At 50.7% G+C, this 64,359-nt stretch overlaps 1 protein-coding gene across 1 annotated transcript; it reads right to left on the bottom strand.

Annotated features, from left to right (window-relative positions):
• Nucleotides 1-14,422: 14,422 nt before the first annotated feature.
• On the bottom strand, nt 14,423-47,912 carry TGM2 (transglutaminase 2). The gene is made up of 13 exons (XM_059133241.1): nt 47,753-47,912; nt 44,100-44,279; nt 39,274-39,516; nt 35,671-35,789; nt 32,881-33,009; nt 31,632-31,809; nt 27,744-27,879; nt 26,967-27,070; nt 24,670-24,912; nt 22,836-23,108; nt 18,249-18,409; nt 17,017-17,153; nt 14,423-16,242 (listed from the first exon to the last, which is right to left on the bottom strand). Exons 1-13 carry the CDS (start codon nt 47,760-47,762, stop codon nt 16,092-16,094), a joined length of 2,064 nt encoding a protein of 687 aa, XP_058989224.1. The 5' UTR covers nt 47,763-47,912; the 3' UTR covers nt 14,423-16,091.
• Nucleotides 47,913-64,359: the final 16,447 nt, after the last annotated feature.

Here is a 64,359-nt window from a genome sequence, read left to right as displayed (position 1 = left end):
GCTGGCGCTGGGGAGAGAGGCCCAGGCAACGAGGGTCTTCGAAGGCCTGCCAGCAGCTGCCGAAGTGAGTTTGGAATCTGATCCCCCCCCGCAGTCAAGCCTTGAGATGACCACCACTGAGGCTGACGGCAGCCTCACGGGGAACCTTGAGTCAGATCCACGCCGTGTAGCCTCTTGCAGATTCCTGACCCACAGAAGCTGAGACTTAATAATCGGGTGTTATTTCCAGCTGCTGAATCACGGGGTCATTTGTTAGGTGGCCGTGGGTAATCGATACAGCTCTCCCTGATCGAGGCTGCGCCCTCGGCTTCCCTAGGGCTGGGAAGGGTAGGGTTAACGGCAGAGCCCGGGCGTCCAGGCCAGCAGCAAGGTCAATGCCTCCAGCATGAGGGACAGGTCATTACAGACTTATCTAGTGGCTCAGCCAACATTTGGGTCTGTAGGCAGCTGGGCCTCAAGCCTCCTGCGGAGCTCCTGTCAGAGCAGGGGCCCCTGGCGGGGACAGATTTATTAACAGCCTTGTTTTCCTGCCTCTGTCCGTGACCTGCCAGCTGTAGGTAGAGCCAATGGGGCCTTATGAGTCCAGACAGAGGTGCTGAGGGGCTCCCCCAGACCCCAGAGACTGCCAATAACCACACAGGTGCATGGAGCACCCCCCTGGGTGATGAACCCTTTTATTCATTGCCTGGTTTCACCCTTTGCTGAAGTGGGAATGCCTATGAGCTCCACCCCTTTGCAAGGGGGAGAACCCAGGTCCAAAGTCACAGAACTGGAAAGCACAAGTCTGTCTGATTCCAAGTGTGTGCTTACCCACTGTCTCCTCGGGGTGAGGAGGGGGGGCGGGGCTCTGTGGTGAGGAGGAATCTGGTGCCTCAGTGGCTGGGGGAGCTGCTTCAGGGAATAAGGCGGGAGGGCCACGGAGGCAGGGCCCCATCGGACTCCCCTAGAGCAGCGCTCCTCTCCCAGGTTGTGCCAATTAAGGGACCATGTAAAATTCCGTTTCACAAACCAGGGAGCGGGGTGTTTTCAGAATGTGTGATCTGAACAGAGAACTTGAAGTAGGAAGATAAGTCTGGTATGGCAGGGGCAAGGGGAAGAGGGTGAGATGTAGCTGTCGTGGGTTTTCTCTGAAAGTAGAGCCTAGGAAGGAGGGAGTGGACAGTGATAAGATTAGAAACTGCCGAGCATATATTTCCCGGAGCTGTAAATCCTGGCTTATTTTACTGGGTTTACCAAAGGGATTAAGCTGACAGAGGGAGGAACCAAAAGAAAGAAGACAGGCTGTTTTCCAGGACTGTTTAGACAGCTGAGGCTCAGCCTGGCAGGGGACAAATCTCTCACCCTGAGCCCAGGTTCTTTCCCCAGCCCCCCTGGACAAAGCCCTTCCTCTTCCTGCTTGAACCCTTCCAGTAACAGGGAGCTCACGCCCATACAGTGTACCTTGTTCGCACAGGGTCAGCTCTTAATGCCCAAAAGAGCTTTCTGCCCCCAACAACTTCATTCAGTAATTCAGTGGGTTGTTATATAAAAACATACTTTTAATATATATTTTTTTATTCCAATAAAAATTCTTAATTTTCTTATCAATTTAAATGACATAGTTGCATATTTTGAGGTTTCTTTTATGCATACTTATATTACTTTGGGATGATGATAATTTTGTTTTTTCTCCAAATCTTACTTCTTTCATTTCTTTTTCTTGCCTTACTTCATTGGCTAAGACCACCAGTAAATGCTGAGTAAATGGGTGCCGTGTCTCTGATCTCTAAAGGGAACACTTGTAATATTTTACCATGTTAGCTGCAGACATATCTTTATCAAATTATGGAAATTCCTTCTGTTCATAATTTCCTAGATTATTTTTTATTAGTTTTAAATCATGAATAAGTGTCAAGTTTTTATCAAATGGTTTTCTGCATGTAGGTTTTGTCCTTTAATCAGTTGATGTGCTGAATTAACCTGAATTCCATTTCATTTAATGGATTTTCTTATTCTTTTCTTTTCTTTTCTAAGAGATAGCAAGCACAAATGGGAAGGGGAGGGGCAGAGGTAGAGGAAGAGAGAATCTCACCACCCTGAGATCATGACCTGAGCTGAAATCAAGAGTCAACCACCTAACCGACTGAGCCATCAAGTGCCCCAACTTTAACGGATTTTCTAGTGTTAAACCAACCTTGTATTCCTGGGATTAGTCCATTTCAATTGTGATATCCTTTTGTGTATTGATGGATTTTTGTGGCTAACACTTTATCCATGATTTTTCATTTCTTTTTTTTTTTTTTTAAGATTTTATTTATTTATTTGACAGAGAGAGAGAGAGATCGCAAGTAGGCAGAGAGGCAGGCAGAGAGAAAAAGGGGGAAGCAGGCTCCCTAATGAGCAGAGAGCCCGATGCAAGGCTCAATCCCAGGACCCTGAGATCATGACCTGAGCCAAAGGCAGAGGTTTGACCCACTGAGCCACGCAGGTGCCCTGATTTTTCATTTCTATTTACAAGTAAAATTGGCCTGTAATTTTCCTTTAGTGCCATATCTTTGTCCTGTTTTGGTATGCAGGTTATGTTAGCCTCATAAAGTGAACTGGCAATTACTCACTCCCTTTATCTACTCTCTGGAAGAGATTGTCAAAGACAGAAATAGTTTCTTTGAATGTCGGGTAAAACTTGTCAGTGAAGCCATCTAGAGCTGAAGTTTTCTGTATGGAAAAGGGTTTGAACAACTGATTCAATATCCTTAATTGTTAAAGGATTATGTAGGTTTTCTATTTTGTCTCAAGTCAAAATTGGTATATTTTGCCTTTCCAGGATGTTGCCCATTTCATTTACATTTTCAAACATACTGACTCAAAGTTGCTGAAAACATCCTCTTTTTTCCTTTAATGGTGGCAGTATCTGTAGTGATGTCTCACTTTTTATCCCTAATATTGGGGTTTTGGGGCACCATTTATGTCTTTCTCTAGACCAGTTTCATTCAGGGGTTCATCAATTTGTCTGTCTTTTCAAAGAACCAACTTTGTCTTTGTTGGGTTAGCTCTGTTTTAATCTTTGCTTTCTTATTTTATTTATTTCTGTTCTTGCCTTTAACATTTACATTTTCCTACTTTTATTAGATTTCTTTCGATATTCTTTCTCAAGATACTATTCAAGTATCTTGGCGTCAGTGTTTCTCAGTCTTCAGCTTCCTTTCTGACATATGCGCTTAAGACTATACATTTCCCTCCACATACTGATTTACCCACACCTACAAATTTGGATATAAATTTTCTTCATTATGACTCTACATAAATATTTTCTAGCTTCCTTAATCAGTTCTTTTTTTAACCCATGGGTTATTTAGAAGTATATTTTTAAATTTCTATGGAAAATTTCTAATTATCTCATTATTGATTTATAACTTCATTGTAAGAAACAGCAGTTTAGATAATATGCTCTATGTGGTTTTGGTTCTTTGAAATCTGGTGAGACTGGCTGTATAGCTTAGATCATAGTCAAATTTTGTAAATTGTCTTATGTGTTTGAAAATAAGGTGTTGGATACAGTTATCTGTATGTATCATTTATTTAAGTCCTTTGAGTAAAGATTATTCATGCTCATCCCTATCTGATTCTTCTCTTTTGGGGATGGATATAGGCATACTACACTTTTCCATACCCTTGGAGACAAGAGAGGCCATGTGACCAGTTCTAGCTAAAGAGAAGTGAACGAAAGTGATATGTTTAACCTGGGCCAAGGCACTTAAGAACCACTGCGCTGTCTCCACATTTTTTGCTTCTTTAGAAGCACACTGAGAAGATAGAGGCATGTGGTAAGAGATGCTCAGATCCCTAGGTCACTTCATGGGGGAAAACTGCCTTAAGAATTACCTGACCACCACACTTTGTGTAAGAATTAAACCTTTGTTGTATTAATATTTTTTTGTCACCATTGCATAAACTATCTCTACACTGACCTTTTGCCTCCATGTCTGGCCAAATTCTGAGAGAGAGATATTGGAATCTTCCATTCTGATTTGGATGTGAATATTTCTAGTAGGTCTGTCCATTTCTCTTTTGTCCATTTTGAACTATGTCATTAGGTGTTTATAAAATTAAAATAGTTTACTAGAACATTTGTCATACAGTGCCCTTCATATCTCGTAAGACTTTCAATGACAAAGCTTCTTTTGTTTTATATGACTATAGTCACGGCACAATTGCAAGCTATATTTTATTCCGTCCTTTTACTTTCCACCATTTTATATCCTTATGTTTCCTAGTGGAAGAGGTAATGGGAAGAAAAGGAAATTTAGAATGAATTCCACATAATTCTATGTGTGCCAGTCACATGGCTGAGTGCTGAATTCATAGAAGGGAACCAGACACAGTCTCTTCTCTCCGAAAGGTTACAGTATAATAGCGGGATGACATGGGTACTTAAATAATCACGTGCAATGTAATAAGTGCCAGACACCAGATACGTGCCTTTGTAAATCATTGCCGAGTGAATGATGTGAATTGTCACAAAGAGTTCTGAGGAGAGAGAAATTACGTCTGATGGGAATGGATCCAGGCAATCTTTGGAATGGCACTGAACTAGACCTTGGAAACTAGTTATTTTTGGACATTCAGAGAAACAGAAGAGGGTAAGAAAAATTCAGGCACGGGAGCAGCATGACTAAAGGTATGGAATATTTTTTTATATTTGAACAACATTATTGAGATATAATTTATATACCAGAAAGTTCATCCACTTAAAGTGTGGTTTGAAAGTCTATCTAAGAGTTGGGCAACCATCCCCATCACCTAATTTTAGAACATTTTCATCATCTCCAAAAAGAAAGTACTCATTACCAGTCACTCCCTATCCTCTTGACCCCACCCCCTCCCTGGTCTACCCCGTGACCCTAGACAACCACTGATCTACTTTCTGTCTATTTGTCTATTCTGGACATTTTGTATAATGGGATTATCCAATATATAATCTCTTATGACTGGCTTCTTTCATGTAGGCAGTTTTCCAAGTTCATCCATGTCATAGCGTGTATCAGCACCATTTTCCCTTTGGTTGCTGAATAATATTCCATTATATGAATGCCCCACATTTTATTATCCATTCGTCAGCTGATGGACATTTAGGTTATTTCTACTTTTGAGCTACTGTGAATAGTGTCACCATGAGTATCTGTGTTCAACTTTTGCATGCAGGTATGTTTTTATTTTCTGATCCCACTAGGAGTGGAATGGTTGAGTCAAAGGGCAGCTATGTTTAACCTTTGGAGGAGCTGTCAAACTGTTTTCCAAGGTAGCTGCACCACCTCATTTCCAGCAGCCGCCTACGAGAGCTCCAATTTCTCTGCATCCTCTCTCACACCCGTCTTGTTGATCCCAGTCCTCTGGTGGGTGTGAGATTGGCCTCTCCATGATTTCAATTTGCGATTCCTAGTGGCTGATGGTTTCAAGCCTCTCTCCATGTGCTTCTTGGCCATTTGTAGATCTTCTGAGAAATGCCTATTTAAATCCTTTGCCTATTCTTACATTGTGTTCTTTGGCTTTTTATTCTTAGGTTATAAGAGTTCTGTATATATTCTGGCTATGAGACTCTCGTGAATTATATGATTTCAAATATTTCCCCCAACTTACGTGTTGTCTTTTCACCTTCTTGCTGGTATCCTTTGAAACCCAAAAGTCTTACATGTTTTTGAAGTCCAATTTATCGGTTTTCTTTTAGCACTTGTGTTTTTGGTGTTGTATCTCTTGTTCTATTTTGTTCACCTAGGTGCTGGTCTCCTGGGTGGTTCATTTTGTGGAAACCCATCGGGCTGTTAGGATTTGTGTACGTTTCTGCACCCGTATGCAAGAATTCCGTAAACAGGTTTTTTGAGGGGCTGATCATAATTGCAGTTTCCTTCACTGTGTCATTGTGAGGACTGGAGGAGTAAATGTAGGCATGGTGCTTGGCAGAGGCCTGGCCCCTCTTAGCGCCAAGAGATAGCAGCTGCTGTTGGCATCATTGTAAAATCTAGCTCTGCTCCTTTTTGGGTAGGTGATCTTGACCCCAAGTCACTTCACCTCATTAAGCCTCACTGTCCTCATCCATAAAATGGGTTAGGGCCACCCACTTCACCAGGGCCAGCAGAGGCCTCAATGACACAAGATACAGTACCGTTAAACTTGAGGTCTGCCCCGAGAAGGCCCTTGTGAAAGCTTGGATCAATAAAACAGGAAAAAAGAAAAAAAAAAAAGGAAAACCCAGAGTCATAACTGAAGAGAGACAAACTGTCAGGACTCGGCGGGGTTGGGAGGTGCAGGTGGTCTGAGTGGCTGCCAAGAGCTGGCTCTGGGCCCTTAGAGCTTGTGTGATCAGGGCTGGCCAGGCCTGGGAAGGAATGAAGGGGGAGTTGGCTTCCAGGTGGAGCCTGGCCTGGCGGTGCCAGGATACCCCGTTCTTTGTGAAATCATCAGAGCCCAGACCTCCTTCTACCCCTCAGCCCCTCACAACGGTTGTCCCTGTTCCAGTCCAGTTTCCTCTTCGCTCCAACAATCCCTCCACTCACCTCCACCTCCCCGATGCCTGCCTTGCCCTTGAAGTCCCACCAAGCAGGACTCCTCCGCCCTTCCACCTGCCCTGAGCCACTCTGCATCCCCGATTACGTCTCTACCCTGGTGCTCCCGCTCCCTGCCGGGTGGCTGGAGGGAGCTTCCTAAAACACTGAGGAGGTCACTGTCACCCGCTGCTCACAGCCCTGCAGGGCCAGTGGCTGCTAGAGGATAAATTCCTTCTCTGGTCTCAAGGGCAGATACAAGTTTTAAGGGCCTTGAAGCTTTTGCCATTGTGTCATTAAATATAACGTACACATAGGAAAGTTACACATATCAGCGTATAACTCGATGAATTCCCCCAAGCTGAGCACATCCGGGTACGCTGACACCAAACTCAAGAATCAGACCGTTACTGGCACCCAGACACTTGCCCCCCAGGCCCCTTCTAGTTTGGACCCGCTAATGGCAACCACTTCTTAGATTATAGCGGAGTTTTGCCCAGCATTGCGCTTCAGATGAATGAAATCATTCAGTGCGTACGTTGTGTCTGGCATCTTTGGCTTAACACGTCTACGAGAGTCAACCAAGCTGTTGCCTGTGGCCAGACATTCTCTTTTCTCATCCCTCTGTGAGGGCTCAGAGCCCCTGAGCCGCCTTTTAGATGTCTGTGCCGCCGGGGCTGGGCCTTTAGGTTGTTTTCGGCTTTGGGGTCTGATGAGAAAAAGCCATTCTTGTACATGTTTTTTGGAGGACACGTGGACTCGTTTCTGTTGGGTAAATATCCGTCAGAAGAATTGCCACCTCACTGGGACAAATGAAATGTTTGGCTTCAGGAGACTCTGTATATTGTTTTCCGAAGTGGTCCTGCCAATTTACACCCCTCTCCCGGCCACACAGCAGAGTTTTTGTTCCAGATCTTCATGGACACTTTGTGTGTGCATGTGCGTGTGTGTAATATAGACAGAAGGAGGGATTGCGTATCTGTAACTCCTTTCATTTTAGCCATTCTGGTGAGTAGACTGTATTATCACATTGTGGTCTTAATTTTGATTTGAGAGGACTATCTTTCTTTTTCTTTAAGATTTTTATTTATTGGGGCGCCTGGATGGCTCAGTGGGTTAAGACTATGCCTTCGGCTCAGGTCATGATCTCAGGGTCCTGGGATCGAGCCCCTCATCGGGCTCTCTGCTAGGCGGGGAGCCTGCTTTCTCCTCTCCCTCTGCCTGCCTCTCTGCCTACTTGTGATCTCTCTCTCTGTCAAATAAATAAATAAATATATTTTAAAAAAAAAAAGATTTTTATTTATTTATTTGAGAGAGAGGGAGAGTGAGAGAGGGCAGGAGCAGAGCAGAGGGAGAGGGGGAAGCAGGCTCCTCGCTGAGCAGGAAGCCTGACCTGGGGTTTCATCCCAGGACCCTGGGACCAGGACCTGAGCCAAAGGCAGACACCTAGCTGACTGAGCCACCCAGGCGCCCCTAGGGGACTATCTTTAAGAGAAAAAAATATAAAATAGAATTTTGAATATAATACGCAGTACAAAAGTGAATATTTACTAAGGACGTGAAAAGAAATCATAACATATTTCTGGAGAATTTCAAGCTTCAGATTCCTTTCTTGTGAGATTTTTTTTTGAAGCTGTTTCCCAGAAATGCTTACACTGAAGGGCTTCCTGATAGCGACCTGGCTTCTCTCTCTGCCTGGTGTGCTTAACAGCTACATGAGAGAGAACAGGCCCCCCGTGAGTGAAGGGCCCAGAGCTCAGGAGTCACCAGCTTCCCGGAAAAGGACTTATGGCCCCCGACCATCTCCTCCGCTCTGCTGGCCTGACTCCCTCTCTTTTGGGTCTCAGCTTCCATGTCAGCTTCTCAGAAGGCCTTTCCTGCCCTCATTCTGTAAAGCCCCGTCCTGAGACAGATGACGACAGAGCAGTCATTGCAGACCCAGCCTGCCTGGTTGACCTCATGATTCCACCATCTCTTAGCTGTGTGACCTTGGACACCTCTCACAGCCTCTCTGGGCTTCCGTTTTCTCACATGCAGAGTGAAGTAGGCCATGCTAGCTCCCATGTGGCAGGGGGTCGTGAGGACCCTGCTAGTTTACACACTCGAAAGGGCGCGTGGCACCCATGTTTGTGAGATTGTCACAAGGGCCGCCATTATCATGAGCCTTGGTTCTCTCCTTTCGACACATCTCCCCTCACATGGATGATCAGCTTGAGTGCTGTCTGCCGTGGGGCCTGCTGTGTCCCCCAGGTCAAATGCGGCACCTGGCACACAGCAAGAGCAGAGAAGACATTGAGTGACTGACTCTCGTCAATGGAGCTCACATCCATCCGGGTATCCCCAAGCCACAGCCGTACCGTGGTCTGTCTCCCTCATTCCCCACAGGCAGCAGCCCCCTTGCTCCCCCGCAGCAGGTATGACTGAAAACACAAGCCTTGGCCTCCTACCTTGATCTCAGCTTTCTCAGACTTGGGGCCAGAGCTGGCTTCTGTGTCCCCAGGCCTTTACAGTTGACAAGCCCTCTTCCCTTCCATAACCACATCTCTGGAGTCAGTGACAGGGCAGTGATTGGGAGCCCCAGTGCAATGGAAGTCTGGAAAGGGTGAGTGGCTCCCTCAAAGTCACGCGGCATGAGAAAGGGGAGAGGGAGGACACAAGCCCAGGACTCCCGGGTGGGCTGCCTACCCGTGGTCCCAGGGCACCTCTCATCCTTCCAGTGAGAGCCACAGGATGAGCACAGAACAGGCACTTAGGCTTGTTCAGAAAGAATGGAAACAGGCTGGGCTTCAGTCATTGGCTCTTGGACCATGGGCATGGCCTTGGCCCACCTGTGCCTCTGTTTTCCCATCTATAAGAGGGGTTCAAGTGAAGGCAGATTTGTCTCAACTGGCCTGGGTGTTATTTCTCCTTGGTCCTTTTGTCTGTCTGTCTGTCTACCCCAGGATGACTTTGGAAGGAGCTGGGGTGGAATCAGGACTGACTAATGGCACAGAGAGAAGCTAGGATTTCCCTCCAAGCCTCTGGTGTCCGACTTGACCCAGAGCAGTGGCCAGTAGCCATGTTTGGAGAAATCTCTTCTCCGCCATCTTTAAAGGATATTGCTGACACGTGGCCTGCCTCTGGTGAGGCCAGATGATCTGCAAAGATAACGGTGAACGGTTAGGGGTGGAAGCCCCTGGAGGACCCTTCAGACCTCACCCCACCACTGCCACCTCAGAGGGCAGACAACAAGCAGACATGATCTTGGACAGCTGTTGTGAACAGTGTGATAACATGTCCAAATCAATGGCACTTCACAGCTCCTCTGCCCCAACTCTCTCCTCTCCCCGGTGACAGCAGGGACAACGAAGGCCCAGAGAGGGAAGACATTTACCCAACGTCGCCCAGCACATCCAGGCAGACCTCTCAAATCAGAATCAAGTCTGTGATTCTGGGTCTCAGCCTTCTTTTTTTGACCCCCTGCTCATGATTAATTTTTTAAAACAGCTTTATTAAGATATAATTCACATATCTTGCAATTCACTTTTTTTTTTAAGATTTTTTTAAAAATTTATTTATTTGACAGACAGAGATCACAAGTAGGCAGAGAGGCAGGCAGAGAGAGAGAGGGGGAAGCAGGCTCCCTGCTGAGCAGAGAGCCCAATGTGGGACTCGCTCGATCCCAGGACCCCGAGATCATGACCTGAAGGCAGCGGCTTAACCCACTGAGCCACCCAGGCGTCCTGCAATTCACTTTTTTAAAGCAGATAATTCAATGGCTTTGAGCACAGAGTTGTTCACCCATCACCACAGTTAATTTGAGAACATTTCTCCACTCCAGAAAGAAACCCCGTATCCTTCAGGTGTCAACCCCCTTCCCCTCCCCCAGGATGCCTCCATCCCCTCAGCCCCAGGCCATCACCGATCTATTTTCTGCCTCCGTATATGGTCTATTCTGCGCATTTCACATACAACATGTGGTCTTTTGTGACCGGCTTCTTGCACGAGGTATCGTGTCTTCAAGTTTCCTCTGTGGTGTAGCCTGTATCAGTCCTTTGTTCCTTTTTATGGCCGAGTGATAGTCCATTGTGCGGGTGGCCTGCACTTTATTCATCCAGGGATCAGCTGATGGACACTTGGGTTGTTTCCCCTCTTTGGCTGTTGTGAATAATGCTGCCATAAACGCTCATGCCGTGTTTGTTGCATGGGCATGTCTTCAGCTCTCTTGGGTGTATACAAAGGAGTGGAAATACTGCTCCTAAGTTTGTGAGCCCGGCCTCCAGGCTCTGCCTTTCTCAGACCTGCAGGGCGCTGACGACAGGGAGGCTTTTGCTACTCCCGGTGCCCAGGGTCTAGGGACCCAGTCCTCCCTTCCACTTTGAAGAGTCTCCTGCAGGACGTGTGGGAGAGTCAACTGGATTCTAATCCCCGCTCCCTGCCATCAACCGGCTGAGCTATGTTATGTTTCTGAACCTCAGTCTTTCCACCTGGGAAATGGGACGGCAAGCCCTATGGTCCCTGCTGAGGGTGAGCTGAGATCATAAAAACACAACTTGTGTCCGTTCATTGGTAGCTGATGTGCCAGCAGAGGAGACACACAAAATCCCTCGTATTTACACAGGAAGCGTCTTACTGAAGCCTCACAATAGCCCTGGAAGGACCACCTCCCCAGGAGAAGAAAAAGAGAGAACTCTGGAAGCCAAGTCCCTTTTCTCTATCCCCCTTTGGACTTAACTTTAGAACTTTGGAGTACTCTATCTTTTGAACTTTCATTGCAGTAAGGCCTACAGGCAAAAAGAGCACCATTGAATGTACCTGTACTGAACTCTCAGATGAAGAAAATTGAAACCCATCCCCATCCCCCTGAGCCCCTTTGCACTCCAGCCCTGTCTTCCCTGCCAGGGAGAACACAGGTGAGTTCTGCCGTTCATGAACTTCACATGAGTGCAGTTCCATAGTTCACAGTCTTTTGTGTTTGTCTCTTTTGCTTGACGTCAGGCCTGTGAGATTCATCATGTTGTCGTGAGTGGTCGTAACTCCCCTGTATTCAAGGCCACGCAAACCATCGTTGTTTTCACTGCCTCTGTTTTTAATGGGTCTCATTGGGCTTTTCTTCTTGAAACAGAATACAGGGTCTCACACTCTCCCGGGCGTGTGTGTCTGTGCATCTGTCCAGGCCTGTGCAGGAGGGAAGCAGGGAAGCCAGGACGGCGTAGGTGCTGACCCAGTCCTGGCCCCAAGGTGCACGGGCTTCGAGGAGGCCGCCGCCTGGCCCTCCTCCCGAGGCCCCTCCCTTTTGGACTCTGTCAATGTTCTGTTATTCTAGGCTTGGCTTGGGGCTGAGGGGTGAGCTGGCAGGCATCCTAGGTAAGCAAGAGCACTGAAAGAAGAGAGGGACTTTTTAGGGGTGGGAAGATGGACCCAACAGGTCCCCACTGAGGCCTGCCGGGGCTTGTGTGGAGGGCTCTGTGCCATGTGTCCTGGAGCATGGTGGGAAGAGGGTCCGGGTGGAAATCAGGCCTCGCCAGGGCTAGCCTCTGTGCTGGGTAGGGCAGGCTGCCTGGAGGCCAGTCCCAGCTCTGTGACTATAGAATCTGTAAAATGGGGGCAACAAGCAGATAAGGTTGTCCAAGGAGGAAGGAGCTCAGTGCACAGAAAGTTTCCTGAGCCTGGAGTTAAGTTGGCTCTTAGGATTACAATGTGTAAGATTCAGGTAGTTTCTGTCCATCATTGCATTGAACCTGCGTATTGGTCATGGAAGGAGACACCAAATCATCCCCACTCAACAGATGAGAAAGCGGAGGAACAGAGAGGTTGAGAACCTGCCTGCAGCCACACTGTGACTCTTTGGCAGGCTCGGATCCTGGGTCTGTTTGGCTCTAGGCCTCTGAGACGCCGAGGAGCCGGGCACAGTTGTCCTGCCCTGTAGGGACCCGGATTCAGTCCTGCCCTGGTTTGGGGAGCCGAAGCTCAGGCTCATTTTCTTTGTCTGGGCCTCTGGGAGCAGCAGGGCCTTTATCCTTCCTGGGTTCCTGGCGAGTGGGCTTCTGGGGCTGGGACAGACGTGGGGGCTGGTCAGGAGAGGCCTCTGGACCTGCTCAGCATTGGGGAGGCAGTCAGGCCTGCAGGCAGTCAGCAGTCCTGAGTCCATCTGGGGGCCCCCTTGTAGAGCGTGCGCCCTGACTCTGCTCTTGAGGTGTTGTGCCGGTCAGGCACACAAGCAGCTACCTATGATAGACCCAGGAGAACCAGAGGTAGAAGCCATTGGCCGCAGTCCAGGAAGGCTTCCTAGAGGCGGCCTCCTTGGGACAGAGTCTTAAAGGCTGATTAAGTGTTGCTTAGGTAGAGAGGACAGGAAGCTGTTCCTAGCAGAGGGAACAGCGATAAGCATCAGCTACTCGACTCCATCCCCACGCCGCACCCTTGCTTAGCCATCTGTTTTTCTTGGGGTGGCTGGGAGCCTGAAAACGATATTTTCCAGAGCCCCTTGCCAGCTTGTTTCTGGTTAGGCTCTGCCAGTGGGGAGAAGGCAGGAGAGGAAGAGCTGCCAACCGGCCTCCAGCTCCCACCACGGCCTGGGCCCGCCGACTTGGGCAGACCTCAGCCATTCCAGCGGCCCTGCTGGTTCCAGCAGGTAGGTTGTGAGCACCGGCTCTTCTGGGAAGCAGCTGCTTTGTCTCCTTCCTTCTCCCTTCTACTCTTCCTGCACGTTGGATGCATTTGGAACCCATGTCCCTCGTCTTCTCGGCCTGAAATGGCCCAGGGGTTTCTGTTTTCCAGCCGGTCTCTATTGAGAAAATAGTCAGTCCACATAGACCAGGACAAGCTACAGTTTTCAGGGGACAGAAGGCTTCAGTACCCAGAAAATGCAATGTCTTGTTTTCATTGTGATTTATCTTCTTAAGTGCATGTCATGTGTTTCAACAAGAGTTCCCTGAGGGCAGAGACTGTCCTCCATCACTTATTCAATCAACAAATATTTGCTGATGGCTGGTCAGTGGGGAATGAGGTGAATAACAAGTTCCCCTACTTTTATAATCCCAGTCTAGAAGGCTCCTATGGCTGTTGAGAACCTGAAACGCAGCTAAGTCTAAATTGAGACAGGCTGTCGGTATAAAACAAAGGCCACGTTTCACACATGTAATATGGAAAAAATGTAAAAGATCTCATTTCTTATCTTGATTACATATTGACATAATGTTTCACACATACCTGGTTAAATAAAATACGCCATCAGAACATAATATACCTGTTTCTTTTTACTCTTTTTAACACTGCCACTAGAAAAACTTAAGTTCCTATGGCTTTGCATGTGTGGCTCGCATGCTAGCTCTCTTAGACAGCCCTGGGCTTAGGGGAGCTGACCCGAAACATCAGTGTATCATTTCAGCATTTGTTGCAAACTATTTAAGAGACAAAATTCAGATAGGATGTTCTTGGGGACTTCAGACAGGATGAGAAGGGGGACAGATATAGCAACATGGAAATAAAATTCACAGTGATCAGTGTTTGAGTTGGTCCGTGTTCCAGCGGTCTGGGGGGAGCTGAGAAGAAATCTAGAAAGGCTTCACAGAAGAAGTGACTTTGGTGTTAAGCATAGGATGAGTAGGAGTTTGCCAGATGGATAAGGAAGAGGAAGAGCACTCCAGGCTCAGGGCAATACCTAAGCAAAAGCTAAGAGGTTGACAGGTGCACAGGGCACTTGAGGGATTCAGGAATTTGACTGTGATCTAAACATGACTCGTTGGAGGAAGGGGCTAGAGATGGAGCTGGACTGGGTAAAAGCTTGGATGCCAGTTAAGTCTGGACCTAGGGAGGGGGAAACTGAGGCTGTGGACTCTCGGGCAGGAGGAGGTGGCTGGTTCCAATGTGAGCACGTTCACGCACACACCCTCCTCCAAAGCGGTAAAAGGACTAGACCAGACTTTGTTTGAATGTGCAAAGCAAACGCTTTTATTTCGGTGCTCACTCTGTGGCTCGAAAATGCATCTACTGTCTGCTTGGAATCCAAAAATGTTTGCAGAATCATAGAGAACTACTGCAACCTTCGTAAGAACATACACAAGTCGGCTTATTTGGGGATCCTTCCCAGTGCAAATCAGAAAGTTCTATGTGTGTCTGCATGGCTTTCTCCAAGTCCCCCTCTGAGATTTTGGGGGCCCTGGAGGCTGTGACCCTGCCCCAGATATAGCATTCTCCCTCATCCCTCTTCCAGCCCAGTCATGTGGACAGAGAGGGCGATAGAGTCAGAGATGACAGCCCTTAGGCTCTCGGAGCTTAGTCAGGGCTGGGGCTGGGGCTGTGTTCTTGGGCCCTAGTCCTGCAGAGAGGGGGCAGCTGAGGTGCTAACCATGTTAGTGACCAACACAGGCGGCTAAGGCTCTCGTGAAGTCTAGGCATCGCAGCGGGCAAGTTCATGGGTAGGACAGGGGCCTGTGGAGCTCTCTTCCCCAGAACTGTGGTCTGAAAGAAGGTGACTGGGCATGGACAGGGGACACAGTTGGGACTGGGGGTGGGAAGGTGGTCATGGTCAGAGTCTCGCACTCAGAAGCTGGACCCGTGGCCTCAGGCTGTGGGAGCCAGGGATGAGGACTTGCTGTCATTTGCAAGGCTGGGTCCTATAAGCATTGGAAGAGCAGAGCTGAGAGGGCCTTACTCGTGGCTGGGTCAACACCCCATCGCCCAATGAAGAACCTGAGGCCCAGAGAGGGGAAGGCAGTGACCGACTGGACTTGGGGCTCAAACCCAGGGCTCTGACCCCTCTAATCTCCTCCCCACCTCATCCCAACTGCCTCCTTTCTGCTCAGGTCCCGAACGGCCTCTTTAATATTCTCAGGTCGGGGCTGGGGCCATGAACGAGGAGCTGGACTCGGAGTCAGAAGTCCTGGGTTATGTTTCTAGAGCTTTCCTACTACCCAGCCTTGCAAATATCCTGCTGGTTTAGAGAGAGCCTCCCCTCCCTCCTCCAAGCCCCAGAGTCTTCATCCCGAAAGGAGTTCCTACCCTGCCATTTCCCACGGTGACTTAACTGGGCTGTAGTCGTGTGAGCACCAGCAAAGGCAGGGAAAGGGCCCCGCACATGGCCGGTGCCTCACAGTGGTGGCAGTGGGATGCCTGGGCCAGGGCTGCTGGAATATGAGAGGATCTTGGATCTGGCCCTTCCCGGGACTCCACCTGCCCTGGCTCTCGTTCTCCCAAGGGCTCCTGGGGCCTGTGTATTGTCTGGGATCTGGTCAAGGGGCATACCGTCTCTCTTTTGCTGGCTTCAAGGGGCTCTGGAGTAAATTAAACAATATGGTGGGCGGTCAGTGGTTTCCAAAAGCATCTAGGTTGTAAAGGGAGGCCTGGGTCCCTCCTCTCCCACCCCAGACCCAATCAGCCAAGGGCAGTGCTCCCAATGGGGAAGCACAGAACATTCTTCACAGTTAAAGGGAGATGGGAATCCAAGTTCAGGGGCACAAGATAGGCTAGGAGCCCCCACAGGCTCTGAGGTCTGGGGCCAACAGGGGGCAAATTGGCGCATTAACTTGGAACAAAAATTGGGATCAGGTTAGGGGCTCTGAGCTGGCTGAGGCGTGGCTGGGCACGTGGCCTTTAGGCGGGACCAATGATGACATTCCTGAAGCCTTTCACAGACTTCAGCTTGTCGCTCTCAAAGTTCACCACCAGCTTATGGCGGCCCACGTGGCGCGGCATCAGATCCACCCTCACCTTGACCTCCTTCCCCTCTGCCACGGCATCTGGGCTGCGGAGAGAAAGAGCAAGAGGGTAAGGGGAGGGGCCCAGCTCCGTCCCTGCGGTGGGCTCAGGCCAGGATGACCAGAGACCCTGGTACAGAGCTGCTGTGCATGCACAACTTCATGTGACAAGAACAAAATGGGTCGCACTCACTGATATCCAAGGGCCTGGGGCAATGCGCCCTCCCTCGTGCAGAGAGAGAGAGTGTGTGTGTGTGTGTGTGCGCACGTGTGAGTGGACACTGTGCTTGGGATAAGAGTGGGTACGCTCAGGGGACTACATGTGGAAAATGCACTGAGCCCCACTCACATACACCATTTCTGTTATTCACCGGATGTAAGTTACAATAAAAAAAGTTTTAAAAAGTATCTATGCTTGTACTTGTGTGTGTAGATGTGTCTCTCTGAGGATACAGCCACAGGTGCCCCCTCGCACACGCTCCAGATGCGGGTACTTGTGTTTACATGAGGATTCCCGTGTCCAGAGGCGGGTGCTTAGGGACTGAAATGTGTCCACTGTTCAGGTTTGGGAAGACAGGTGCACGCCTTGCTAGCTGCATCACAGACGATGCAGGGGTGGGAACCATGCCTAAGGGGGCGGGCGAAGGGTCGGTCACAGCCTTAAATTAAGGCAGGCGTGTGGGTGCGTGGGTGGGAGGCGATGGAAGGGAGCTGCCAGCCAGGGTTTGGTGCCTGCGGGCGGCCCCTCCCTCCACCCGCCCGGCTCTGTGCTCCCAGCTCGCCCCCCCACCCCGCCCCCTGCTGGAGGGACCGGCACTTACACGTCCACGATCTTCTGCTCATCCATCAGGCCGGCCCCCTCCATGGTAAAGGTGCAGCCTAACAGCGGCGTGGTGAGAGGGTTCCGCAGGGACGCCTCCGCCACCAGCTTGCGGTTCTGCTTGGGCTCTCCCAGGATCTGGAAGACAGGACGACAAGAGGGACAGATGTCGGGGCGGCCCTGAGGGAGAGGAGCCAAGAGCCCCTTGAGGGCAGGCAGGAGCCCCGCGAAGGCGGGTTGTGTGTTTGTTTGTGTGTGTGTGTGTGTGTGTGTGTGTGCGCGCGCGCGCGCGCGCGGTGGGAGGCAGCTCTGTATCTGCTGCAATTTGGCCTGGCTGGGCATGATTGCTCCCCACCTCTGCACCTGTTTCCTCATCTAGGAAACACGGTCGTTCACAGACCTGCAGTGAGGTTCCACGTGACTGGGAGGATGCAGAAAGTGCCTCCCCTGTTTTAGGGTCTGGATGGAAAGATCACAGGCTTTCCGGCCAGGCTGATCTCTACTGCTTCCTCACTGTGTGACCTTGGGAAAGTAATGACCGCCTCTGAGCCTTAGTTTCTTCTTAGGAGAGAAATGCCTTGCTGCGGGGCTCTCATGGGGATTAACTGAGCTAATACGGGGGTGCCTACTCCCGCAACCCTCTGCTCTTTGCCATTTATTTCTAACTGCTGCATTTGGGATTCTGGGGCTGTGGCTCGCTAGGATGCCAATGATGATGGTGATAAGAACAGTCAGCTACTGTGAGCCCTTATAAGGCACTTTCTTGGATGTACATTTCATTCTTACAACACGTCTAGGTGCTAGGTATGTTAACTCCACCTTGCAGACAATAAACTGATGCCCAGAGGGGCAGAGTGACCTGCCCAGGGCTACCCACACACAAACTCAGGGAGTCAGACTGCAGAGTCTGTGCGCTTAACTCCTTCTCTTCCTCCTGCCTCACCAGGGCCCCAGGGCCTGGATGGAATCCAGGCAATCAAGGGTCCATGATTCTGAGATCCCTAAACTCCACCTCCCCACCACTCTGGAATTCTAGGATTCATTCCTAGAGGTCGGAGTCCCCAATCCTTCCAGCTTTACGATGCTTTCCTTCGATGGAGTTAGGATTTGAGGAAGCCTGGGGCATCAAAGATCTGGAGGGGCTGGGCTGCTGGTAGGTACGGGGGTGGGGTGGGGGCGGGCTGTTCTGGGACCCCGTCCCTGCCACCGTCGCTCGCCCAGCCCATCCCTTACCCGGATCTTGATTTCTGGATTCTCCAGGTAGATGTCCCTCTCCGCCAGCAGGTAGCTGTTGGCAGCCGGCTCTATGAGGAGGCCCCGCACCTTGATAAGGTTCGACTCGGTCAGACACTCACAGTACTTGTCATAGAGGATTCGGAGGGGAATGCTTTTCTCTGCAAGAGGCGAGAGGGAAGAATACTGTGATCGCTGAGTCATGGCCCCCACTTGTCCCACGGCATTGCCCCGAAGCAACAAGGGGGAAAGACTGTGCTTAAGGTCGTGTAGTGAATGAACGGGCAGATCCCAGGCCTCGCCCCACCCCCATTTCCCCCTGGCTTGGGGGTTCCCAGGGAGGATCCTGGTCAGGGAAGTGCTGGAGCTCCAACAGGCCTGGATTCTGATCCTGCCTCTCTGCCCTTTGCCAGCTGGTGATGCTGAGCAAGTCACTCCATCTCTCAGGGCCTCAGTTTCCCCACATGAAGCTGGTGGGATTGTGCCCATTTTACAGATGAAGAAATACTTCTACCAGTAAGTGCTCAGATTGGGAGACCTGGTGTGGCTCGGCCACTGACTGACCGGCTGTGTGAGCCTGGGAAGGTCAACTCCCCTCTCTGTTTCTCTTTTGTACCCTGGGAATCTTGCACCTGCTGGGAGGAGCTAAGACCAGGGGTCACTTCAGAGCCAAAGCCACATAGTGATGAAGAGATAAGAAGGGCCAACCCCTCCCAACGCAGAGAAGCAAAGTGTGGTTTCTAGCCCCATTTTTCTGACAACACTGTGGCACAAGGGCACCAGGGGTCAGCTTGCAGGAGGCAGGAAAGAACAGTGCAAAGAGCACAGGCCTGAGAATTAGCAGGCTGGGCTGCAGAGACCCTTGGACAAACCCCATCTGGAAGGTTCCTCGGAGCTGCCCTGTCAAATGGGAGTGCTGGACGGCCAGTCTTGGGGCTCGGCGGGGCTCAGCCATCCCCGGACCATGATGGGAGAAGCCTCTTTTCCCACCATCTGTCCCCTCTATCTCCCATCAGACTCCAGCCACTCACCGGACTTTTCACAAATCTGAGGATCACCTCATTATTTGTTCATTGTTTTGCTCTCAGCCCACTCGCTTTATACTTCTTAACCTTTTCTGCCTGGGCACACTTTTCGATATTTGCACCAAACCAGTCTCATTTACTATAAATAGAAGGTAACTGGCAAAAAGAAATACAAAGCCAAGTCAGGCTCGCTCAGTTCCAGCTTGATATTCTTGTCTGCCGAGGGCTCCGGGCTGAGATCCGCAAGGGGTAAGGGTGCTGGGCCTGTAATTGCCCCCAAGATGCTCCCTGCAGGGCCCGTCTGAAGGACAGTGAGGGCCTGGGGGACAGCCAGCTTCTCTCTGCTGGTTAAGGTCTAAGCCCCAGCCTGCCCCGTGTCCCAGCGGCTCATCCCCAGGATGGCTGCGCCCCAACCTCTGAGCAGATGACATTGGGGAAGAAAACCCAACCTTCTGCCAATAAAGACAGCAAGGAGTGAAAATCCCCAGGTCAGGGCCTGGTGGAACCAAGTGGAAACTGGCCAGCTACACGGGAAAGGACAACACTGCCCTCCAGGAGCTTAGAGGAGGTGGCCCCAACTGTTGACTTTTCCAGAAGGCTGAAGCGAGGGTGGGGCAGGACCTCTGAGAACCGCGGTCCAAGGGCCAGGGACCACAGCCTTGGTTGAGAGAATAGAACGTGTGTGGTCAGTCTCAGTCATTCCTTAGGTGACTAGTCCTGTTCTAGAAGGTGCCATGGGTGTGACCACAGAGGACATAGTGGCTGCAGTCCCAGTGACCCACCTGGAGGGGTGAGGGGAGGAGAGAGAGGACGGGTGGGGCAGGAAGGGGAAGGGAGAGAAGCAAGGAGGCAAGGGTGGGGATGGCTCCCTGTCCTTGGCCTGGTTTCCTGTCCATTAGCACATTCTGGAAATTCCCCAGATCTTATCATCAGAGAATAACAAGCAAGCCAGCCAAAGTCTGGGGTCTCAGGGCAGGGCGGCGGGGGGGGGGCGGGGATCATCTATCTGAGGCTGAGCTTGGCATTGGAGGCGCTGGCTGGCATCCTAGACCAGCCCCACCTTGCAGCCCGAAGGCAGCACACAGGACCTCTGCCTTTCTCTGCCCTCTCCCTGCAGGCTGTGCCCTTCGTGGGTCTCTGAGGCAGGAGGGACCGCTCTGCAGTGAACATGTCCCCGGGATGATGGGAAACACCGACAGGCTTGGCTGAGCCTCAGCAGAACAACGCTCCAAGGGCCCAGATGGTAGCGAGCCGGCAAAGGGTGACTCAAGAGGAAGTTCTTCTGGCATCGCTGGCCAGGGCTGGAGTTGACCTCATGCCACACATTCCAGGAAAGACAGTTCCTCCCTTTGAAGCAGTTCTGAACATGAGAAGAACCTGCTGGTACACAGTCACACGCAGGGGCTGGCGGGCTCTTCAATCATGAACCAGCCTTCCTGCAAGGGAGGAACCTGAGGCCTGGAAAGGAGAGGACAAATCCCCAGGAGCCCACAACCCGTCGACAGCATTGTAGGAACTAGAACTTCGGTATCCTGGCCGTGGCACATACCCGTAGGAATGGACCCCTGCCCCTGACACCCCAGGGCCTGGATGCGGAGGTGATGGCTGGGTCCTCTGCACGCCATCGAGGTTGGCAGGGGCTCAGGAACCCCTGGGCCCAGCACCGAGACCACCATCCGGCACACCAGGTGTTCAGGACAGATTCTCCGGGATTCTCTTCCTTCCTATGACCAGGCCCCATTTTATACTTTCCAGATATTTCCTGAGCGCACGGTCTCCTCCAGTCCTCCCAGAGGCCCATCAGGAAGGTGTGTTGTTGCCCCACTGAATGATGGGTGTGATTCGAGGATCTGAGTGCAAGGTCATGCCGCCCAAGTTTGTACATTCAGAAATGGGGGAGGGGCAGCAGCAAAGCCATGTCTGGATGGACTCAGAACGTGTGTTCTCACAGCCCTGAGTGTTGGGGCCCCGTCCTGGTGCCACTGGCTTTGCCCCTGAGGGGCAAAGGGTGAGCATGCAGCCCCAGGAGTACCCATGGGGGGCCCAAGATAAAGAAACCAAGAGGGAGGCCGTCTATACCACAGACTCCAGGCCTGAAACCCAGACAGGCCTTCTGAGGAACTCCAAGGCCGTGGCCCTCCCACCCGACACAGGGGCCAAGGGCAGAGGCAATAAAGGGGAGGAAACATGGGTTTGACAGGCAAGAGTAGGGGGGCCAGAGGAAGGCACACAGATTCCACAAACAAGAGCCCTCCCCACCCTGGGCCTTCCCACCAGCTTGGTACGTGAGCATGCTGGCTTCTGGATAAGGGGCACCTACACTGGGCACAGCCCCTCCCCACTCTCCCCTGCTGGAGAGTCCTAGGCTGCCGGGTCCTGACTGCCACGGGACTCACAGGCGACACTGAGGTTCAGGGAGGCAGCCACTGGCCCAGGTGACCCAGCAAGTGGGACGCACCTCTCTGAGGCCCCAGGACCGAAGAGTGTCCACACTGCCCCTCAGAGGACGACCAGAAGGCTCTATTACCAAGACCCCTTTGCCTCCTCAGGCCTGAAGGCTGCCACTGCTCTGTGCTGCCTCACTGAATTACCTGAGGGGTCACAACCCCACTCAGGGCCTCAGGCTTATTTTCAGGAAGATAACTGGGTGCAGTGGCCAAGCCAGGCAGGGAAAGAGACCAAGGAGGCGGGCGTGCAGGTTTCTGACCATGAGGCTCGAGTGACAGACGCTCTTCCGCAGGGCTGCAGACTGGGCCGTCTGCTGACATCATTTTGCCCCAGAACAGGGCAGGGGATCTGCCTCACAGGGAGGCCAGCCTAGGCGCCAGCGCCAGGTCAGAGAAGAAGGTCGGGGGTGGGAGGAAACACTTCCTCCCTGGGGGCCCGGCCATTCTCCACTCCTGTTGCCCTCAGAGCTACTCTGCCCAATAGGGCAGCTTCTGGCCATATGTGGCTGGTTAACTTTAAGTGGAATTAAAACTTGAACTCCACAATTGTGCTCACTTCATTTCAAGTGCTCAATGTCCACAGGGAGCTGCCCACCAGGGATTGGACAGCGTAGACGCAGGAGAGCTCCCGCATGCCGAAAGTTCTATGAGCAGCACTGGCCTAGAACCCCTTCTCTCTGAGGCCGAGTTCTCGCAGGGGCTGTGGGTGGAGGCAGAGGGAAGGATTGAGCTAGGAGCAAGCATTAACACACCCCAGGAAGCGGTCTGAGGTCACATGAAGATGACATGGAAGAAAGCAGTACGGCTGCTAAGAGCACAAGTTCAAGTCTCAGTCCTGTCTCTTCCTAACCGTGTGGTCTTGGGAAAGTTGCTTAAACTCTCTGCGCTCCGTCTTCTCATCTGAAAAATGGGGCAATAAAAGAATCCGCCTCCCACTTTTGTTACAAAGAATTAAATGGGTGGCTTGTTTATAAAGGCCGTGAGAAGGGCGTGACCCAGAGAAAGTGTCACAGAAACATCCGTGAGGTCAATTACACGTGTCAAGTGCTCAGGACACTTAACGACTGTGCCACTGGTTGGTGGTCAGCAACGGCTCCGGGACCACAGGGCCTTACCAGATGAGGGCTCCAGGGAAAGGTTGAGCAGGTCTTTGCTGCCACACTCGGGCCCCAGGATCCCGTTGTAGCTGACGGTGCGGGCATGGAGCATGAGGCGGCAGGTGTGGGTCTCAGCCGTGTTGTTGGTGATGTAGGCGAAGACATCAAAGTCACTGCCCATGTTCATGCTCTGGGCCACGCGGATCCGCATGGCCACCCCCGTCTCCTCTTTCTTAGTCAGCTTATTCAGGTGGTTGGCCCTTTTGAAGGCTTCTCTCTCCTCTGGGGACCCTGTGGGAACGGGGAAGAGAGCTCCGGTATGGCTGAAATAGGGACCAAGGACAACGAGGCTGAGGCAGGGCGAGCTGGCTCTTCAGAGTCCTGGGGACTCAGATCAGGTCTAGAGGAGCCCCTTGTCTACACTCCCGTGTCAGGAGGATGATAGGAGATTTTATTTACTTTCCACAAGTAAACTCCTATTCATCCCTCAAAACCCAGTCCCAAATGACGCCCCCTCCTCCAGGAAGCCTTCTCTGAACACTCATGCCCCAGGATGAATGAGTCGCCATGTCTTCTCAAGTTTCACCAGTGCCTGTTGTCTATCATGCTTTTTATTTAACCAAGTTTTCTGTTTATGTACTTACCCTCTTGAGCTGCTCAAAGACTAAGACTGTATTTTACTCATCTCTAGTCATACCCGAAGCCTCTAACAGTGCTTGGTGGATAGTAAACTCCAGTAGGACGCAAACTTTCTCACCTCCCAGTGATTGCGCAGGGATTCCATCTACCTGAAATCTCTTCCTCCCCCTCCCTACCTGTAGTGCTCTCCGCCTCTGTCCCATCTACCTCTCTCCTCTGCTCTGTTTCTTCTGCGGTGCTGCTGGGTGCATATCTACGTCTCCCATCAAACCATCAGCTCTAGACCTTTCAGAGAGCAACGGAAGCTCCTTTTCCTTCTGTCAGAGTATGGCTGCTTGTTTCCCAACCCCCAGCCAGCGCAGGTAAGTCAGCAGGAGTCAGAGGAGGGCAGGAGTGATGGTTCTTTACTCACCTCTGTGAGCCACCTCCCCCCGACCCCCAGGCTCACCAAGGATGCTTAGAAAACAGCTACTGTATTGAATTGGCTGCTGGTTGTGCTCCAAAGCAATTTTAAAAATAAGCTGTGTCCCTTCTTCCCTCTCCTGATTGAACAAAGAGAGTGGCTTCATCTTTGGATCAGATTACAGCTCTCTCATTAAGTTGCTCTTACGATCTTTCTCTCCTTCCCTCTCCATCTGCCCGCTCACCTCCCCAGCTGTGTGTGAAAAACAGCACAAATAAACACTACGGAGTTCCTGGAATCTCTCTTCCAGGACGCGCCCCTCTGGACTTCCAAGCCGCTCTAGTCCAAACATGTTGCAATTTAAAAAAGGGAGGCGGGGGGAGTGTGGGATTGCACGTCTTCGGTTGCAGGTACCATGATGACAAATACTGTCACGAAACGACACAGACATCATTCATTTTTCTGTTCGGAGGCAGGCAGCTAGCTCCTCCATAACGAGTATCCTCCAGTTGTATTTAAGTCCAAACAGCCAAAAAGCAAGGCTTAAAAAACCCCCATTGAATCCTTTTGTGAAATACAGAATTCTTAAATGAATACTCTTCTACTACTGTGTCCCAGTGTGTTTTTTTCTAAGAAAAGGTGTAAAATGGAGAGTAACCTACAGGTCCTTATTGTATGCAGGCTGTCAAAGAAAACACATCCGTGTGTGTGCGCACACACACAAACACACACACACAAGCCCACTGGCTGGTAAAACAGGCTGCTTCCCTGCAAGGCATTGGCAAAGGCTCTGGTGAGCCCAGCACCTACCCTCCGGGTACTTGTAGTTATGGGTGATGTCCTCCCGCTCATCACGGCCCACCCTCTTCGTGCTGATCTTCATCCCCACGGTCAGGGCAGTGTTGGTGGACTCGTGCATGGACCCATCCTTCTGCTGGATCCAGTTCACCACGTCAGCATTGACCTCAGCAAAGACAAAAGGTGCATCGTACTTGGTGTTCAGGTCACCCTCCTTGATGGCACGAACCGGAACCGGGCCACAGCAGTACGTCCCTGGTTGGGGGTAAGAGGCGAGATGGGCAGGGGTGAGGGGAGGGTGACACCCTCTCCCACTTTCCACATTTCAGCCACATTGTTGCAGGGAATCTCAAGACTGTCCAGCCATTTGACTCAGGGATTCCACTGGTGGGAAGGTAGCAGAGAGTAAGAATTAAAAATGCAGGCTCTGGAGCCTGCCCAGCTTCTGGGGTTCAAATCTCATCTGGCCTCATTAACTGGGGGACTTCTTATTCCTTGGGAAAGTGACTTAACTTCTCTAAGCCCTTTTTGTGTGGTGGGGATATTTACGACCCACCTAATGAGGATTTGAGTATATTAAATACTATGTAAATGAAATGTTTCTTTCTTTCTTTTTTTTTTTAAGTGTCTGAAATATTAGCAGAAGGGTATCCCCCGGCATCCCGAGGAAGGGAGAGAACCATGCTGTAGAAGACAGTTGGTCTGTCCTTCCGGCTTCCTGCCCACAGGAAGCCGGAAAGGGGGGGCCACAGCCGCCCCCATCAATGTACTTAGGGGGTGCATATTGACTGAATGACCATGAGAGCTGGATGTTTCTCTCTCTGGGGTTCACAGCTGCTTCAAACTGGCCACAAAGGGCACTACATTGTATCCATTTGATGCAACAGGCCTGGTAACATTCATTTAAAATTAAAATCAGGGGAAACTATGAGATAAAGAAATGTCAGTGACACATGGAGACATGACAGGACCAAGACAAAAGGTCACATGCAGCCGGAGATTTTAACTGAGGGACCAAAGACCCCCAAAGCACTGCCGGGAGAGTTCGGGGGTCCGTGAACTTGGATGGCAAAAAATGACATCTTTGTCTGCACTGAATTTTGCTAACACTTCTTTCGATTGTGAAAGCAGACAAACCATTGTCTTAGGTGCACTTATGACTTCTCACCCGTAAGGAGCGCAGACCCTGAGGCATCACTTTTTAGTTGTCATAGACAACTGGAAATACTGCTTATATGCACCTGTAACAGTGCATCATGGAACTTACTATCTTTACCACTAGACCTTGTTCTGTAAAGCAGATATTACCATATCATAAATTTATTTTATTTTTTTTTTTAATTTTTTTTTTTATTTATTTATCAGAGAGAGAGGGGGAGAAAGCAAGCACAGGCAGACAGAGTGGCAGGCAGAGTGGCAGGCAGAGGCAGAGGGAGAAGCAGGCTCCCTGCCGAGCAAGGAGCCCGATGTGGGACTCGATCCCAGGACGCTGGGATCATGACCTGAGCCGAAGGCAGCTGCTTAACCAACTGAGCCACCCAGGCGTCCCCATAAATTTATTTTTTAAAAAATTTTGATAACCATGTTTTGGTGTAATTGGTTTTTCTTTGTTCCCGTAGGTAATATATTCTATGCATTTAAAAATATTATTCTGTTGGGAAGACAGGGTAACTGGGTGATGGGCTTTAAGGAGGGAGAGCACGTGATGTTATGAGTGCTAGGTGTTACACGTAGCTAGTGAATCACTGACTCCTACAGCAAAAACTAACGTTGGCTGATTGAAATTAAATAAACAATAATAAAATAAAATAAAGTAATAAATATAAATATAAATATTATTCTGAGAAAGGATCCATTTGGTTTCACCCAGTTTTGCCTTGGTGTTCTCTCTCTCTCTTTCTCCCTCTCCGTCTTTTTCTCTCTGTCTCTTCCTCTCTCTGTCTCTGCCTCTCCGTCTTTCACACACACACACCTACCAACAAATATATAATGGGAAATTACTGGAAGATGTGTGTGAATATGAATGATATTTCTTTTGAGGGGGAGAAGACAAAGATGTTATTTGATCTCCATATTTGCTGTTTTCCACATTGCATGTGAATACCTTTTCCAATGATAAAAGAAGCTGATTGTATGCTCTGAGTGAGGACCCCCACATGTGTGCAGACCAGTCAGTGGTCTCTGGAGTCAGCCAGACTGGGGTTAGAACCTGGCTCTGCCACTGCAGGCTGAGGGACTTGGCGGTGGGGAAAGCAGTTCTCACCAAGCCTCAGTTTGCCGGCCCAGGGAAGAGGGCCACGCCCACCCACCTTCACTCTTCTCCTGGGGCGTGGGGTCGAGGGCCTGCCACCCCCCGTAGCCCGGCTGCAGGTCCGGCCTGCTCATCCATGACTCCGTCCAGCAGTGGTAGTTCCTGTTGGAGAAATGAAGTTAAGACTTACACTTCTCCCATGGGCAGTACACACTCACCTGTCCTATGCTCAGCCCAGAGCATCCCCAACACACCTGCCTGCTCTTCCTTGGGCCCTAGCCAGGTGCTCACTCCTGCCCGGAGAGTCATTGTCAGCACCTCTCCCACAGCCCTCCTCTTTCAATGGCTCCTTGAGTCCACCGGATGGGATGTCCTCGCTTCTTGGCTGTCCCTTCTTTCCAGCTCATGGGCTCTGCCCCATTTCAGTCCTTCCTGGGCCACACCCCAGCCCCCTGCCTGCAATCTCTCCCCTTCAGATCTCCTGCTGCGGTGTCATCAGAGTCCCTCTCCCGGTTTGAAGCCTTTGGTGACAACCTATTGGTTTTGGAGTCAAGCCCAGACCCTCTCACCTGGCATTCCAGACTCCTGAAAAACCAACACCCTGACACATTTTCATGCATTATTGACTTCGTGTGTTGACTTTCCCTCCTTTGCTCATGCTGGGGCCCCTACCTGGAAGGCCCTCCCTGGTCCCGTTCCCCCTTGTCTGAATACTATTCAACTTTTAATCCCAATTCAGATGTGACCTCCTCTGAGAAGTCTTCCTAAGTTTCCCTTCCAGCCCCCCCCCCCCACCCGCATTGGGGTTTACCCCTGACTCTGGGCTCCAGCTCACCAGATCATCTCACTTTTGTCCCTCTGCATCTCTCCAAACTCGTTGTAGACATACTCGATGAGCAGGTTGCTGTTCTGGTCATGGGCCGAGTTAAAGTTGGTCACCACTCGGGTGGGGATGCCAAGGCACCGCAGCACTGGGGGTGGGGGAGGGGACAGGATGGAGAGCGGGATTCGGGGAAAGGTGAGAGCTGAGGATCTGGAGCCATCTGCCCTGCTCTGAGCATCCATGCTCCCATCTGTACCCCTGGCAACACTGTACCCATTATCCAAGTGGGCACCTTCCCCTTACCTGGATGATAGTGCCCACTTCACTGGTCACCCCAGGTCCACTCTGCCTCCTCATCTCACTGCTAACAGAAGGAAACCCCAAAATGCAAATCTGACATCAACAATCCTCTGCTAAACCTTCAATGTCTCCCCATGGCCCTGAAGGTCAAGGCCAGACCTCTCAAAGCTTGGCCCCTGACCACCTCTTGGGTACTTTTCCCCAGACACGCTCGCTGTTCCTCCAGCACTCTACACTCCTGCCAGCCACAGGACATTGGCCTATGCTATTCCCTAAGCCTGGAAGGCCACCCACCAGGTTTAGATGGCTCCATCATTTGCATTCATAGCAAGACTGGGGGTTCATCGTCATTCGCAATGGACAGGCACAGGAGGGATCCTTTCATTTGTCCTCTGAAGGCAGTGAGTGATCTGTCTTATTTCATGTGCCCAGAGCCCAGCAAAGGCCTGGCACAGACAATTTTGTCAAATGGATGAAGGGGTGGATGAAGAAGAGAGAGGAGGAGGAGGAAGGGGAACAGGGAAGAAGGGAAGGACTGGTAGAGATTCAGGGCAAGGAGCACACAGTGAAGCCGGGAGAAGAGGGAACGAAGGTCAAGGGGCCTTCCCTGCAGTGCTGGCTACTTTGGGCTATGTGACCTGGGGCCAGTCCCTCCACCTCTCTGGGCCTTGTTTCCTCCTCTACCGCACAAGGTCACGGTACACATGCAAATTAACCATTTGAAGGGCTCCTGGGTGGCTCAGTGGGTTAAGCCTCTGCCTTCGGCCCAGGTCATGATCCCAGGGTCCTGGGATCGAGCCCCACGTCGGGCTCTCTGCTCAGCAGAGCCTGCTTCCCTTCCTCTCTCTCTGCCTGCCTCTTTGCCTACTTGTGATCTCTGTCTGTCAAATAAATAAATAAAAATTAAAAAAAAAAAAGTGAGGAAAGCCCTACTGAATATAACCTGTGGGACTTTGGCCTTTTAGTTTTTATTGAGATTGAGTCTTGGAGATGGTGGGCAGAGCGTGTGTGTATGTGTGTGTGTGTGACCTTTGCCCTATTGCCCTGGGCCCTCTGTCAAGCAGGGTAAGAGGTCCCAGGCAGGCCCTAGATTCTGGCCCCGATCAGGGCCTCTGGGAAGGGGGGAGGAAGGGCAGCATTGATCCTCCCCCTCTTGCCTGGTTGCCTGCCCTGAGGCACCATCAGGAGACTCCAGCACCAGCAAACCAACCCCAGGCCTTGCCCCAGGACAGGCCTCAGGACACAGACCAGGCGTGAGGAGGCCTGTACCCACCACCCGAGGAGCAAGGCATCACCTCTGTCCTAGAGTTGGTGTCCCGAGAGGCCTCCTCATCCTAGGCTCAGGCCAGAAGTCTGCCCCAGAGCTGGGGATGCCTGAGTTCAAGCTTGGCCTCGCTGCTCCCCAGCTGTGTGACCTCAGGCAACCACTTCCTGTCTCTGAGATTCCATTTCCTCTTCTAAGAGGAGCTAATAATAGCCACTTTCGGGGATGTGGTGGTGATTCAGAGAGGCAGTGGGTGTGGGCAGTCTCGTCTGCCCCGTGCCCAGGGTAGAAGGGCAGGGTGCCACGGGTGCCCGTCACTGCAAGTGTCACTGCAAATGCCCAACCAGTCACCGCCTATCCAGTCAAATGACTCTCAGACATTTTGAAACGCTCCAGGATCCGGCTGAGGAATCCCAACTTTCCCCGGAAGTCCACAAACTCAAGTCTAAGCTGAACCAGACCCTGGGTGAAGTGACATCTCCCTGGGAATTATTTCTGTCACTGCTCTGTCCATTTCATAGCTGAGGAGAAAGGCTTGGAGACCCCAGTTCTCTTGCCCAAGTCCACCCAGGGGCTGGCGAAAGCGCTGGGATTCAAAACAGACAGCAGGATACCAGAGTCCCTGGGCCAGTCCAGCAGGACGCTCCCTGCAGAAGCCCCTGGGGGGTTGCTCCTCGGGGCTACTTCTCCCTGACTCAGTCCAGCACCAGGCCTGAGAGAAGGCTGCAGGGAGCCAGACTCAGCCCTGGCCTTGGGAAAAGAGGGGTCTCGAGTAAGACCTCTGGAGGTCACATCCCAGGGGGAGGGAGGCGCCTGCAGGTAAGCTCAGGGACCCAGGCCACAGATGGTGGTGGGTCTCCAGAGAATCTGTGGGATTCTCAGGAGGCATTTAAGACCCCTTGGGTCTGGGACAAGGGAATTTGCCCAAGAAAAGGGAACGCTCAGGTCCCAGAAGCAGGCAGGCATGGCTGGTTCGGCCATAGGGAAGGGGGAGCAGAGACAGCCCTGTGGGGAGCCCAGGCGGCACCGCCCCTACCCAGACTGCTGGGGTGGATGACAGCTCTGGAACACCTCGAGGCCCTTCCCTAGGCCTGGGTCCTGGTCCCCGAGTCAGAGAAGCTGCGATTCAGGACCAACCTCTTAGATTTCCCGAGCCTAATAAATGATAATAGCAGGGGCTCCTGGGTGGCTCAGTGGGCTAAAGCCTCTGCCTTCCGCTCGGGTCATGATCTCAGGGTCCTGGGATCGAGCCCCACATTGGGCTTTCTGCTTAGCGGGGAGTCTGTTTCCCCCTCTCTCTCTGCCTGCCTCTCTGCCTACTTGTGATCTTTGTCTGTCAAAAAAATAAATAAAATCTTTAAAAAAAATGATAATAGCAGTGGTAGTCATCTTAATAAGAATAATCTAGCAGCAGGAATAAGTATTCGCTGTTACGCATCTGAAATCATTTCCAGCCCTTCATACGTCACAACCGCCCCAGGGTAAAGGTACTGTTGTTGGGTCCGGATCCCATGTAACAGAGCTGAGCCTCAGAGAGGCTCAGTGATTACCTGAGACACGGTGGTAAGGAGCAGAGCTGGGACTGGGAATTGGGCCTTGACTCTGGAGTCTGTGTTTTTAACTGGTACAGGATACTGACCCATTCTCACACGTGCCATCTCCAGCCCAGAATGATTTTTGCCATTTTCTGGGCTCGAATTTTTAAGATTTTTAAAAAAGATTTATTTTCCATTTTGGTTTTATATTTCTTTCTCTTGCCTCATCTGTATTTCAGAAAGTGTTTTCCCTTTCTTGACATTGATATGACTGTTACTATTAAATTAGTAAGAGCTAATATTTACTGAGAGCTGCACTGGGCTCAATTCTGCGCTGAGCAGTTTTCTACCAACTCACCCCGGGAGGGAGGTCCTCTTGCCCCCATTTTACAGACGAGGAAACTGAGGTTCAGAGGAAGTCATTTGCTCAAGGTCACAGAGCAGGTGAATGTTACCGGGGATTTTAAATTCAGGGGTGCCTGGCCCCAAAGCCCATCTTCTCAATCCTGAGCTCAGGCTGCCTCCCACATGACATCCCTTGATCCTAATAACCACCTGTAGGGTAGTTGTTGGAAACAGGACCAGAGAGGGGTAGCTGCCGACTCCAGGCCTCACAGTACGTTGGTGGTATTGGAGGCAGAGGCAGGACCAGAACTGGGGTCTCCTGATTCCCACTTGAGTGCTCTGTCTGCACTCCCCCAGGGCTCAGGAGGCTGTGAGCAGATTCCAGCATCCCCCCCGCCCCCCCCTCACCCCCCCATCCTCCGCCCACCAACCACCCCTGCCCAGCATGCCACTCACCTGTGCAGGCCACAGCAGCGAACACCCAGCACTGGCCGTATTTGACACGCTGGCAGCCCGAGGTCTTCCAGCGCCGTAGGATGTCCACGCTGCCGATCCAGAACATGGGGCTGACACCATCCTTGTAATCATTGTCCCAGCGTCCCAGCAGCACACCCTGGTCATCATTGCAGTTGACCTACAACCAGCGGGGCATCAGAGGGATCGAGCCTGGGGAGCAGGTGCTGTGAGTTCAGTACGTGGTGAAAGGCAAGGAAAGGAATTTAGGAGAGGGAACAGCCCATGCAAAGATACCAAGGTGTGACGGGCTGGTATGTGGGAGATGGTTGGGGCTGGAGCCCGGCGTGTGGGAGAGAGAAGGAGAAGAAGGGAGGAGGTGGCGAGGGGTCAAGGTCATGAAGGTGATACTGGTGGTGTGAATTTGGCCATGGGGTGGCAGGAGGGTGACAAGATGTGATCTGAGTTTTACGAAGATCCGCTCCGACCCCTGCCTGGATTGTGTCGTTCCCCTCACCCTCCCATTGCCTTGAGAATAAAATCGAGCCTCCTGACTGTGGCCCATGAGGCCTGCATGGTCTCACCTCTGCCCACCTCCTGTACCCCACTCCTTCCTGCTCACTCCACTCCAGCCCACCAGCCTCCTTTCTGCTCCTTGAACCTGCCAAAGTCATTCCCGCCTCAGGGCCTTTGTACATACTGTGCCCTCTCCCTGGAATACTCTTCTCCCACTTACCATATCAGCTTAGGGATCATCAATTACGAAGGTTCCCGCCCCCGCCCCCAGCCTCTCCCTGAAGCTGGATTCTGCAATTAGACACTCTCACACCTCTGGCTTCCTTCAGTACCTGCATCATCATTTCTGATTATGACACATTCCCGCAGTGTTTCTGTCTGTTTCCTCTCACCCATGAGAATATAAGCTCTTTGAAGTTAGAGAACCATACATGCCTTACACCTACCTGTTTCTCCAGTGCCTAGGACACAGGTGGCATCTAATAAATATTTGCTGAATGAGTGAATGAATAGATGAATTGCTTTTAGGGACCATAGGACATTACCCTTATTTGTGTAAATCTTGTCTTTCCAAATACAAGCTCTCTCAGCTGAGACTTCCCCATCTCCTGGGTCCCCCTAACCAAGCCCAGTGTGGAGTGTGGCCTCCATCATCACGAGAAGGTGGGAGGCCCTACTGGGATCCACAATGGGCCACGACCTTGGGGTGGGGCGCAGCCCCTCACTCCTCACTTACCATGGCACTCACCACCCGGCCCATGTAGACAGGACTGCTCCGTCGGGAGCAGTCACGGCCAGCATCCTTCAGGAACTTGGGGTTCGTGTCCAGGAGTGCCAAGCAAATGTCCAGGATCCCATCTTCAAACTGTGTTGGGAAAAACAAAAGAAAGATGCAGGAAATGAGAAGCCGCTTCTTCCAGGAAGCCTGCCTTGCAGCCCTGCAGCTATAGGTCCGCTCTGTTTCGTTGTTTTTCTTTTCTTTTTTTTTTTTTTAAGATTTTATTTATTTATTTGACAGACAGAGATCACAAGTAGGCAGAGAGGCAGGCACAGAGAGAGGGGGAGGCAGACTCCCTGCTGAGCAGAAAGCCCTATGTGGGGCTTGATCCCAGGACCCTGGGATCATGACTCTAGATGAAAGCAGAGGCTTTAACCCGCTGAGCCACCCCAGTGCCCCTAGGTCCTCTCTGTTTCATGTTATACATTAGGGAAGTCTGGGCTAGGTCTGCCCTGTCTCTGTGAGGCCAGATCTTCCTGGCCCAGGATGGGGTGGGGGAGGGGGGACAACAATGACTGAGTTTGTGAGAAAGAGGAACTGATATGCCTGCATTCAGGGCCTAGCTGGGGGGCTGGTGGAGTCCTGGGAATGTGGATTAGAACCCACAGTGTCCCTGGGGCTTCCCTCTCCTCAGAGTCACCTCAGGCCCTGCCACTGCCCCTTTCCCATCTCCGCTGTGCCAAATATATCATTTCCCCTAAGGCCTGACTCACCCTGCAGAGCTGATGAGAATCCTCTCTGCCCCCCAACCCCTCCCACCCCAATACACTATTCTGATTTAGAACGGAGGTAAATTATCTCCTCTGTTTCCACTGCACCTAGAATAAAATCTAAACTTTTCCCTGTGACCTGCAAGGAAGGCCCTTTACAATCTGTGTTCCACCCCATCTCTGACTTCATTATCACCACTCATTGCCCCACAGCCTTTGCACTTACCGTTTCCTTTGCTTGGAATGCTCTTCCTGCCACTCTCTGCGTGGCTCACACCTTCTTATCCTTGCAACTCAAATGTTATCATTATCAAAAGTAGGGCCCTCCCTCCTTGTGCCATGACACTGGATTATGTCTCTGACCACTCTGACCAGTAACAGTAACCTGTTACTCTGCCGTCTTGTCCCAAACCAGGCTTCAATGGCTTTGAGCCATTTTGTGGCTCTCTATTGCCATATGCCTGACGTTCACAACCTGGACATGGGTGACTTCTCCCACTTCCTCTCTCCGGGCTCCTTCAGACATAAAGCGCTCCCTGAGCTACAGAATTCTTAAGCACAGCATAAACTCCCACCTCTGAGCTTTCGCTCAGACAGTTCCTTCTGCCTTGTATACCATGTTTCCACCTCCTCCGTTGCCCAGCTCAGATCTTGCCTAGACAGGAATCGCCCTCACTTCCATCCACACTTATTCACTTCTTTCCTCTCGGTCTTATCACTCTGGGTTGCGACGGCTTCCTGAAGATCCGCGAGGGCTGCGTTCAATGGCTCAACGCAAGCCTGGACACAGAACAGGAACTCAGGGAACAAAAGGAAGGATTTGGCTTTGTTCTGTTTCTCAGGGGGGAATACAGATCGCTGGGAAATAAGAGCCAATTGACTTTATGATGTATTTTTTGTACCCCCCCTCCACACCACCATTTCATGTATATCCCAGAGTGGGTGATATGTTCTTGGGCAGATATTCTTGCAATTAGTATCCCCAGTACTCAGATGGGGGAAACTGAGGTCAGAGCCCCATACCACACAGGGAAGACTTCCCTGTGGTCCCAGGGCAGGCAGGACTCTGGGGGCCTGCATATGGAAATCCTACCCCAGGGGCCGTTGGGAAAAAGTCTCATGGTGAACCTTGACCCAAAAGGCCAATGCCCCCAACACACCACGGGCAGGAAGAAGTGTGACGACTCTTGATTTATGAGTTTTCTCAGCTCTGTCTCAAGAATTGTCATGGGAGGCTGGATGGCAGAGGAAATAAGAACCCTACTTCGAACGACCAGCCTGGGCTGACTTGCTGGGGGACGAGGAACCACATGGAACAGAGATGTGCCATCCGGCAGAGTTCAGCCAAGCCCAGCCTAGGCAGCCACACTCCAGCTGACCCACAGATTTGTAAGTAATAATAAACAGGTGTTGTTTTAAGCCTGTACATTTTGGGCTTGTTTGTTATTCAGCAGTAGCTAACCGATTCAGGTAGTGGTTCGCAAACTACCACCACTGATCAGCAGCATCAGCATTGCCTGGGAACTTGTCAAAATGCAAATTCTCAGCCCACACCCAGACCTACTAAGCCAGAAACTAGGGGCGGGACTCCCTGATCTGCATTTTAACACACGTTTCTGGTGATTATAGATACATTCAAGTTTGAAAGCCACTGATCTAGGTAATAGCATAAAACCTCCTCTCAGCACACATAATAGCATTTCTATCATTTTGGTATATGGCCTGGAATATTCTCTTTCTCCCTCCTGGAGCACCTGCCAGCCCCACAATTCCCAAAGGCTCCCCTGATTCTTGTTCCACTTTGAATCTGGGGCTGCTGTTCCCACAGTGGGTAGGGTAACCTTTTGCTTTAGGAAGTCAGGTTTGGCCTGGACCCCTCCCCTGATCCTCCAGCCACTCCAGGGCCCTTGAATCCCTGACAGCATGGGGAGGGCAGCTCAGAGACCAGCACACACATCTGCAGCTTTGACTTCCTCGGACCCAGGGCCCCATACCCAGGGGGCCTGCAGCAGTTGGGAAGGGCAGGATGTGGACCTACCTGCCCAAAGTTCCAAGGTATGCTTTTGATGCACTTGACCGAGCCCTGGTAGATGAAGCCTTGCTGGGTGAGCACATACTCCTCCCGCTCCTCCTCTGAGTCCAGGTACACAGCGTCCGCTGGGGGTGGGAAGGAGGGGACCTCAGCTCTGGGTCTGGCAGGTTGCAGGGTCCCCAAAGACACAGCAGCCAGAGGGCCAAGACCCAGGGCCAGGTCAGAGTCTCAAAGGTCCTTCTATCTTTGAATCAGAAAAGCTAATCATTCATTAATAATCCCATACCCGTGTGAGATGAGGTGTTTTTGGCTCGTGTTACCAGTTGCTGCCATTTCTCCAACACTTACCCGTGATAAGCATATGACGTATATTACATTTAATTTCTGCAAGAGTGTGATGAGAAAGGGACCTTGAAAGACCATTTTACAGGTAGGAAAACTGATGCCCACCCAAGAGATAGAGGAGCACAGGGGTCAGGAATCTCCTAGTTGATCCTCACTTGTTGTATGACCTTGGGGAGATCACTTCTCTTTCTTTGTCCCCCTCTCTGTCTTCCCCGAGCGTGACATGGGATGCAGACCTGCAAAGGGGCTTTGCAAGCTAAAGTGTGAGAAGTGTGAGAAGGAGCTTGATTCGAGGCAGAGAGAAAGCCTACTAGGGTCACTGGGGCTCAGGGGAAGTGGGGTCCTGCCCAGTGGTGGGGGAGGTGGTCAGGGAGGGCACACTAGAGGCGGTGGCTCGTGATTGCTACCTTGAGAAATGACTAAGATTTAGATACTCAGAGTCTGGCGGAATGACTGGCTAAGCAGAGGACCAGAGACAGGACAAGGACAACTGCTGGGATGGCACTTAGCTCCCCATGGCTGGCAACTACAGAAAAGAGGATTGGGACCAGCGGGGTCAGATGGCAGAGGGTCAAAGGTCAAGCTGGCCTTTATTATCCCCCACTTCACAGGTGAAGAAACTGAGGCTGGGAAGAGGAAATTCAGAGCCACTTTGTGATTTTGGTGGGCCCTAGGCATTTTTACTTCAGTGGGCCCCTTCTTCTGTAAAAAAAAAAAAATAATAACAGTAATAATAATAATAATAATAAATTTTATGACTGCACTGGTATGATGACAAATATATTAATATTACATATTAAAACATATTCTCTGACCTAAACTTTCTTTTTTTTTTCTTCTGATTCTAAAAGAAATTAAAACATTTTTATGGGTCCCTAAAAATACAGTGGCACTGGCCTGGAACACAGCTGCTCAGGGCCCTTGGGCCTCCAGACTCCGTCAGGCCCCCCTCTTATGGCACAGAGCCAAGTAAATGTGGAAGTGGCCGAGCATCTTTCACCTTCTAGACCCTGCACTGTAGCTACCCCCCCACCCCACAGATAAAAATCAGCCTTCCAGCAAATGAACTATAGTCAGCTGATGGTGCAGGAGAAAGAACAAAAGAGAAAGAAAAACCCATGCTGTTTTGTCATTGGGGTGAGAGTGTTGACCCCACCCTGACCCAGGTGGCAGAGACTGTGCCCTCCCCCCAGCTCTGCTGGTCCAGGTGGCGGCCTTGGGAACAAGAGGTCCCGCACATACTTCAGGCTCAGCTCCCTCCTGTCCTCCAGTCCTCACTGAGCTAGGGGTGGAAGGCTCTGGTTTCAGGGGCAGGTCCCAGAGGCAGCCCCACCCCCTCCAAACCCAACTTCCTGCTTCTGCATCTCCAGCTCCCCCCTCCCCCCGCCCCCCTTCAGGTTCCCAACCTGGGATGTGGGTCACTTTAGTCACCCCAACCCACAGGGCAGGGATGGAGCAGGGCTGGAGGAAAGGCCAGAGGAAGGGGACATTCCCAGAACCTCATTCCCTGTTCCCTGAGCTCTGAAACCCTGCCTGTGTTGGTGAGCAGCAGGGGACACTGGCCTCTTCCTCCTCCCTGGGCCAGGTGGCCTACTAGCCGTAAGCTCTGTAGATTGACAAAATCCAAACAAGTCTACAATGGGGTCCGGCAAGGCCACTTCTGTCCCGAGAAACCATTCCATGTGGCCCCAGGTCATGTGAACAAGGGTGCTTCATAGATACCCTTCCTGTAAGGAAGCCCTGGGGACGACCTCATTTCTCCGGGGTAGAGGGCCAGATCAATGAATGATCCACATTGGCTAGATACAGGGCACTCTGAGCTCTTAAAAAGAAAAAGCAGGGGGCGCCTGGTTGGCTTGGTTAAGCGTCTACTTTGGGCTCAGGTCATGATCCCAGGGTCCTGAGATCCAGCCCCGCATTGCGCTCCCTGCTCATCGGGGAGTCTGTTTCTCCCTCTGGCTCCCCCTCTGCCACGCCGCCACCGCCCCCCCCACCCTCTCTCTCAAATAAATAAATAAATAAAATCTTTAAAAAAAAGAAAAAGAAAAAGCAGATGTGTATGCACACCGATGTGGAGAGATCGTCAGGATGTGTGGTGGGGTGGAAGCATTAAATAAGTCATAGGCTGATGTGTACTGTGGGATCCTTTTGTGTTTAAGAGGGACGCAGAAACCCATTAAGGCAGCAATGTCTCCAGGCATATACACCGGAATCTAAGGAGATGAGTCCCCCAAGACAGCTAATAATTCCGCTCCCCAAGGAGAGTCAAAGTGGGAGCTGTTTCCCTACAGTGCTGAGGACATCCTCATGTCTGACTGCGATAAGTAAAAATACAAGCCAAAATATATAAAAGAGAAAATAAAAAATCCTCTCAACTATGTTATAAAATGCCCCAAAATGGAGAAGAAAAATATAAAGCAGCGTCCCAGGAAGGAGTTGGTTGTCTGGAGCTGGAGAGGCCAGAACTTGTGGCTGGATGCCAGCTCTGAGGAAGGACACCCCATTCCTAGGCTGGGGCCCATCCACAAGGCTTGTCTCTCTGCTTCACTATGCAGGAGCAAGAAGGAGACTGACGGCACTGTTAGTCCGAGAGGGAAACTGAGGCCGGGGCTGCCACCCCCTTCCTCCTCGAGCCAGCCTGCTAGTTTTGTCCAGCATTGTCCACTCACTGAGGAGCTTCCAGAAGCCACTAGACCTCTCCGAAGCCTGCGGGGACACTGACAGTCTCCCAGTAGGGATTGTTGAGACGAAGCATCGAGGAGGCACAGAGGTCACCTAACTGCTCCTGCCCACCGCTTCTGGCCACCCTCCGCCTCTGCCTCTGTTTCCCTCAGTTTCCCCTCCCCAAGTCGGTCTGGTGAAATTTCAAACAGAGCCCCAGGAACCAGAACCGGGCATGGGATCCACGGCCCCGGGCATCCCCTGGACACCCCATTCTTGACTGGGACTGTGAACCCCAGACACCTGCACGCCCAGGTCACGGGGTTCGGGGAACACATGCGCCTCAGATGCGGGGTGAGGTCCTTTTGGCAACTGTGTGGCCTCGGGGAAGGCATTTTGCTTCCAAGTGCCTGTCTCTTCCTGTATGACATGAGGGTGGGTAACAGGACACTGCAAGGCTCCTGTGAGGCAGGAGCACGGTGCTGCCCAGAGGCCTTCCCTCCATCTTCAGCCCCATCCCCCCTCGCCACTGTGCCTCCTGCCATTGGGTGGTCCAGCCCTGCCAGCTCCCCGCGTCCCCCCTCCACCGAGAGCACGGCTCACCTGGGCACCAGGTATTGAAGAGCAGAGTGAAGTGGCCCAGCACGAAGCTGGAGCCCTGGTAGCCAGTGGAGGCCTCCAGGGTGAGGCGGTAGAGGCCGACAGGGGCGTTCGCCGGGGTGCTGAGCTGCAGCGAGAGGACGCCGTCCTGCTGGTCCATCACCACGGCGGTCCAGGCGCCCTCCTCCATGGCACTGGACAGCGGGAAGCGGGCCTTGGTCCCGGCCTCCTCGCTGGGGGCTGGGCCTGATGGGGAAAAGGCCGTGGCCGTGAGCCAGACGTGGGCAGGGAGGGAGCCGGCCCGGCAGAGGGGCCGGGCGCAGGCCGGCGGGTGTCCCGTGGGCCGGGATTGGAGGCCGGTTCCGCTGCTGACCGCTGCTGACTGTTGAGGAAACCTTGGCAAGAGGTCATCTCCCTGCGACTTGGTTTCCTCCTCTACAAAGTGAGGATCGGACCCCAGCCTGGCAGAGTGCTTTTGCGAGAATTTGGAAAAAGCCACAGGCACCAGATGGATTTCTCCTGGGAGAGGGGACAGTTCCACCCCAGGGGGCAGGGTCTCAGTCAGGCTGCCTGGGCGGCTGTGACTATGCACAAGACCCTCCCCCTCTCTGGGCTCCACGTGTCCACCCGTAGCACAAAGAGGAATGCTTCGGGACCATCCCCTTTCCCACCTGAATACTTTCCCTGCTAGGAAGCAGCTTTCCCTTTCAGAAGAATCAGCTCAGACACTGAGCAGGATAGGACCTCGGTCCTCGAATGTCCCCGCGGAAGCCCATCTGAGAGGCCCCTTGCTGTGGGGTGTTGGCCCGTGCAGACTTTAGGTGTTTGTCTCCCCCTGGCTCCCTCCAACTTTTGACCTCTGTGTCTCCATAGGCAGCTCCAAGCAGGGGTCATCACCATCTCCTTCCCACCCCACAGCCTTGGCACTTCCTGCTTCCCGAGACCCCTTGTACAGGTAGGAAAACTGAGGCTCAGAGAAAGGAGGGTCTCCCAATAGCACCAGGGTTCTGGGGCAAAGTTAGCGTCTGAGCCCAGGTCTCTAGGCTCTGGGCTGTCCTCCACGGCACCTCTCATTCCCTTGCTTCCTCATGGGGTCTTAAAGGCTCCATGAGAGAGGGAGCCGGCCTCAAGCTTGGCTGGCTGCTTTTTCTGGTGAGGAGAAGGCCCTGCCTCTGCAGGCAGGTCTGAGTCATGGGAGGGCGAGGAGGGGCTGGTCATCCTTTCTGGACTTGGGTGGCCGAGAGGAGAAACAGAACCTTCTCTGCCTAGTTGGGCGGCTGCCCAGGAAAATTTATTTTTATTCTTCCATCTCTCTCCGTGTAGCCCGGCCCACCTGCTGTGGACAATATGGGGGCCTGTTCCCTGAGGGGTTCCCTCCCCACACTCTGCCCCTCTTCCCAACCCTCCAGCCCCACCCACGCCCAGACCCAAATATAACCATGAGCTAACAGGCATGACACAGGCCTCCGGGGCCCTGTCTGGATGCCAGGAGTTGGCTGTAAGCCTTTAAATGCTCCTGAGCAGTTAGGTCTCACTGGGTTCCCCGGGAGGTAGCCAGGATCTGGTTCTCCTGCTCAGGCTCTGAGCACTGTGTGACCCGGACTAAGTCAGCAGGCCTCTCTAATCTGCAATTTTCTTCATCAAAGAAGAAAACAGGCTTAGACCACATGCCTGGGAAGATCTGATTCTAGGTCTCAAACTCACTCTGTGACCTTGGACAAGCTACTTAGCTTCTCTGTGCCTCAATTTGCTCATCGGTAAAATAGGGTCAATTACAGGCAGTTACAAATACCTCCTTATAAGGACACTGTAAAGCTTAAAAAGGTGGAGGTACATTGCACGGTGTCTGGCACAAAGTAAGTGCTCAGTAAACGATTATTTTTTGTTACCATCACTCCCATGTCCTAACGCAGCTCAGAGGACTGTCAGAGACTTCGTAAGAAGGATTCCAAACAGTGACTAAAACAGTAATTACACAGGGTACGCGAGCGTTCCTCCGCGTCACCAAAAAGGACCATTAAAAGTCAGAATCTGCAAGCCAAACCACAGATTTGGGGGACTGAGTGAAATGTAGAGATTGCCTTGTTCAGCTGAATCACTTTACAGAGAGGGAAACTGAGTCTGAAAGGGACCAAGTCAGGGGGACCACATGGCCTAGTCTGCCTGGGACAGTCCCTGTTTACAGATGTGGCCCCAGCTTAATTCTTAATGGTGTTCCTTTATTCTCAGAAATGTCCCTGTTTGGAGAATCAATGATCTGGTCACCATGGTAACAGCCCGGGCTGGGTCCCACGGCCACTGTCATTATTGACGTACCACCCTCAAGGACAGGTCAGGAAACACATTCCCCCTTCTCTCCATCCTGGAGCACACACACACACACACACACACACACACACCCCTTTCTTCCAAGGAGCCCTGGGCAGGGGACATGAGGACAGCCTCACTGCTCCCATAAGCCAGCTCGGAAAATGCACTGGCTGCCGCTCCACGTGGTACTGTTTGTGGACCCAGAGATGTTTCAGGGACCCCTCTGGGCCTAAATGACCTGGAGATGCAGGAGTCCTGGGGACTCCCCTAGACCACAGTTGGTGTGGGGTTGGGCAAGTGGATGAGGGAAACCTTCTGGAGGAAAGCCCTCTATCAGCCTCATGAAGGTTCTTGATGCTGACTTCAGTCTCGATGTTTGTCTCTTGTGGTCTGTTCCCCATAACAGAGCCTGCCAGGTCTCTAACCTTCTGGGCAAAATACACAGCATCTCGGTCTATACAGGGTCAGGCCACACACTCTGCTCACTGAGGGACCTTCGCCAGCGCTCTCCCCTCTCTGGGCCTCAGTTTCCCTAAAGAGGTAGTACAGGCTGATAACAAGCTAGAATGTTCTGGCACCAGAGCAGGGTGGCCAGGCCAGGCCGGGGGCTGAGTGCTAATCCAAGCCAGGCTTTGAGGTGAAAGGCCCAGCTTCCTGGTATTGTCCCTCAGGCTTCCCCACTCCATGAGAGTTCTTGGTAACTCAGACACGGAAGCTGTGTTGCCTCCAGAGAGGGAATGTCTTCCCAGACTGCCCGCCGGGGTTCTGGAGGTGATCAGGGCAGATTGGCTTGGGTCCGAGATAAGCCGGTGGAGACTGGAGAACAGAGATGAGTTGCTAGGGTGGAAGAGCAGCTGGTCACCCAACCCTTAATGTAGGGCCTAACTACCGAGCAGCAGGCTGCCTAGATGCAGGGAGAAGAAGAAAGGGAATGTCTTGAGAGGGAAAGAAGGGAAAGAAGGTGGAAGTCACAGGTAGCTCCCACTGGCAACTCCTCGACCATTCCATTTCACAGAGGAACAAACTGAGGCCTGGCTGGCTGGCCCTCATGGTAAGTAGGTCAATGTGCCTGCTGTCAGCTTGCAGCAAGGAAAACTTCAACACTGGGGGCGGGGTTTGAATCCTGTTTTGTCCCTAACTCACTTTGCAACCTGGGCATGTAACTCAACCTTTTCTGAGCCTCAGTATTTTCATCTGTAAAATGGGGTCTCCTTATGCTTCCAAGATGGGAGAATTTAGGTCGAGCATGCATACAGCAGGTGCTCTATAGGTGCTGGGATTCTCATCATCCCAAGCCTGACTCTTCTCAGGGTATCCTGTTATGCACCACAGTGTTCCACTTTATAGAGAGGGAAACGGAGGCTGAAAAGATCAGAGGCTCCTGGAGGCTCCTCCGGTCAGTTAAAATGGGCCCCGAAGCTGCTGGCTGTCTGTGAGGGGGCCCAGCCCGGGAGAGTGGGCGTATCCCTGCCAGAAGGGGAGGGAGAGGGAGGAAAGGCATGGGGTGGATATCCGTGGCCAGTCTGCAGGCTCAGCGATAAGCCTTATCAAAGGGCTGCCAGGTAAATACAGGCCTGAGCCTGTTTGTTGCTCTCTCTGCCCTTACAGGTCTCAGAAAGGCCTTTCTCACCCTCCAGCCCAGTCCCAGCCAGGCGGCCCCTAGCTGACCTCAAGGGAGTGGTTCCCATCCAAAGCCCAATCCAGAGATTCGGTATTGAAGGCTCCTTTCCCAGGAATGGCAAACCAAGAAGACTGGGCATTGGGCATGGGGGATAGGGTGGCTAGGGCCTCACTGTCCCTTCACCCATCGCTGGAACCACCCCCACCCCACCCCAGCCCCGGAGCAAGTGCAGCGACTGCTGCTAACATCTACAAGTCAATCTCCCATGTCAGGCCCTTCTGCCCTAACAACCCTCCACCGTGAGTACTTTGCACAGGATAAAACGTAAGCACAGAGAGGCTAAGCAACTTGTCCAAGGTCACACAGCGGGTGGGCACTTTAGTCTGTACCAGAATCCAGGTCTGTCAGCCCCCAAGCCTGAGGCAGCCTACCGAGGCCTGGAGAAGGAACTGTGGGAACACAAAATTGTCCTCTCAGAGAGACGAAGCCTGCTAGGTTCTCTCTACCACCCAAATGTACCCAACATGGGCCAGAGCCAGAGGCCTGGTCGGGTTATGTGGATTTGGGGAAGTAGCTGTTGATAAGAGTTGAAAGCTGTTTTGATGTGGGGAAGAGCGGGTGGACCTTGATAGACCATTGTGGTCGGAAGCTGAGCCCCACTCCTTGGTGATAATGGGTTTTCAGAACCCGGGTGTCCAGCCCACTTGTTTATGAGGCTGGGTGGCCTGGGGCATTACTCCCTCCACGCTCTGGGCCTCAATTACCTCATCTGTAAAATGGACTAGCGGCTGCTAGGAACTCTTCAGGGGGCAAAGAGGAATGGAGCCCCATGCCCCTTTGTCAGGGGGTCATGAAATCACAAAACAGGTCAGGGCAAGGGGATGGTGGAGGGACTCACCGGTCACCGCACTGAAGGTGAGGCTGTCCACGCTGGCCTCATAACTTCGGCCCTCGAAGTGCAGGGTCAGCCAGAAGGGCTGGCCCCGCCTTACCACCAGCCTCTCCCGGCACAGTTCGGCTGTGTGGTGGTCACGGCCATTGACTTCCAGCTCCAGGTCACAATTCTTCAGAACCAGATCTATGGAGACAGTGGGAGGGGTGTGAACCGTGGTGGCCTCCCTCAGCTGGCTGTGACCCTGGGGCTCCCTGGACATGGGGACCCCCAGGGTCATCTGGGAGTCAGCCCTCTCTAAATAATGCCTACCTGTCCAACCCCCTCCCAAACTCCCCCCCGGCCCTGCCACCCTGGGGCTAACCAGGCCATATGTCCCCAACTCTCAATCACAAGGTCATGCCGACTATGGCATGTGGGGGAGATCTCTGGTGCCTTCCAGCAGTGTGACTTCAGGCAAGTCCCCTTTCCGGGTGTCACCTTCCTCATCCGTCCCCAGGACCATTGTGAACCGCTCAGCCTGGTGCCTTGCCCATCACCTACTTTCTTCAATGCAAGCTGTTCTGTCCTTATGAAAGGGTCCTTTTGTTAAAAATGAGGTGGGGAGGGATGCCTGGGTGGCTCAGTGGGTTAAAGCCTCTGCCTTCAGCTCAGGTCATGATCCCAGGGTCCTGGGATCGAGCCCCACATCGGGCTCTCTGCTCAGCAGGGAGCCTGCTTCCTCCTCTCTCTCTGCCTGCCTCTCTGCCTCCTTGTGATTTCTGTCTGTCAAATAAATAAATAAATCTTAAAAAAAAAATGAAGTGGGGAGCAGTATTTGGCACAAGTTATTTACACAGGCTTGGCCTTTTAGTTTCAATTTTCAATTTATAAGAAATATGGAGGACTGAGGAACATGTTCAACAGAGAACCAGGATACAATTGCCAGAAACACACACTCTGGGCAACAACAGGTGGAGCTTCCTTAACAAATAAGTTGCAAGGAAAAAAAAATCATTGAGGGGAGAAACTATAAGTTAAGAGAAACTTAAGAGACATTTCGGCCTACTTGGATCCTTATTTTTTATTTTTTATTTTTTTTTATTATTTTTTTTTTTAAAGATTTTATTTATTTATTTGACAGAGAGAGATCACAAGTAGGCAGAGAGGCAGGCAGAGAGAGAGAGGAGGAAGCAGGCTCCCCGCTGAGCAGAGAGCCCGATGCAGGACTCGATCCCAGGACCCTGAGATCATGACCTGAGCCGAAGGCAGCGGCTTAACCCACTGAGCCACCCAGGCGCCCCGGATCCTTATTTTTTAAAAACTCTTCTAAACTTCTCTCTATTTTGATGGACGTTCAGTATTCTCCATAATAAATTTTTTTTTTTTTTTTAAATGCAGGGGATTTGGAGTCTTCTGGACCTTCATTTGGTCCTGTTGTGTTATCCTGGGCAGGTCTCTCTCCCTCTCTGGACCTCCTCTGAAGTCTCAGAAGTCTCCTGTGAGGATTAGGAGAGAATGCTGGGCACTCCTTCCCCAAGGCCTGGACCAGGGCAGAAGTCTGTTATGTGAAAGCTCTATTTATAGTTTTGGAGGGAGCTGAAGACCAGGGCGGAGGCAGGGGTGGTAGGTGGGTGGAGGTCTGAGGGAAGAGCAAACCTCATAAATCTTGGCAAGCTCAAGGTCACGATTAGGAAGACCGTAGCATGGGGAGAGTAGGCAAGGTAGACTCTCAGCATTGTGGGGTCTTTGGAAAGTAAGTGGTCCAACTGAGTGAGGCCAGGGGCAGGGATTTGTCCAAAGTCATCCAGCAAATGGGTACTTCCATGGACACATTGACTCAGGTCCCCTGACTTTTGCCGTGGAAGATCCCACAGTGCGTGGTGACTGCTAAGGGAGGACCCAGACATGGCTTATCTCTACTTAAAGCTCATAGCCGCTCCACCCACAAGGGTACTATCACCAGCTCCCCGGTGCACAGGGAAATATTCTGTGGTCCCAGGTCCAACAGCAAGCACCAGAGTAGGGATCTGCATCCCGGGCTGTGGAGTATGAAGCCTGCGCTGGAAACCACCTCGCTCAGAGCTCAGGGTTTGCTCACCATCCCCCCACTCCTTCCTTCCTCTGCCTCCCACTCCTGTGTTGTTCTGAGCATGGGAGGAAGCCTGAGGAAGCTGAACCCCTCTGCAGTCACAGCAGGAGAGACCTCCGATCCACCAGAAAGAGCTTCCTGCTGGCCTTCTGAGGTAAGGAAACATTGTTTTTGGAAACTTCTATTCCAGAAAGCTTAAGTGGTTAAGAGGACCCCCCCCCCCCACACACACACACAAACATCGTGAGATGGTTAGTTTCTGGGTTGGGGCAGGTGGGGTGCCTTCTTGGGCTATCGTCTGAAGAAGGATTGCCAGAAATCATGACCAGCTCCAAAGGTGCAGAAACACTGAGTTCTAGGATGCTAGGATTTCTGCACTGAGAAAGGAGCTGCAGTCTTCCAGGCCAGTGGGACCCCTGTAGGAAGTGGCCACCGTGGTACTAGGGCAGGTGACTCATACAATCAGCACCTCCAGGATCCCCTAGCCCCACGGAGCCTCTCTTGGGGACAGGGATGGGAAAATGCATCGTAGACAAGCAGCCACCTAGGTCACCCATGACAGCCATCCTTGAGCTGGTTTTCAAGCCCTTGTGTTGGGAAGCCAGATCCCAGATAGGGACTAAGGTGGCCTGAGGTCACACTGCGAGTCAGGCAGGTCCACGGGTTTTTCCCTCTCTTCCCTTTTCCACGTGCCCCGCCTCCCTCTTCACATTCCCTCTCCCTACACCTCCGTCCAGGGGCTGCAGTGTGCCAAGGTCATTTCAAGTGGACTTGACCCAAGAGTTAACTGGGACAGGGGGTACAGCGCATTTGGGCACTGACATGCCCCACTGCAGAAATCCTTTCCCTGGGACAGAAGTGTTGCCACTGTGGACGTGTGTGTGCGCGCGTGTGTAGTGGGAGGAGCAGGTAAGAAATTAATCAGATCCCTTCTCTACTCCTCTTGGCCCTCATGGAGGTACCAAGACCTGCAGAGCTGTCCATTTTACAGGAGGGGAAACTAAGGGTCAACAAGTGGCCCAAGACCAGAGTTGTAGAATCTGAGGGCTGGAGGGATCTTAAAGAACCCGTCTGCTAGCAGGCCAGTCCCTTGAAGGGTGCTGGAACCTATTCTCTGGCCTCGGACGCAAGCAGTCTTCCAGGCACCACTAGGGAGAACGCGCACGCCTCTCCAGCTGGCAGGGACTAACCAAAACTAAGCGTTCTGAGGCCAGGCCAGACCCTTCCACACAGCCTCATGGGACCCATCCCCACTATCTGACTGAGGACAAGTGACAATGGTCCACTAGCCCAGTACATTACACTTTACAACACATCTTCACGTTCCGTTACCTCATCTGATCCAGGGAGGCAGGGGTTAATGATCATGCCCTCGGGATGGGGAAAGTAAAAGGCCCAAACTGGGCCAGGACTGGGAGCCAGGCACTCCTCACCCAGCCCAGCCTTCCTGCTGCTCCCAAACTGGGGGACTTAGGGACTGAGCAGCCCCTGGCCAGGTGTTTCCCAGGCAGGACCCCTGAGACCAGGGAGGGATGGCCAGGGGCAGGGCGCCCGAGTGGTGGCAGCGCTCGCTGAGCCTGATACTCACCCTCGGCCATGGTCAGGTGGTGGCAGCGGCTCCTCCTCCGACTGGTGGCTGGACCCTCCAAGTGCGACCACTGAAGGCAAGCACTGCCGCAGCTGAGAGAGCCGTGAACTTATAGCCCGCTTTGGGCGGCAGGGGGCGGGGCCGTGCTGGAAGGCGGGGACCTGGTGGGGCCACCTTTGCCCAGTCTGGGACCGCTCTCCGCTCAGTTAGGGTGCCCCCAGGGGCAGGAGCCCGAGGGAGGGAGGGAACAGCCGCTGGGCAAGGGCGCCCCCTGCGGGAGCGGACAGACATCAAGGCTGGGACAGCAACGGACAGGGCTACACAAGGAGACCAGGACCCACAGACACACCTGGACACCTAATCAGATTTTGGGTAACAGAGACGTGGAGGTGCAAAAATAGACACACAGGCAGGTACAGACACAGAGCTTCACCAGGACACAGCTTACCTGGACCCACAGACACGGAACCACAGTCAGGTCTGCCCCGGATGGAGAACACACACACACTCACACACACACACACACTCACACTCAGTTACAGATGAAGCGGACACAGACACAATCAGAGACATTGGGATGTGGGCACTCAGTGACACAGATACTCCAACAGATACAGCAGATGAACCTGGACACAGAGAACGAGTGACATGGATACAAAATCAGATTAAAATCACCAACACACACACACAAAATCACCAACACACACCAGGACATTGATACAGCCAGACACACATGGACAGGTCCTCAGCCCAAGCCACCCACAGACCAGCAGGTGTCCGGATGTAGCCAGCTCCCGCATGCACATGGACCGACCTCACACACACACACACACACACACACACGTCGTCAGGTGTGGACACAAAATCAGGTTGGAGCGCCCATAGACACACGGACACATGCAGACACGGGCTCATGTGCAGAAACGGCAATATGCCCACCTCTTCCCGTAGCCCAGCTCTGATAATTTGCCCCTCCCATCCAACCCTCTGTCCCCCTCATCATCCATCCGTCCATCCATCCATCCATCCATCAACTCACCCACCTATCCCTCCCTCCCTTCTCCCCCTTTCCCTCCACTGAGCTTCCCTGCAGATCCCCTGTGTGCCAGAAGAGACCAAAGCCTGAACTTCTAGGGATTCAACCTCTGACCCCGGGAATCCAGCACCCTAGCTGTGCCTATCCTGGTCTCTCTGGTTCCCCAGAGCGTCTGACACATCTTACATGAGGCCTGAGTGGAGAGGGTCCCTGGAGAGGCCCGGGGCCTGTAGGTCTCCCCCAATTTTTTTCTGGAATGAGTTCTGTATCTGTTGATGGATCTGGGCTACCACACTGGTCTTCGTTCCCATTCCTGTGTAACACAATGCGAGGAATAAACCCATGTTGCTTCCATGGATGCTTGTTCCTGGGCCCAATGGGCCCTGCCTGGGGTCTTGGTGAACAAACTCATAACCGTGCTGACCTGTAAAATATAAGTAACACTGGGAGCGAAACTTATAATTGCCCCCCATTTTACAGATGTTGTAAAATGGGGGGGCAATTATGTTCCTGCAGCTGGCAAGAGCTCAGAGGAAGAAGCAGGGCAAGTGGACATTAGTCAAGAAACTCGGTTTTGAGTTCTCACTCTGACCGTGACCAGCTGTGTGACCACAGGCGAGTATTTTGGCTCTCTGGGCCTCAGTTTCCCTTCTGCAAAATGGGGGCAAGAGTTCCTCCCTTTCAGGCCTGGAGTGAGAGTCTACCAGAATGACTGAGGCGGACCACCAAGGATGTAAGGAGCACTTGACAACTAGGGTCCCTGAGTTTTGGAACAAAGATGCCAGCGTCCCCAAACCTGGGCCTGAAGGGCAGGAAGCCTGGGGACAGTCAGGTTCTGCAGAAAGAGATCCTTAGGCTATTATGGTTCTACAAGGGTCGGTGCTGCCCTGGTTGAAAGAGTGGATTTTGCTTTCGTCCATTCTTTTCCATTTGGAAATGCTAGCTTCTTCTTTACTTGCAGCTTATTTCCCTTGTAACCTCTGGGAACTAACTCCCTAGGGCACAGGAAGCCACATGAGTCTTATTAGAATACCCACCAGGTTGTTCCAGACCCCAGGCCTGTCCCCAGCCCACACAGCGATCTCTGCTTCCTTCCTCTCCCTTTCCAGAGAACTGTGGTCACCTGAGTGATGCAGTCACTTGAGCAAGGGAGGGTCAGTCGGGGTCAGGACTGGCTTCCAGGAAATGGCAGGCAGGGGGTCAGGGCCCAGGCTGGGCCTAAAGACATGCCCCACCCCCACCCTACTCTGGATTTCAGTTTTCCTATCTGTTCAGAGGGGCTGGGAAACTCGGCCTTACTTTACGTTACTGGACATGTAAGGATTCAAAATTCCATTTTATTAAAGGAAAAACAGGGGCCCAGAGAGGGTGATAATCCACTCCAGGTCCTCCTTCGTCATCCCATGCAGGAGAAGTGCCGTGCAACGGTTGGATGGGGAGCGTCTGAGGTCACTCTTGGCTGTGTGACTCTGGGCAATTACTAGAATTCTCTGAGCCTCAGTTTCCTCCTCGACAAAATGGGTATAATAAGGACCCCCCCCGCCCCACCCTGCCACCTCTGGGGATTAGAGATGATGTCTGTTCAGTACCCCGCACAGTAGTAAGTGCTCAAAAAAATTACCTAAAACTACTTAATGATGATGCCATCGAGAATCAGGACTCCCCTCCCCCCAAACAGGGACAGTCTGATGTATAAGTAAAGCAGGTTGCAGACCACGTAGAACATTTGGGGTAGGGGCGCTCAGAAGAACTCCTTGCATCCCAGGTGAGTCTTATACCTGGGGTCACTGACTGATGCCTAACCCCCACCATTAGAGAGATCAGTCCTATCCCTCCATACGGATCTTTAAGGCTCGAGGTAGAGACAAAGCTGAAGTTTTAGAACTTTTGAATAACCCCTTACCAGCCAGATGTGGCATTTAAACCTCACAGTATAGCTTTTGTCATTTTGTTCAATAAGGAAACTGGGGCTCAGAACAGTGAAGTGACTTGCCCAGAGTCACACAGTCAGGAAACAGGGGCTTGGAACCCGGGCTTGATTCCAAACCCTGTGCTGGCTCTCCCATGGTTCAGAGCGCAGACCTGTCCCATCCCGGGCCCCCAGGGGTGGAGGGTCTCAGGGGACTGGGTTATGTTCAGTCCTACAGCTCATAGCAAGTGAGGCCTCCAAAGGCAGTGGTCCATGCTCCTGAGGCATGGTGTCTGGTGTAGGTTCCATAAATGTTTGTGGCACAAGAGAGAGACGGATGAGTCAGAGAGAGCCGAAGGAAGGAAAGAAAGAAGGAAGGAAAGGAAGAAAAGAAGAAGGTTTGGAGAGGTTGGGTAAACCGCCTGAGGTCACACAGCACAGCTGGGCTCCCAGGACATGGCTGAGCTCTGCCATTCCCCAAAGGCAAGGGACCTCCAGGCCAGAGATGGCCCTGGACGGCTGAGCTAGGGGGAGGGATGAGGGCAGGGCAGCAGTGGGTGGGACCATAATAGGGCATTGGAAGGCCTCAGTTTTTCTACCAGCTGGTGACTAATGACAGATGAGCAGTGTCTAGCATGAGGGAGCCCAGGGAGGGCAGGGCCAGACTCCCCTGAGGTGGGATGGGGTGAGGTAGGGGTGTCAGGACAGGGGACTTTTAGAAAATGTCAAGGCACAGGCATGACCTTTCAACGGGTGTCCTGTCTGGGGCTAGGATCTTGGTGGCCCGGGGGGTGAGGAGCAGAGAGCAGAGTGCCTGATTGGGAAGGGCCCTCCCAATGTGTCCATTTTAGAGATGGAAAAACTGACCCGGCCATCTTGTCGGCTGCTCTGCCTTCACAATGCCCCCTAGTTCTGGAACTGTGGGCACTTGAGTTCCCTTTGGTGGGGCTTTGGTTTCTGTTTCTTTGAAAGCACGAATCACCTCCCAGACCTCAGGGGCTGCTGTGATGATGAGGGGAGCCGTGGAGCCAAAGAGAGCCTTCTGGGAGCTGTGTGCATGGGCCTGTCCCGCTGAAATACCTCAGGGGCAAGGCGAGCTCTCCACCTGCCATTCGAGGCACTTCACATCTGGCCCAACCTACCCTCCAATCATGTCGTCCACATCTGTACTCTCCAGTCTCACGTGCTACACCACTGGCCGCAGAAACACTCTGAGGTAATCTGCCTCTGGGCCTTTGCCTGAGCTGCGCCCTCTGCCTGGGATGCCATCCCCTCTTCACCTCTCAAAGTTTCACCGAGGCTCTGCGCCCTTCCCAAAGGCCACCTCCTCCTGGAGCTCACCACAGTGGGACTTCCTTTCCCTGACATGCAGGGTATTGTCACAGAACCAGTGTGTGTATCCATCTCCCTCCACCCACCTGCTCAATCAATGTTTGTTGAGTGAGTAAGTGACCTGCGGTAGTGGGGGCGGAGGGAAGAGACTTGTTCAAGCCTGGACTAACCCCAGAGCCTTGATTCGCAGGAAGCGGGGTGCCCGTTGCCTGTGGCAAGACCAGGAACCAAGGTGTGGTGCTGGGGCCTCTCTCCACTCTTGTTATATCCCTCAGAAATAAGACGTTTGCACCCACCTTACCTCTCCTATAATCCTAGGAATAGAAAGACCTCCCGCTAGGCTCGGGGCCACATAGCCAGTTACAGAAAGGTTGGAATAGAGCCTCCAAACACTATACCAAGTAAATTCTGGCATGCACCTCTGTTCCTCATTTTGAAAAGGTAGAAAGCTGCTTTTATGTGACTTGCAGTGGGGTACCACATTGTCCCAGGGTGCAGGGTGGGATAAGAGGCATGCGGAATGGGACAAGCATGAACCGGCATGGCGGGAGCTGACCCAGCTCCCACCGCCCCTGGTTTAAGCATCTGAGCCTCAAGTCTCTCTCTCCTACAAAAACAGACTCCAAAACCCCAGCCGACTGGGCTACAAGGAGGAGATCCCAAGAGGAAGTGAAAGCCCCTCCCAAAAGGAAAGTCGGTTCTATTATTGTTGTCCCCACTAAGTGGTTTCAGTTGTGATCTTTCCAGACAACCTCAGGGAGCCGAGAGTTGTAGAACTTTGGGAGAGTGGAGTGCTGACCATTTCAGGCAGCAAGATTTGCTCTACTCACGGAGAAAACCCGCTTCAGAGCAGGCTCACAACCCATTATCCCTTACTTGGCATCCGGTCTTAACAAAGAGATAACATTCTGGTCTGATGTAACCATCCCCAAGATTACAAGTTGAGAAATTGGGATCGGAGAGAAAAAGAAAAGCACTAGACAAGGTGTTGAGACAGACAGACAGACAGACAGAGAGAGGAACCCCAAATGCTGCACAAACAGCCAGCCCCAGCACAGGACCTCCAACTATGTCCTTGCCTGGGGCCGTTGGCCTTGGGTATATAGTCCAGCTCACTCTGTCCAGCCACACAGGGCACTGATCAGTGCTCAGGACAGCAACCCAGGGACATCCTGTGAGTAAAAGTCCCTTTGTGAGCTGCGTCTTGAGCCCACAAGGCACTTTCCACTCCTTTCTTGCTTCTCACAGGAGCAATGTAGTTCAGCTAAGAGGACACAGGCTTGGGAGCTCCAAAGACCCGAGTTCATCCCCACCTCTGCCAGTTACTTTCCCATGCAATGGCAGGGGGATTGGGGGTGTAAATCACGGCACCTCATCTGTAAAGCAGGGACGATCACGGTAGTGACCCTCTTGGGCTTTCTGTGAGGATTAACACCATGCCTGGTAGCGAACAAGCAGTCAGAAGGGGTGGTTGATTATTTGATGATTAAACGGCCCGATGTCCTGACACATGCTACAACATGGATGAATTTCAAAGCCATTACGCTCAGTGAGAGAAACCAGTCCCAGGAGACCACACATCATACGATTTCATGTACATGACACACCCAGAAGACGTAAATCCATAGACACAGACAGTAGACTCATGGTTGTCAGGAGCTGAAGGGAGTGGGAGTCGAGGAGTCATTGCTAATGAGTCTGGGGTTTCTTTGGGGTGGAGGGCAGTGAAGAAAATCAGATTTGGTGATGGTTGTACAAGTCTGCGAATTTACCAGAACCCACTGAGTTGTGTACTTGAAATGGATGAATCTTCTTGGGTATGAATTGTATCTCAGGGGTTTCTGGGGCACCTGGGTGGCTCAGTGGGTTAAGCCTCTGCCTTCAGCTCAGGTCATGGTCTCAGGGTCCTGGGATAGAGCCTTGCATCTGGCTCTCTGCTCAGTGGGAGGCTTGCTTCCCTCTCTCTCTCTGCCTGCCTCTCTGCCTACTTGTGATCTCTCTCTCTGTCAAATAAATAAATAAAATCTTTTAAAAAAGAAATAAGGGTTGCTTTAAAAACGAACAAAACATCAAGGAAAATCTTTGAGATCTTTGACAAATAGTACCCCATTCTCCAATCAAGAACTTAACGGAAGCACTTCTGAATGTTGCCCAAGGGAAATGGACAGGGAGGGTCTTTACAGTATTATTTGTTATGGCAAAAACTGACCACAACCTGAGTGCCCAGGAAGGAGGGGATGACAACAGTTGAAAAAGGGAAGAGGAAGTCCTCCGCACACAGCCAGGGTTGATCAACTCCAAGTCATAACGTTGAGCAAAGAAAGGAAATAGTAGGATATTATGTGCCCCCACATAATGACTTCCACGTGACTGTTCACTTTCTATGTGAACAAATAAGGAAATATATGTAAAGTATGTCAATGTAAGTACACAGAAGAGTTGAAAAAAAATGCACTCCAAATTGTTGACCCTGGTGGGAAGGGTTTGGGGGCCATGATTGGAGGGGTGGGCAGCAGTGATTAAAAGTGGTTTCAGTATTCCCTGGAAGTTGAGAAAATTGCTAAGTGGAGAAATATTTTTACGTATCCCTGTGGTTCTTAAAGACTGATTTTTCAGAAGAAAAGAATAACCCATTTTACACTTAGAATCGAGGCTTTGTAAAAATGGAAATACTCTAAAACAAAGAAATTCTGGCAAAGTTAGTAGAAAAAATATAGACAGAGATAATACAGAAAATAAGTGTGCCCCTCCAAAAATAAAAATCCACAACCAACCCATAAAATACCTTTGTCAATATCGGCACAAACTTAACCAATAAAGCCCTCAAGCACAGGACATGAATAAAGATGAAACTCATGATGAGAGTTCCCACATCTGAAACTCAGAATTTTGAGGACTATATATTGCTTTTCCATTTATTCCCTAGAGATGTCTCACGATGCTTCTGGAACACCACAGCCCCCCGCCCCGCCCCCTGATACACACACACACACACACACACACACACACACACACTCCAAGAAAGTGCTCCAAAAATCTTTTTCTTAGTTGAAAAGAGAATCAGAGAGGTGAAGAGACTTGCCCCAAGTCACACAGCTTGGGAGGAGCAGAATGGGTTCTCTGAAGTCCAAGATTATAAGCAATATTGCTAGAATTTCAGGCGAGGGGAGTTAAGACTTGGGGTGAGAGCCTGCTGAGTTCCCATGGGGGGGGCGGGGGATGAGGCACCAGATTCCGCACCATTCCCCGGCATCTCTGCCCCACCCCCACGCCCACCCCCTGAGGCTGAGTCATGGGCTGTGTCTTTCTGACACACCCAGTTCAATCAATAAGAATCAAACACACTTTCTTTCATGAAAATAAATGGCCCTCTAGGGCAGTGGCTGAGCTTCTCTGACTAAATCGAACACTTGTTTGGCTGAACTGACCACTTGTTTCTCCCTCCTGTTTGATGAGCCACTTGACTGTCTGCCCCAGCGGAACGCTTGGAGGGCTGAGGCAACACTCAGTGTGACCCAGTTAGTCTGAAGCCAGACCTTTCCAGCCTAACGGGGTCCTGCAGTCACCATGTCTCAATGGCACAGGAGGTGGGAAATTTGACCTCATTCCTGAAAGGGCAGGCCTCAGCGTTCAGAATAATGAACTCCAACGCACACAGGTCTCTGCAAGTTCATCGGCCCCTTTTTGCACTCCTCGTCCATCAGTTTGCTTCTGGGTAACTGCCCTTTTCTATTGGCTTAGGGGGCTGTCAATCAGTAGCCCTGCCCAACTGGAGTATAGGGCTGGCCTGAGACCCAAACTCAGCCAATCAGAGCCTCTCCTGAGACTTCATCTCTTTTTTGGGGTAAATATCTGTGAGCAGTCCCCATGCCCTTCGAACTGAGTTTTTGGATATTAAGCTTCACTGAGTCTGTGTCTGTTCATGCAACCAAAGGACTGAACGGGTGCACCTACATTTTTTTGCTATAATTCTCCCCACAACACTTTGGGGTTTAGGGGTTATTGTCCTCATTTGACCGAGGAGACGGGCTAAGAGAGCCTAAATACCCAGCCCTGTACCACACAGGAGGGACTTGAATCCAAATCAGAGTCATGAAGGGAGCCACAGCCGTCTTTCTAAACCCCTAGTTATGGGAGTGGGAGGAGAAAAGCTCCCTCATGCCGGTTCTAACCAATGTTCGCTGATGAGCGGTTGATAGAACCAAGGTTTCACTCCTTTCCTCCAGCCTCAGTTTGCCCGTTTGAGAAATGACAAGGTTGGACCAAATAGTGAATTCCAGATGCCCCTAGAGTCTGTGCTTCCCACACGCTGAGACTGTAAGAGCAGAGTCATCAAAGCCCTAGTCTTCGGATGAACTATTCCAGAGAAATAGAGCTGGTGGGGGAGCGTAACCCCACACTCACCTCATGGCAGCCCCCACAGAGGGCTTCCTGAGCCCGTGCCCGGCTGGTTGACCCCCAGAGGAGCAATTTGCACCCTCTGCTTTTCTGGCCTCAGATAAAAATACCCCTGTCACTTTGGATTAGTGTCGCCTCTTTCCCGGAGAATCTTCTCACGGATGCAGCTCCCTTGCTTTGTCAATATTTTCAGAATGTTCAGATTTCTAAACAAGACCTGACAGGTTGGGGTCCTTTTTTTGAAGGCTCAAATGGGATTAACCCTGTCCGTTCCTGATGGCTGTTGGCTGCTGTTGGCTCGCTGGGAGATGGAGAAGTGGAAAGAGGGAGGTGACTGTTGTCCTATCTCAGGTCAGGGCAAGTCCTGCATGAGGACCCACCTTCACATCACCCTCCCTGGGAGCCCGGGGCAGGATCCAGGCTGACTCCAGCTTCAGGACCTGACGCAGGTGTCTTCCACTTCTGCACCTATTTTCTCACCCCCCAAAATAGGCATAAAGGGAACACCCACTTCCCAGACTCAGGAATAATGAGTTAGGGCCTGAGATAGCATGGGGCCCAGGAAAAACTGTAAAGTGTTGGCTGGTTTTGTGACTCCTATGATTCCCAAGGGCTTGGAGGACCTAGCTTCCGTGTGTTCCATTGGGCATGTGCAAGGGGACGTTGGCATCACCAAGACCCAATGCTGCAAGCTCTACGTGGAGGACATGGGTGCACTTTAGTGCTTTTTGTTGGTTTCCATCCCCAGCTGGCTGCCCAAGGACGCTACATTGTCATTCTCTCCAGTGCTCCTCTTTGAGCCTGATGAATGGCTGCATCCCCCAATTTCCAGATGAGAAAGGTGAAGGTCAGAGAGAGCAAGGGGTTGCCTGCAGTTGTGGGTGGGGCTTTGGGAGCCAGGATGGGCCCTGGGTCTGTAGGTTGGGTTTGCATTCCATCTGTCCCTTTCTTGCAGGTCCTGGTCCTGTGTTATGACACATTCTGCCCGCTGAGTGCAAAGCGGGCACCCCACTCAATGGCCATCAGTAACTCTAGGAAAAGCGCATCTTTCTAGACCAGCAGCTCCAAGGAAGCCACTGGAATTGGATTGCTGGCATTAAGATAGGCCACCCATTGGGGTATCCTGAAAGGCAGCGGCCAGAAGGACATTGGCTTTCATTAACCTTCCCTCCCAGATCCACTGGGAGCTGAGATGCTCTTCCCTGATGTGGTTATCTGAGCATGGTTTTGCATCTGAGTAGTAGGCTGTAGTAAGCTCGGAGGAAATTCAATAATGACGGGGTAAAGATTTGGCCAACACTTTAGATGCTGTGTTATCTTAGAGATTTCTTAACTTTTCTGTGTCCCCATTTCCTCATTACCTAACTAGCACTTAAGTGAATTGATGGCAACATTGAGGTTTCTGAGTTATCACAGCTTATGAGAAGAGATAGGCCATGCCCTCAGAAACCAGCAGGGTCAGCCTTGCAGTCTGATGGCTAGGGATGCTGAGGCCCACACTGTCCAGAAACCCATAAAGAGTTAGAGACTGCAGATAGGGTTTTTTGTTTTGTTTTTTGTTTTTTTGGTTTTTTGCTTGTTTGTTTTAAGGATGACTTTACTTACTAGATAATACATTTATTGGACATTTTGAGTACCTCCTATGGGTGAGCCATGAATAAGACACAGTTCCTGTTGTCAAGGAATTGTCAGGTCAGTGGAGGAAATAGATTCTAACTCACTCACCATATAAACAGCAATTCTCATAAACTAGGGGACAGAACTGGGTTGGGGTGGAGGAAGGCTTGGGGCTGAGGGGACTCAAATGGGAAAGTGATTCTTTCTATGTGGCAGATCAGGGTAAGCTTCATGTAGGAGATGACAGTTAATTTGGGTTTTGCAGTGTGAGCAAGGGTTTGTCAGGCAAATAGGTCAAAGAAAAACACGTCATGCAAAAGGACCTATCTGGGCATTCAGGGACAAAGTCACAGAGATGAGGGAGACTTTGTGGAACCTGTGGGAAGGTGGAGTCAACCAGCATGGCTTGTACCTTGGGGGGGATATGGAAGGAATGTTAAGGCTGGAGAGTTTAGTAGAGGCCAGACCACAGAAGACCTTGTATGCCAGGCTCAGGTCAAGTCATAAGGATCCATGAGAAAAACTTTTAAGCAGGAGGGTGATGCAGTTAGGGCTGAGTTTGGGGGAAGATTGTGGTGTAATTTTTAACCATGGAAGTTTAGAGCTTGAATTTAGTGATAATTATTGTGATCCCTGAGCCTGATCTTAAGGCTGAACAAATTCAGGGGGCAAGGGTGGAAGTGATGCCCATAGCTAGCCAGGGTCAGAAGCATTGTCTCCCTCCTGGTCTCTCTAGGTGGGTGGAGTCTGAGGCTGGGATATCTTTGCAGGTCCTTCGAGGTAATCTCTCCCCAAGAGGACTAGTTCCCATCCTTCTGTGACATCCCTTTCTCTGTTTCTCCCCTTCAGTCCTGCCCCGGAGTCTCTGAAAGTCATGACTGGTAAGGGAGTCCTCTCCCTACAGGTTCCTTTTCTGGTTGTGGGACCCTGACCATATCTCTTCCCCTCTGGAGCTTCAGTGTTCTCATCTGATTAATGGATGTGATACATGAAGTGATGACAGTGTTATCAAGCATCCTAGGGTTTCCCCCAACCCTCACTAAAGTCCCAGCCATTACCAGGTTTCCTGGCCACTGGGAGAAAGGGTGTGGCAGAAGCTGATGGAGAAACAGAGGCAGATAATCTGCTCACTTGCCCAGAAGTGGCTGTGGGTGTCACAGAGCTAATTGAGACTCTCACTTTTCTCATTGTGGTCCCTATGCTCCTCTTAATGTGACCTAAGATCTCAACAGCTGTGTACATGAAGGTGGTACAGACTGTCCACTGGGAACTCCTGTTAATACCAAGGATTAGCCCTGAAGAAGGACAGACACCCCTTTCTGGTCCCCACAGGGCCTTTGTCTGGCTAAGTCCAGCAGATAGCAATGACATCAGGCCTCCTTGCTGACAGACCAAAGCAGCAATGGCCCCAGGTCCTGACAGGTGCACAGGAGGACCAGGACTGAGTCACTGATCTTGCTGCTAAAGACCCCTGAGCATGACCTCACCCAGGTACAGGCTCCACAAACATTCAGGAATGGCACTCGGGAAAGAGTCCCATGACTTTGGCATTTGGCCAGTTTCAGCTGGGAGAAGCACCAACATGTTAGGATTATCTTAGGAGCTCGACTCTTCCCTCAGGTTTCTTGAGAAAGAACCAGAAATCCCTCAGGCAGCAAATAAAGGGGCACTCACTTGGTCACGGGGCATGACTTGAGGCCCACTCTGGGCCCAGTTCTGTGCTAAGCCCTGAGGGAGCCAGAGAAATGAGAAATGAGAAAGGCATGTTTTCTTTCTGTGGCTTTAACCAAACATCTGTGGTTTTCTCCTAAGGGATGTAGAAGCGTGTCCACTGTTCAAAATTTATAAACTACAGAGGAGCCAAAAGAACAAAGTAAAAGCCATATCAAATAGGCACCTGGGTGACTCAGTCTATTAAGCATCTGACTCTTGATTTCAGCTCAGGTTGTGATCTCCCAGTAATGAGATCGAGCCCCATGTTGGGTTCTGCACTCAAGACAGAGCCTGTTTGAGATTTTCTCTCTCACTTTCCCTCTGCCTCTCCCCCCTCTCCCAAATAATACATAAATAAATAAATCTTTTAAAAAAATATTACCACCAGAGAGAACAATTGTTAGCATTTTGTTGTATTTCTTTCAGTGTTCCTAAATCATACTTAAATCTATGTGTATTTGTAAGTTTGGGCATATATAAATACGTTTCCACTTACATATACTTAGTGACTAACAACAGAATCTCTTTTAGTCACCCAACACATGTTTACTGAGCACCTGCTCTGTCCCAACCAGGTCCGACAGCGCACGGGACACACAAGTGCATAGGACAGGAGTGGTTCCTGCTCTTGTGAAAACCACCTATAAGGACTATCTCGTCACCCGTTATGTTTCAGTGTGTGTCTAACACTTTTCAAGTCACAAGTATATTTCTACAGTGCATTTATTAGTTGTCTAGAATGTGACCCAGTGGGGCTCCTGGATAGATCAGCCTGTTAAGTGGCTGCCTTTGGCTCGGGTCATGATCCCAGGGTCCTGGGATAGAGTCCCATATCAGGCTCCCTGCTTAGCAGAGAGCCTGCCTCTCCCTCTCCCTCTGCCTGTTGCTCTGCCTACTTGTGCTCTCTCTATGTCAAATAAATTAAAAAAAAAAAAAAAAAAAAAAAGAATGTGACCCAATAGATGAAGCCTAATTTCTCAAACCCTTTTTCAGTCTGTCGATGGTGGTCATCCTGGCAGCCGTGAGTTATGGTTGGTTGGCTCATTCCACATCCATTTCAACCTTTTTCCCTGTACTGCAGGGGCCAGAAGGGTGAAGACCACATTTCTTAGACTCCCTTGCAGCTCAGGTTTGGAGAACAGTGAGGTCACGCCCATTAAATGCCCCCATGTGAGCTATAGAGGACATCCGTGAGACAGGGGTCTTTTCTTCTTGCTTTGGTTCTTCCTGCCGGTTGAAAGTCATCAGAATTTCTGCAGCCATGGTCTCAGTGTCCAGTCACCAGCTTGTGGGTGGCCAGGGGGTGGTGGTGGGAACATCATCACCACCTGGTCCCTACGTTAAAATGAATGTGACAAGGTCCTGAAGACAGCAGTCCCAAGCTTCGGGCTTGTGGCAGAGGCAACAGCTCCTACGGGTGGGCAGGCAGACGGGGATGTTCTGAGTCATTCCCGGAGGCCCACCTCACTCTCCATATCTTTACATAATTTTGCAAGAACCTAACTTCCTGAATTAAATGCCTTTCTGTTTAAAGTAGTAAAAATGTTAAAAATAATAATAATAATAATAAATAAAGGGTAAATGTAATTTCTGCTTCCCACAACTGGATTCCGAGTGATAAGAACTACCTCTTTGAGCCTGTTGACAATTATTACCTCGGAGTAAATTTCTAACCATGGAATCAAGGATTCACCCTTCGTTTTTTTTTTTAATAATTTTATTGAGATACGATTAATGGGTCCTAAAATTCATCCATTTAAAACACACAATTTAATAGCTTTTAATGTATTCAAAGTTCTTGATCCTCACCACAGTCTACTTTCAGGACATTTTCTTTACCCCAAAAAGAAATTCCATACCCATTCACATCACTCTCCATACTGTTCCCTCAATGGACGCAACTACTCCTCTACTTTCTGTCTATATGGATTTACCTGTTCAGGAAATGTCATATAAATGGAATCCTACAGTATGTGGTCTTTTGTGACAGATTGCTCTCACCTGGCATCATGCTCTTGAGGCTAGTCTAGTGGTAGCACACACCAGAATTTCACTTCTGTTCCATGCCAGACAATATTCCCTTACAGGGATTTCCCACATTTTATTCATCTACTCACCAGTTGATGGACATCTGGGCTGTTCCTCCTTTTAAGCTCTTGTGAAATGTGCAGCTATAGATATTTGTGTACATGTTTTGTGTGGATGTACAAAACATGGTTTTCATTTCCCTTGGGTATATACCTAGAAGTGGATTTGCTGGATTATATGGTAACTCTATCTTAAAGCTTTTGAGAAATTGTCAGACTGTTTTCCCAAAGTTGTTCTGCCATTTTACATGCCCACAAGCCATGGTCAGTTTTCCATTTTCTCCACATGCTCTCCAACACTTAATAACTATCTCTTTCTAAAAATTACAGCCATTCTAGTGGGTGTGAGGTGGTATCTTATAGTTTTTACTTATGTTTCCCTAATAAAGAATGATGCTAAACATCTTTTTGTGTGCTTGTTAGCCACTTGTATATCTTCTTTGATGAATATCTATTCAGATCCTTACCCCATTTTTAAATTGAGTTGTCCCACTTATACAATGTGTATGAATTGTCAGCATTCTCTATATACTCTGGATACAAATCCTTTATGGGATATGTGATTTGCAAATATTTTCTCCCATTCTTGGGTGTCTTTTCACTTTCTTCATCGTGCTGTTTATAGCACAAAAGTTTTTAACTGTGATGAAATCTAATATGCCTTTTTTTTTTTTTTTTTAGTCTGCCGTTTGTGCTTTTAGTGTCGTATCTAAGAAGGATTTGCCTAAGTCAAGCTTACGAAGATTTACTCCTATGTTTTCCTTTAAGAGTTTTATAGTTTGAGGGTTGCTGGGGGGAGGGGGTTTGGGAGAAGGGGGTGGGATTATGGACATTGGGGAGGGTATGTGCTTTGGTGAGTGCTGTGAAGAGTGTAAACCTGGTGATTCACAGACCTGTACCCCTGGGGATAAAAATATATGTTTATAAAAAATAAAAAATTTAAAAAAAGAGTTTTATAGTTTTAGTTCTTACATTTAGGTCTATGATCCATTTTTAGTTGATCTTTGTGTATGATGCATATCTATCCATTCAGCTGTCCTTGTTGCTAAAAGACTTCTTTTCCTCATTGAATGGTCTTGGGATCCTTGTTGAAAATCATCTGACCATAAGCACAAGGGTTTGTGCTTAGAGATCAGTTCTGATCTCTTGATCTATCTTATCCTTAATGCCAGCACACACTGGCTTGATGACTAGTATTGTATTTAGTTGAGAAATTGTGAGTCTTCCAACTCACAATTGGGAGAAATGTGAGTCTTCCAACTTAGGTCTTCTTTTTCAAGATTGTTTTCACTATTTGAAATCCCTTGTAACTCCATATGAATTTTAAGATCATCTTGTCAATATCTGAAAAAAAAAAAAAGCCAACTGGAATTTGATAGAGATTGCCTTGAATCTGTAGATCAATTTGGAGAGAATTACCTTCTTAAAATATCATAAACATGGATCCATAAACATGGAATGTCTCTCCACTTATTTAAATCTTTTATTTCTTTCAATGGTGTTCTGTAATTTTCAGTATACATCTTGCACATCTTTTGTTATAATTTACTCCTTAAAATTTTATTCTTTTTGATTCTATTATATATTGAAATTTTTTCTTAATTTCATTTCAGATCATTCATTGTTATCATATAAAAGTTCAATTGATTTTTGTATAGTGAATTTGTATTCTACAACCTTGCTGAACTTGCTCATTAGTACTAGTACCTTCTTACTTGGTTCCTTAGGGTTTTTGGTATATAAGATGATGCCATGGACAAATAGAGATAGTTTTATTTTTTTCCAACCTGATGCCTTTTATTTTATTTTCTTAACTGATTGTTCTGGCTTGAATCCCCAGCACAATGTTGAATAAAAATGGCAAGAGTGGACATCACTGTCTGTCTTGTTCCTGACCTTAGGGAAAAAACATCTAGCTTTTTGCCGGTGAGTATGATGTTAGCTATGGGTTTTTCATAGATGCCCTTTATCAGGTTCAGATCACCCATTTTTTGAAGGTTTTGTTTTGTTATATGAATCATGCCCTTTTGACATGCCAATCATTCTCTTTGGCCACTACCTTTTCCACATCATTCCAATGATGACCTCGGTGACTGTGAATGTGTAGCCTCCAGAAATTACCAAAACTCTCCAAGTGATGACTGATCAGCAGAGAGAGAAAAGAGAGAGAGAGAGAGAGAGAGAGAAAGAATCACCTCCCTTGATCAAGTTATAATACTTCTACTCACACAATTTAATGTAGAAGTGTCTCTTTGGTTACTGTAATCACAAGGTGAATTCCTTGATGAGCTTCAACTAAATAAGTGGTTCTCAGCCCTATCAGTCCAAAGGCTCCTCCTTTAATAACTTTATTCAGGTAAAGCACTGGTATGTTACAATGCCACAGTACTCAGATATTTGGCCAAACATTATTCTAAGAGTTTCTGTGAGCGTATTTTAAAGATGAGATTAACCTTTAAATCGGTAGACTTTAAGTAAAGTAAATTACCCTCATAATGTAGTTGGGCCTCATTTA

Source organism: Mustela lutreola, chromosome 9, assembly GCF_030435805.1.
Source record: "Mustela lutreola isolate mMusLut2 chromosome 9, mMusLut2.pri, whole genome shotgun sequence".
Lineage (NCBI taxonomy): Eukaryota > Metazoa > Chordata > Mammalia > Carnivora > Mustelidae > Mustela > Mustela lutreola.
The sequence above is the reverse complement of the archived record's forward strand: the minus strand, read 5'-3'. Positions and strand labels throughout refer to the sequence as shown.

What these genes read in the sequence shown, in the direction of transcription:
- TGM2 (XM_059133241.1), bottom strand. An exon ending in TACCTTGGAACTTTGGGCAG is followed by an intron (nt 33,010 to 35,670) that starts GTAGGTCCACAT and finishes TTCCCAACACAG; the next exon opens with TTTGAAGATGGGATCCTGGA. An exon ending in TAACTACAAGTACCCGGAGG is followed by an intron (nt 23,109 to 24,669) that starts GTAGGTGCTGGG and finishes CCGTTCCCACAG; the next exon opens with GGTCCCCAGAGGAGAGAGAA.